The sequence below is a fragment of the Gadus morhua genome, chromosome 4 (assembly GCF_902167405.1).
Source record: "Gadus morhua chromosome 4, gadMor3.0, whole genome shotgun sequence".
In the NCBI taxonomy this organism is placed as follows: domain Eukaryota; kingdom Metazoa; phylum Chordata; class Actinopteri; order Gadiformes; family Gadidae; genus Gadus; species Gadus morhua.
In genome coordinates this window covers 30,944,706-31,005,653 of record NC_044051.1, presented here as the reverse complement: position 1 = coordinate 31,005,653, position 60,948 = coordinate 30,944,706, and the positions used below count along the sequence as shown (strand labels likewise).

At 44.4% G+C, this 60,948-nt stretch overlaps 2 protein-coding genes and 2 long non-coding RNA genes across 4 annotated transcripts; 2 read left to right on the top strand and 2 right to left on the bottom strand.

The window, feature by feature from the left end:
- Positions 1-15,485: 15,485 nt before the first annotated feature.
- On the bottom strand, positions 15,486-17,201 carry LOC115541724 (piggyBac transposable element-derived protein 4-like). Its single transcript, XM_030353572.1, has one exon. It carries the CDS (start codon positions 17,199-17,201, stop codon positions 15,486-15,488), a length of 1,716 nt encoding a protein of 571 aa, XP_030209432.1.
- Positions 17,202-22,375: 5,174 nt separating this feature from the next.
- LOC115541723 (fucolectin-7-like) lies at positions 22,376-23,804 on the top strand. The gene is made up of 4 exons (XM_030353571.1): positions 22,376-22,391; positions 22,909-23,194; positions 23,514-23,613; positions 23,796-23,804. The coding sequence occupies exons 1-4, from the start codon at positions 22,376-22,378 to the stop codon at positions 23,802-23,804; spliced, it is 411 nt and encodes a 136-aa protein (XP_030209431.1).
- A 6,998-nt stretch (positions 23,805-30,802) lies between these two features.
- On the top strand, positions 30,803-31,353 carry LOC115541351 (uncharacterized). Its single transcript, XR_003976340.1, has 3 exons — positions 30,803-30,871; positions 30,962-31,204; positions 31,293-31,353. It is a non-coding gene; the product is annotated as an uncharacterized LOC115541351 (long non-coding RNA).
- A 25,304-nt stretch (positions 31,354-56,657) lies between these two features.
- On the bottom strand, positions 56,658-57,049 carry LOC115541377 (uncharacterized). Its single transcript, XR_003976344.1, has 2 exons — positions 56,985-57,049; positions 56,658-56,746 (listed from the first exon to the last, which is right to left on the bottom strand). It is a non-coding gene; the product is annotated as an uncharacterized LOC115541377 (long non-coding RNA).
- Between the last annotated feature and the right edge of the window lie 3,899 nt (positions 57,050-60,948).

The window sequence follows — 60,948 nt, the reverse complement described above, 5'->3', positions numbered from 1 at the left end:
GCGATGGTGCCTCGCGGCAACCGGCGGCATGACGCAGTTCATGTACTTCAGCCAGTCAAAGCCAAAGTTCCTTTCTCCCACATCCTTCTCAACCATGGCTGAGATAACATAACCCCCACAACAGTCTCGTTGTGGAAATACAAGACACGTCAAAGAACCGACAAGAAACACTTGCGTTACAGTGTGTGTATTCACACAAACACACACACATGTGGCGCTCGCACGGTCGAGTCTCATTGGCGGGCCAACGTCTCTGGGCGGGCCAGGCAGAGTAAGGGGAGGAGCTGAGATTCCTGATGACGTCAAGAATACAGACATTCCAAATCAGCGCACTTGAGCCTCCGTTTTTTCAAAGGCGAGCAAAACAGCTAGTGCTCGTTTTACACCAAACGCAAGTTTTAGCAATTGGGGGACCATAGGCAGGCTAGGGGAACTCATATTTATGTTAGAAAACCTCATAAAGTGAGATTTTCATGTCATGGGACCTTTAAATATCGATATTTGGCGTCAGCATATCGATAACGTCCCGCAAGACGAAATATCGCGATATGTCGCAGTATCGATATTTTGGCACACCCCTAGCGGAGGGCTTACAGGAAGAAGAGGTGAGCCTGTACGTGGACACTGTGATGGCAAACCTGCCAGCTACAGACAAAAGACTTAAAGAAATAGAAACACATCAGGACAAAGACACTGTATCCCACACACTGAAGAGATACTGCAAGGAGGGCTGGCCTGATAAATTCTCCATACAAACAACATTCCGTCCCTACCTGCCGTTCTCAGGTGAGCTAACAGTTAATGAGGGTTTGCTACTTTACGGCTGTAGAATAGTAATTCCAGTGTCACTTAGAGCAGAGATTCTGAACAAACTGCATGAGGGCCACCTGGGACTCACTAAATGCAGAGAGAGGGCCAAGCTATCTGTGTGGTGGCCAGGCCTTAGCAAAGACCTGACACAACTGATAGAGAACTGTGATGTATGCAGTCGGGAGAGAACCAACTTTAGAGAAACACTGCAACCCACTGAGTTCCCAGCAAGACCATGGTCCACTGTGGGGGCAGATCTATTTCAGACAGAAAATAATTAGCACTATCTGGTCATTGTAGACTACTTTTCCAGATTCTTTGAAGTAGCCAAACTCACTTATACAACATCTGAGGCGGTGGTGGAGCACTTCAAATCCATATTTGCACGTCATGGCATACCAGATGTGGTTCGCTCAGACAATGGGCCACAATTTGCATCCGAGTACTTCAGAAAGTTTGCACGAGAGTGGGGTTTCAGTCATGTCACATCCAGCCCCCACTTCCCACAAAGCAACGGTGAGGCCGAGCGGGCCGTTAGGACAATCAAAGGTATCCTGAAGAAATCGAGTGACCCTTACCTTGGCCTCATGGCCTACCGGGCCGCTCCTCTGGCGAACGGACACAGTCCAGCAGAGCTCCTCATGGGCAGAAACATTAGAACACCTGTCCCTGTCATCCCATCTCAGCTTAACCCGGGCTGGACAGACATGAACAGTCTAAAAATAATTGAACAAGCATACAGGCAGAAGCAGAAACTGAACTACGACCGTCGTCACAGAGCTCGAAACCTGCCACTCCTCCGACAAGGTGACCATGTGTGGGTCAAGGACATCCTTGAGAGAGGCACAGTGGTGTCAAATGCAGGCACTCCAAGATCCCACAATGTGGAGACACCTAGGGGCACGCTGCGAAGAAACAGGTACCATCTCTCGCCCACCCCTATTGCACCAGCAACACGCACCGACTTACCTGAGGATGGTGCATCCACTGCGGTGAACACACCTGTCACACCTGCAAATCCTTGTGACTCGGGGCAGCAGACACCAGTAAAAGAAGGACCTGTCCCTTCCAGAGTGAGAGTACCACCAGTGTACCTAAAAGACTATGACTGTACCTAAAAGACTAAGTCCATGACTGAAGAGAAAAGAGAAAGTGATGTGCAAATGTTGTAAATGTTGTTGATGCTTGTTAGAGTATCTATTTGTTGAAATTGAAATGCAACTGTTTACATTTGACATGATTTCATAGTTCCAGTAAGACTGACATAAAGGTTAAAAGTTTATGAGATTAACATAAAAGAGTCTTAGTTTAAAAACCTGTTTGCTTGAAAAGATGCAAGTGTTTAGTTTAACTCTCAAGAGCAGTGAAAGAAATAATTAATGTTTTATTAACAGGAGTTTTATTGTTTTGTTATGCATTTTCTTAGACAGCATCCTTAAGTCAGAAAGGGGGATGTAGTATTAGAGGTAATACGGTAATACGTTGGAACGTTCTGTATACATGTAACCTAGGCAACGAGTGGCGGGAGCCATTAAAAGAACGGAGTTCATACCATGCAGTCACGTCTCTACGAGTCTCCTTGATATCTTAATATGTGTTGCAAGGCCAACTGAACAGTTATGACAATATCATTAAAGGTTACATAAAGTAACGGTTTAATAACACAAACGCAGGAAACACGTGAGCTGCTGGTTTAGCGAAAGCAGCGTCCCTAGCAACCTGACGTCGTTGAAACATGCGCGCGAGACGATAAAATCTTCCTTATAACTATAAAACAAAAGATCAGACACAATCACTGACTGAAGATTATGAGTATATAAGTAAAAAGTATATTTCTCGCTAGAAATGTTATTAGAAACACGTTTAACGGTTAATCGGTCCTAAAATATTGCATTTCCCATTCAGATAATAAAGATTAATAAAGATCATACACATTCACTGACTGAAGATTATTCAAGGAAAAAGTAAATTTCTCGCTAGAAATGTCATTAGAAACACGTTTAATGGTGAATATGTCCTAAAATATTGCATTTCCCATTCAGTTAATGCTGGGTTTTGCGTATCATATGCACGCGAAATGGACGCATCCGCCCTCCACAGTAGTTAATGCTGGGTTTTGCGTATCATATGCACGCAAAATGGTCATTTGGCGTATGTACTGCACGCATTTTGAAAGTGTCAAACCGTGCGATCTGTACGCATATTGGTGAGACTGGGTTGACTTTTCCTTGAACTTTTAAACGTTGCAAACGTGCAAAACATATATTATATTTATGTGGCATTCAGTCCAATGCTTAAAAATATATCTGTGGCATTCAGTAGGCCAATGCTGTGGTAAAGTGTGCAAAGTATGAGTATGAATATTTGATGGAGTATGAGTAAGTGTTTCCTTCTGTTACATAGATAGAACTTTATCAATCCCCTGCAGGAGAAATGTGTTAATGTTTGTCCCTATAAAACAATAATGGTAAAAAAAAAAATCACAAAACATGAAAGTCATGTTTTCTCTCTAAAGTCAAACCGTCCAATCTGAAGGCTTTACTTAACCACTCCCCCTACTCACTTCCACCAATGCAAAGCGAACAGAACTGAGTAGGGGAGGGCATAGCCCAACTAGTTTGTGACAGACCCAGAGGAACGCAACGCAAATTAAATGTGAACATGTATTGAGGCTTTAATAAATTCCCGGACGATTTTGAAATTTCACCCGGACGCATTTGATTCCTACCCTTCCACTGTTAAATAGCGGCCCAAATTGGTGGACGCTATCCTGGTAATTTCTCTGCGTGAGAAATACGAAGTGTGGCGTGTGAGCGTGTGGATGGGTTGAATTGCGTGTGTCTCACGGAGAGCCCTGCGCAGTGTTCAGCTAGAAATGTGTTGTAATCACTTGTATTCCTCATAGCTCTCAGGCTGTGAGGAAATCAGCAGCCCGCGAACGCAGCTCCTTTGATGTGGACGCGCACAGAGCGCAAAGTTCCGAGCCGGACAATGATGTCGTAGTAAAGCCCTCAGGTCTACTCTGCATGTATTAACTGTGGCTAAACATCAACTGCACTGAAGACATCATAACTTCATAAGTTCTCATTTTCAAATGATTATGAATACCATTATTGTTATTTGAAGCCGTGTCATTCTTGACTGTGGGTGGTGTGGTCCTCCGTGTCAATAATACAGTAATTTTTTTGTCGACATTATCAAACGGAAGAACTTTTATTATGAAGAGCACAGGGCAACGAAGCACGCTAGCCAATAAGAGGACCCGCCCACCGGCGGAAACCAGATATTGAGTGGTATATTCGTTTCGCTCAGTAAGAATCAAAAAACGAATAAACAAACTGAAATTTGGATTTTCGTTTTCTTGTCAAACGAAAAAACGAAAAAACGGCTTGTTTTCTGGTTTCTGCTTGCGTCAATTATTCCGTCGTGACGTAAGTCGCTTTGGTCGCTGTGTTGGTCGCTCGTCTGGCTGCCGTTTTCTCGTCTGGCTGCCGTTTTGGTCGCTGGCTGGCTCGGTCGCTCAAAGTCTATGGGCGGTCCTTAATCAGTTAATTTGCATGTTATTAACGTTTTTTTTGCGACAGTTGAAGTACCAGAAAGGGCGAAAGCTACCTACAGCTCTTTATTGCTTATATTGTTTTAATATTTCTATATTGAAGTACAGTTTAAAATGATAAAATCGTTGGTCTATCAGTATCAATATAATGTATTAGTCGCAATTTGGGGCGTATTCAAATAATGAATTTTATATCTTATATATATATTTGTTTTGTTAAATGTCATTAAGCCTAATAAGGTATATTATGCACAAAGCACTTCGTTATAGAGTGATATATTAGTTGTAATTCGGTGCATATTGAAATTATGTATTTTCGAAATTATACATAGCCTATTTGTTTTGTTAAATGTCATTAAGCCTAATAAAGTATAGAAGTTCTTCGTTATAGAGTTATATAGTTTAATAAAAGTGCAACGACGACAAGTCAATGGCACAGTGGTACAAGTGGTAGTGGCCCTAGGTTGGTAATCATCACAATGGCTGTTCGATACTGTTACGTATTTTAAGAATCTAAGCTTCCCTCACTTGTCCACTAGGAAGTAGGACCAAACATATAAGCTGCGTTACCCTCACATAGCCACAAGGGGAGCATGACGTTATTGAAGGTTGCTCCCGCTTCACCTTTAATTAAGTGAAGAAGCCGAAGCCATAACGTCACCCCGGCCACGCCCACTAGGCCACGCCCACTGCATAGGCCACACCCACTTGACGTCCTGTACGGAGGACGTCGAGTGAACGCCCCAGAGTTTTTCAGCGACACCCGCGAGCGTAGTAGCCAGAGTTATTATCTCTCACACGTGTTCTACCAATTCCTAGAATTCCCTCGGTATAGCTTCACTTACCATGCCGAAACATGCCGACGACTTTATAATAAATGAAGTGAGTTAAAGCAACCCGGGATTGGACAACTTTCTTCGAGAATATGCAATAATACTCATCACGATCAGGTAGGCTATATATTTACTATTTTACTCAAACTCGTAATCGTAATCGGTCTCTTTCATTTGAACATTTTTGTATGATTTAGTACGATGGTATGATAATCATACGACGTAATGACGGGCAGCAACGCCAGGCTGGTGTCAGTTGGCTGGCTGCGACGGCAGGCCTGCCGCTGACCGCTGCCGCTGGCTCTGGCAGGCTGACCGACTGGGTCGGTCAGGCTGGCCTGTCGTCGCAGCCAGCCAACCGACACCAGCCAGCGTCGCAGCCCGTCATTACGTCGTATAATTATCATAACATCGTACTAAATCCTACTAAAATGTTAAAATGAAAGAGGCTAATTGCGTCAGTAAGTTTGACTAAAAGAGCAAAAATCTATCTGACAGTGAAAAAATTCGAACTCACAACCACTTGATTAGGCTACTAACCTAACATCGCTACCTTACACTTATAAACAATTAGGTACACCACTGTCACAACACGTTAACTTTCCTTCACTCACTTCAAAACCCGAACCAGAGATTGATGCGCTGGAGTATTTTCCTCCAGCCATACAATCTGCACATTAGGCATATCAGGGGCAAAGAGAACGTGATCGCGGACGCGCTGTCACGCGCTCCTGCCATCTAGTGTGTCTAACATGCAATTGTGGTAATTTCTATGCAGTCTCTCGTTTTGTCTTATCCTTAGTTATTCCAGGCGCCGGAATACGGGGGTCAGTACGAGACCAGGAGCTGTTGGTCAGGTTGTATATTGTAGTGTTGAGTAACTTTATGTGTGGGTTACGACTGTTTGACCTAGAATATTTGTATTGCTAAAAATGGTTGATTGATGAACCAGATTGATGAGTTTTATTTAAGAGCAGTAGGTAGTGGAATTGCTGTATTGACCGAATCGGAAATCCGGTGGATTTTTTTTATGGGGGGAGATGTGACGGCCGCAAGGCCTTGCCTATGATTGTCCTGTCTCCCAATTAGGACTGGTATGCCTGTCTCCCAATTAGGACTGATGAAGAGGGGCGGAGTCGCCTTGATGGTGGCCTATATGTTGCGCCCTGTTCCAGCAGTCCAGCCCCTTCCTTTTAGGCATCTCTACCTGCTTGCCACGCTGCGACGTTTTGATCTCCTTTTTGTTATGTTGTTAAATAAACCGTGATCATTGTGAAACTAGAACCACGCCTCTGTCCTCCATCATTGTCTGGTTACCCTAGGCCATGACACTCGTGCAAGTCCAGAGCAATAGTTTCATTGTAAGTTGATGCCATGGGCAAACCCCCCACTGGCTTGCGTTTTGGTTTGCTGTTCCTGATGCATGTTTCACAGTTCTTTACAATGTCTTTGAGTATGGTGTTGCTTTCCTCATCATTATTACCTGCACAGGCCAGTAGTTCTTGTAGTCTTTAAACTGAAGCATGTCCAAATTGTCTATGCAGTTTCACCAGGACTGTCTTTTTTTCCAGGTTGTTTGTTTGAACAGGTTGTTCAAACATTGTTGCTTTGTCATGCGCAATGTCCAAAACTGCACTTGCTCTTTTCAACAAAGTCTTGCTTAAAAGCATGGGTATATCTGCAGGGACCACTTCTGTTTCGATTTTGCATTTAGTCTGTCCTATCTTGGCCGGAATAATCACTTTCCTCGTGGAGTGGACCACTTTCCCATCACCAAATCTAAAAGGTCTTGCACTCTGTTTTGTCACTAAATTTTTGTAACTCACTCTGTGGCAGTTCACTGATGTAATCATCAAGCCATTTTTCTCAAAACACAGTTCTTGTACAGGCTGTGTTAATCACAGCTGATCCCAAAGCCTCCACCATGAAGATTTCTGCGTCAGATAAAACGTTTGAAAACAAAGTAATGTTGTATTCATCAACATCATTTTTTTGTAAGTTTGACATATTCCTTTCTGTTTGGACAATCCTTTGCCCAGTGATAAGTGCTCTGTCATACTGCACATCTTGTTCTCCTCCCATGTTTGTCGAGTGGGTTTGTGCCCTGAAACACCGTTTGTAACGGTTGCAAGTTTGACCTATTCTCCCGTCTGCCTGTGTATCTCGTGTAGTAGGCAGCATCTTCACTCATTCGCAACGCACTGCTGCCATCTTGTGGTGGTGTAACGTTATTGCCCAAAAAAAAATTTAAGGCTGATTTCATGTCAACAAAAGAGACGCTCGGGCAAGCTGTAAGCGCCAACTGCTTATCTTTCACATTAAGTCCCGCCGTATGTAGTAGCTTGAAGGCTAACACTGCATCCGTAAGTTCCATTTTAAACTTACAGAGCTTGTTGTAGCGATGTTCAAATTCGATGATGTAATCCACCATTGAAGAACCGCTTCCCCTAGCCAGTGTTGTGCCTGAACGCGTTCATTGAACGATAGTTCATGAACTCGTTCATATTTTCGGCGAACGTGAACTGAACGTACTGTATTACTGCATGATGAACGTTTAGGGATGGGAATCGAGAGCCGGTTCTTGTTCAGAACTGGTGCCAAGTCAACCGATTCCTTGGAATCATTAGCAAGCCTGCTTAACGATTCCGCTTATCGGTTCCGGTCGCGGCAAATGCGTCGTGACGTCACACACACGCTGCTTTGTTTTGGTTCAGAAGTTCTGAATCAGAACGCAGCAAACATGGCGCCGCCGAGGAAGAATCGCATTGTGCGTTCACACCAAACGCGACGGGGCGACAAGATCCCATACAAAGTGAACGTAGAGACGCGTATCGTGCGAATTTTTCGCGAGAGAAAACCGGCGACAAGTTTTTGTCGTAATGACAGCCAATCAGCGTTCAACAGTGTGACAACTGAGTGACATGTGTAACGTAACAGCCAATCAGCGTTCAACCGTCAAACTCAGTGCAGCGCTGTCCGGGGTGAACTGTGGCATGGAGGAGAAAGTGATTGTTGCAGTTTGCGACTCACGGAGCTCTATATATAATAGTATATAATATAATATAATTGTATATATAATATCAGATACAATTTATACATATACAATCAGTGGCGCAACTGCCTATTTTCTGGGGGGTATGCAGACACATAGCAGGCGCCCCCCCCCCCCCCCCCTTTGATCTGGGCACAAATTTGACCTAAAACACACTCTGATATCGAATCAAAAAATTCATTTTGAGTGCACCAGGACAGATATCCGGTGTTTTTTTAGAGGCAGCTTTTCGAAGATGCTCTGCCAGTGTAACATCATACCGTGCTAGAAGAGATCAAGGATACCCAGAAAATTTCCATTTCTAGGATGTCCTAACTGTGCATTTTGTCCCCCTCGGTGGCAGGTTTCTTTCTGCAAGGAAGAGTATGCAGTCGATCACTCTAGTCAACAGGCTCTCTGCAATTCACTATTTTACCTAGGCATAAGCGGGATGCCAATTCTTTCCACATCAGATAAGCATTTATGTGGTAACCACTTGTTTCATGGTGCTTCAGTATCTTTGAAAGACACTGCCAGTTATTATACCCCACCACAAGGCGCGTGTCAGCAACTCTAGCTTCACCAAAAAGCTTACAAGCAAAACAATAGACTCTGTTAGAACTGTTGGAGTACAGTAACCAATAGGGGTGGGAAAAATAATCGATTCTTTGATCAGGGGCGTAGGAACGTGTTTAACATTGGAGGGGACACATATCGGAAACCTGACAGATTCATTGATGGTTCGAAGAGAAATATGTCATAAATGAACTACACTGCAAAACATTCACAAATGTATTTTATTATTCTAAAAATATACATTTGTAAAGGAAAACACATTTTGAATGGCAGTATTGAACTGATACATATCAAATCAATTATTTAATTGCAGGCCTTATCATACAGTTTTGTAGACTGATAAATAACATGTGAAAAATATTGATCTAAATTTGAATTTGTATTTTCTGAATACCTTTTCTTTTCTTAGTTGTAGACTATCTTATGCCTCAATGAACACACAGGCAAAGGTTAAGGTTAAAGGGAAAAACAGCATCAAGAATTTTAACATATACACCAACGGTTCTATCAACATCCTTTCTGTACCGACAGCGATATATTGATGCACTTCTTATGACAAATGTACTTATTGTAAGTAGCTTTGGATAAAAGCGGCTGCTAAATGCCCTAAATGTAAACGTAAATGTAACTTGTTTTTAATCTCGAGTAGGCCTATGTGATATTATTCGAACATTTCCACTAACTGATTGGTGTGTGAAGGCAAACGAAAACGACATTAGAATGGATGTAATGAACTGATAAATATAAATTAGTGTGTAGAACTGATACAAATAAAAGCTAGATAGCACTGTAGTGTTATCCAACAGTGTCAAACGTGCCGTGACACACAAAAGGTTGAAAAACTATGGCCTAGGCAAAAGAGACAAAATGTTTTCTTCTCCTGTCATTTGCAGCCACGAAATGCTTGCAAATTGACTTCTTGTCAGTAAGTCAAGTCTATCCTGATGGACATGACAGACAGCAACATGGTTGAGTCTGTTTTGAGACATTGTGGACCGGAGCCAGGTTTTGAGCCTGCGGAGGACACTAAAACTTCTCTGCTATTCTACTGCCGTCTTTTCATTTTAACAGCTCTAACCTGTTGCGTTAGCTGCAGACACCCGCATCTCAAACAGTCTGAGCCGTTGATGGGATGCGGCAGCTTATGGCTGTCTTGCGAGACAACCGTATTCACGCGAGATCACGAGATCACGCGATTAGAGTTGCAGGCTGGCAGCGATCAGCAGCGGTGACAGCGGCGCTTACGTCCCCGATGGAAAGCAGGCAACTATTCTTCTAGGCAGCGATTCGAAGGCGTTTCCAGCCTGAAGTCCTTATAACTTCCAACCGCCCCCAACCCTACGCGCTGCCATACATGGGGCAGGTGACAAGACGCTGTGTTGCGCTTTCAAAATAAAAGCGAGTAAAATATAAAAAAAATATATATATATTTTGCGGTATAATTTTTGGGGGGGACAAATGCGCCTGTCTCGAAAATTGGAGGGGACACGTCCCCTCCGTCCCCCCCGGTTCCTACGCCCTTGCCTCAGTTCCACTCTGCATGTAGGCTATTAACTGTGGCTAAACATCAACTGCACTGAAGTCATCATCCCTTCATATGTTCTCATTTTCAAATGATTATGAATGCTATTATTGTTATTTGAAGCCGTGTCAGTCTTGACTGTGGGTGGTGTGGTCTGCTGTGTCTGCTAGTGTCTATAATACAGTAATATTTTTGTCGACATTATCAAACGGAAGAACTTTTATTTTGAAAAGCACAGGGCTACGAAGCACACTAGCCAATAAGAGGATCGCCCACCGACGGAAACCATTGCTGTGTTCCAATACCCGTACTTCCATGAGTATACTTAAAGGAAGTATACTATCCGCACTATCTACTACGTAAATTTTTCAGATGTGAGGCCGTTTCTCAATTCCTAGCACGCGTACTACGGACTCGATGACTTGCAAGCACGTACTTGGCAAGTCCGTACTTCAAGTAGCCTACAGACTTGCGAGCACGCGAGTACGTACCTGCAATTGGAACAGCAGCGGACTCGATGACGTCACCACCTCTGCTCGTCCGTTAACTGTGCTACGGCCTCATTTAGGCATATACTACTACTGAACAATATAAACAAATGATATAAAACAAAATCCCAGCCTCTTTCATTTTCAAATAGTATCTAAATATTCTGAATGAATAAAAATTGAAAAGATATGCGTGTCCTGTCACGTGTATAAGCTATACACACACGACTTTATATATATATATTTATATATTATTATTATTATTATATTATATAAATATATATATATGTTAAGAGTAACTTAAGCTACAGTTGTGCGTCTTCTCCATATTGTCCGCCATCGTACTGCTGCGAGTGCGAAATGCATCCTGGGATTTATAGCGATTGCAAGCAGACACGAGCCACCTCCGATGCATGCTCGGTGAAACCTATTGGTGAAACGGCGAGATCGAGCCATCGAGCACGCATCAAGAACCCTTCCGGGTTTTACGACAGTACTCGCTTGATGCGTGCTTCGAATTGGAAAAGTGCTCGGGTAACGACTGTGCGTGCACACGAGCACGCACAAGTACGCGAATTGAGAAACGGCCTGAGTGCTGTTCGAAATCGAGTACTCCGTGGTGCACTAACCGGAAATTACGATCACGACTGCCTCCGTGGCTCCTCCCCCGTGATAAACATCCCGCTTTGAACGGTGAACTCTTTACGCCTATAAAAAGCTATAAAAACTAGAACTGCAAGCAGTTATGCAGGGGTCCAAGAAGTGTGCATTTCGCCGGCACAACGCGACAAGAAATGTGCGTTTCGCCGGCACAACGCGAAGCATGTGTTCAAAACGCTACCCTGAACCTGTGGATACAAAGGATTTGACTGTGGTAGGAGTAGCGAGAAGTCAGTGTAGTGTTTTCGCGGCTAAATTTTGTAGAAGATATACAATTTCCTCGTTTATGGCGCCCCCTAATGGCGAAATTTTCCGAAATTTTTATCGTACGACATTAAGGTTAGCACCAACAAAGGATTTGACTGTGGTAGGAGTAGCGAGAAGTCAGTGTAGCGTTTTCGTGGCAAAATTTTGTAGAAGATATACAATTTCCTTGTTTATGGCGCCCCCTAATGGCGAAATTTTCCGAATTTTTTATCGTACGACATTAAGGTTAGCACCAACATGTGTGTAAAACTTGGAGTCGATCCGATGTGTAATTTTGGATTTTTTGGGATTTTGGATTTTCCACGTCTAATTTAGCTAATAAACCAATATTCAAAACGCTACCGTTTCGTCGTCGAAGGCCGGATCAAAAAAGTAATGCAGGATTTCTTTTCGTGTACGTCTGAAGATGCCGTGTGCAAAGTTTTGTGTCAATTGGTCAAGAAATGTGGGAGGAGTAGGGAAAAATCAGTTTAGCGGCTTTCGCGATTTAGCGAAAAATATTCATCGACGAAAATGGGCGTGGCCTAGACCAAAAGATGCAGCAGACTCCAGTGCATCTGTGTGTACACGTTTTTGGACTCTGGGAGGTTCGGTGTGGGAGTTATAGCCCCAAACGCGTTTTCCTTGGTATAGCGCCACCTAGGGACCGGCGTGTCTGGATTTTGTCGTCTGCCGTCACCTCACGGACCTGGATCTAGTCATGCAATTGGCGTGTCGGCACCATTTACGGTTTGGGCTGTGGGCACACTTTTAGGTGCTGGAATAAAAATCCTTACAAAAACAATAGGGATCCAACCTGTTGGCTTGGACCCCTAACTATAAAAACTACAAAATGACTCTATTAATGCAGGCTATGTGGAAAATGCGCCGACTTCGACTCAGCCTGGCTCTGCCTCTTCCGCTACGTAGCTAAGATGGCTGCCGTTGAGTACGGGGAGTGTCCTTCGATCCACACTTCACGATTAGCCCATTTTGAGTATGGCATCCGGGTCCTTGAAGTATACTTCTTTTCGCCGGATCTGAATTGGAACGTACTACGTACTCAAATTTTGTCTGGTAAGTACGGACAGTACGGGTATTGGAACACGACACAGGTTACTGTTGTCTTGCAACTGATCAGAATGGAGCCTACAATATAACGGATCATAACAAGAAAAATAAAGGAACTTGTTTGTGGTTATTTTGTTTTACTTCAATCTCTATGCAATGAGGTTACACTGGCAGAGCATCTTAGATGGCGCCGTACTATTGCGACTCGGTGTTGCTCTTTGTTTGTTTTGTTTATATACTGTTTTGTGTACTTATGGAATCATTCAATGGGCTTATTCGGTATGACAGATCCGAACTCGCACAAGGGACAACCTGCCGCTCTCACATTCTCCCGTTCTGGATTTACCACCTAATTTCCCTCGAGGACGACCAAAACACCAGCCGAGGAAGAGGGGCAAGAGAGGTGGAGCACTAGCTCGGCTAAGACATCGGGGTCACCGACTAGCCCTGCCGAGCCTCATTATATCCAACGTTCGCTCGTTAGCAAACAAGAAGGACGAGCTCACCTCCCTCATCCTCTTCCAACGGGATTATAGAGACTGTGCTGCCATTTGCCTGACAGAAACCTGGCTGCATACTAACATCCCGGACTCCGCGTTACAACAGGAGGGCTTTACGTTTCATCGGGCGGATCGCACCAGTGATTCGCTGAAGCAGCGCGGCGGTGGTGTCGGCGTCTACATCAACCAGAATTGGTGTACAGACACAAAAACTCTATTGTCCAGCTGCTCGCCTGATCTGGAGCATCTCACAGTGAAGTGCATCCCCTTCTACTCGCCAAGGGAAATCTCCTCCATCATCCTTTGTGCGGTGTACATCCCACCGAGCGCAGCGGGAGCCTCTGCCACTCAACAACTAGCCGACCACATTCACACTGTGGAAAACTCCAACCCATACTCGACCGTCCTGGTGCTTGGTGACTTCAATCACGTCTCCATGCAGAAAACTCTCCCCAGATACAAGCCTCAGATTCGCGTCCCCACCAGGCTGGACAAAACCTTAGACCAGTGCTACTCCTCCATACCGGAGGCGTATCAGGCTCTAGTCAGAGCCCCTATCGGTGAGTCTGACCACAACACCATATTTCTTGTTCCTAAATACAGACAGAGACTTAAAGGAACATTTCACCGGTGGAGGCATGAATATGTATTGAAATTGGGTCCTATATGTAGTCGAATAATAAAATAAAATTCTAATTTGGTGCAGTCTTGACCGAGAAAAGGCAGAAAGTGACTTTTTGGCGCTTGTGGATTGAAGACAACAACTCCCACCATGCACAGCTTCGCTGGCGGCCACTCCCGCTGATCATCTCCGCCTATCGGACACCTCCTTGTGCCATCTACTAAAGGAACAAATCAGCGTGGAGCTTGAACCGACATCACTAGAGTAGTGACGCTTGCACAGAAGCATACGGCCGACATCTTTCTTTATTCTGGCTGGAAATAGTAACATAGTTACGCAATTAAATGCGTTTATGTAAACATTTTTAGCGAGAAATGTGCATTTTAATTTCATAATGTTCGCTCGTTGAATGTGAAGGATGTTTGGTTTGATAGTTATGACGAAGAGGGAACGCTCCATTCACTTGCATGGACAGCGTCTCTGGTTGCTAAGCAACCTCAACGTCTTGGCGGACTATCTGCTGATCAACACTACGAATGCTGGAAACACACCAGACAGACCATGTGAAGTTATTTAACCCGATTATTGTTATTTATATCCGAGATTATTTAATCTAACCCGATCTAAACTCTATCATGCACCCAAACACGGCGTTTGGGTTTCCTACCTCGGTCTCCTAAATCCAGCGCAGCCACAGGCGCGTTGGCGCGTTGAACCATTTTTGTGACACACAATGATCAAGCTTCAAGTTAGGCACGTTACACGCGTTTGGTGTGGCCGTAGCCCGTGTCCACCAAAAGCGTTTTTTTATGCGGTTTCACCCAAAAAATCGGCTTTGTGTGGACGGGGCCAAGAAGGCGAACACACGTCACCAAGACGGGGAGACAGCGCCAGGCGACTTACACCACTATCTGCCAATGGATCGTGGATGCCTGGGCTGATATAACAGTCTCAAGTGTGGTTTAAGCTTTCACGAAGGCAGGAATAATCACTGAACTGCCAGGCAACAGCAGCGACACTGACTCGGATAATGACGAGAGGGATCCGGGCATGTTTTATCCCGTACTCGCCCAACTGTTCAATTCGGACGCACAAGAATTCGAGGGATTCGTAGACGGGGAATGAACTGAAAAAGTGAGCTTATTGTTAAGAGATATTGATATTGATCAGATATCTCTGAGATATTGTTAATATGCACATTTAACGTTTGAACATCGTTACCATGGGAGTGACCGGAAACCCTTTGATGCACGAGTGACTGGACCCTACACTCTTCCATAAGTGGGTCAAAAATGACCCATATTAGAATCAATGTGTTTTTATGCCATTTTTGTCATGAATAATCACTTATCACTTATATAGTATTATATTTAGGACCACACAAGAATTATTTCATGTTTGAAATATCTTTATTATTCACTTTTTAACATTTTTGAAAAATAAAATTACCCTGAACAGCAATAGAAAAATGTGAACATCCACTGTCTGTCTGTCCGTCCATCCGTCCGTCTGTCTGTAACTGTCCAGTCATTGACAGTTCCTCTCTCTTTTCCCTTGCCTTCTTGTCTCATCACTGTATGCAGTTCAGACAAACTACCTGTTTCTGGCTGTGATCATTGCACACAGGTACATTGCATTTCCCACACCTATTGTTTACTTTGCGATCTTTGTTACTTGGGCAGATCTGACACCTCTTTCTCTTTGGTTGGCCCTGTCTGCTTCTTTCCTGTGGCTGGGTTGTGGCTTTTGTCACCCCACACCTTTCCATTGCTTCAATAATCGGGGTTTGCAGTTGGGGGCATCCTTCCAGTCGACTTCTCATGTGTGGTGTGACAAGCTCCTTTGACAGCTCTTTGAGGAAGAGCCGTCGTGCATTGGTGATGCCGCTCTTGAATTCTGGGTGCTGAGCCGTGAAAAAGTAGTAGGCATTCAGGGTGGCAATGTAAATTATGTTGTACCACAGCACCATGGGCCACCTCTGTGTTTGGCGCTTGCAGGTGTAGGTGCCAACCATCTGGTCAGTGGTGTCTACACCTCCTTTCGTCTTGTTGTAAAATGTGATTATTTCTGTTTTTTTCTTTCTGCTATTTTCATCCACTACTTTGTTGTGGTGCATCGTGCTCAGGAGCACAACAGCTTTTCCTTTCTTTCTGACATAGCTGACCATGGTAAGGCTGTCGTTGAATCCAAACTCTGTGCTGTGAACCTCCCTGGACTTGGAAGGCTTCATCAGAGGAGGGATGTCTGGCTTGTTCTGACGTAGAGTCCCCACAATAGTGAGATCCTTCTCCAGGAGATGCTGCGCAAGAGGCACAGTGGTGAAAAAGTTATCCATGGTGATGTTGCGACCTGTGTTTCTAAATCTACTACACAACTGCTGGACAATGTTTTCCCCCAGATTCTTCTGAACTTCTTCCCCTGGTTGTCTCCCCGTGTAAACTATACCATCTATTGCATAGGGGATGCGTGCATCACAAACCCAGAAGATCTTTATGCCGTACTTGGCGGGCTTGCTTGGCATGTACTGTATAAACTTGCACCTACCCCTGAATGCCACAAGCTGTTCGTCCACAGTGACACAATCACTGGGGATGAATCGCTGTCTGCAGTTGACCAGGAACAGGTCCCAAACATAACGGAAGGCTGCCATATGGTCTGTTTCCAGTCGGAAGGCTCTGGTCCTCTTATCATCGAAGCGCAAGGTATGGCGAATGTCTTCAAATCTTCCAACAGCCATAGTGGCCTTGTACATGGGATTATTTAGAGGACTCCCAAACAGCTCACGGACTGATACATCCCAGTTCAGCTCACTTCCTGCAAGCAGGGTCAATCCAATGAAGGCCATGAATTCCTCTTTGGTGACATTCTTCCATTCTTTTCCTTTAGCTGTTGCTACTCTCCGTCCTTCCAAGTTTGTGCACTTCATCACCTCTTGTGTTATATCATCAGTGATAAAGAGCTCCCATGCATCCTTTGGTGAGACAGTGGTGCTAAGCCCTTGTGCAGGCCCTGGCCGACTTCTTAGGATATTGGGGCTCTGTGTTCTGCCCTGGGGGGGAGGTAACTCGCTCCAGTAAGAGCCCTTCCGACTCATTCTGTTGGGCATGATTTGGACAATTTCTTCTTCAGAGGACACAGAAGAGGAATCTTCTGAGTCGGATTGATCCTGTTCAGTTGGATTTCCAGGTGGATGACTGCCACTGCCACCTGGACAATAGTCTGGATCCTCATCATCCGAAATTTCAGACTCTGAGTCCAACCCCGTTACTGCCTCTCCATCATCCATCATGACACCTTGGATGAGGAAATATAAGAGTAATGTTTTCAATAGATCAATATGTAGCTATATAAATAAATACACACACACACACACACACACACACACACACACACACACGCACACACAGACGCTACATATAGTAATGTTAGCTAACTTAGTTAGCTAGCTAGTGTTAGCTAGTTATAAAGTAGGCTAATTTGTCGATAAATAATAACATACTCTTCCACAAAACAATCATGAATGACACACACACGCGTCGCACACACACAATACATATAGTAATGTTAGTTATCTTAGTTAGCTAGCTAGTGTTAGTTATAAAGTAGGGTAATTTGTTATAATAATATAATAAAAAATAATAGCAGTCATGAAAGACACACACACATATTATATGAAGATAATACTTACACGTATCAGCTCTTGTGTAAAATAATCTTCCTGAGGGGTGACACTCCTGATATAGTCTGTGTGGTCCACAGTTAATTTATTCCTGACAGCCACAGTTGATAAGAATCAAAGGTTCCCATTGGATTCCATAGAAAATGCATGGGGGTCATTTTTGACCCACTTATGGAAGCTTGGGGTAGTAAACAAAAAACTACAATTTCTTAAAATGTATAGAGGGTAAGTTAAAAATGTTAATGGAATCATATCAAAAACATGTTTTTTGAGGAATACTTGGAACATGAAATGATAACAATTTTTCATGACAAAGATATTTCAAGAAAACAACCTCACCGGGTCATTTTTGACCCACTTATGCATCTATGGGAAAGTTTGACTTTATCTGACTGTTTTGTTGACATTCCCTTTAGCACAGCTCGGTCTAGTCGTTGCATAACGCAACCCCAGTCAAACGTTTGACTGCAGTATCTTCTATTCTATGCGCCTTATAATCCGGGGCGCCCTGTACATGAAAACAGTTCTAAAATAGGCCATTCATTAAAGGTGCGCCTTATAATCCGGTGTGCCTTATAGTGCGGAAAATACGGTAGTCCTCGTTTGTATTTCTTTCGAAATGGTGAACTTTTGCATGGAGCCATCTTCTATGTCAGATCCAGTACCCTCCGCCAATGTACTTCAGTTTTATCAACAGCCTCTGTTATCTTAGCTTCAGACGCTGTGGATGTTAGTTTCTGCTAGTGAAATCCCACCCACTGGCACTGCTCTAATAGGTCTGTAGCGTCAGTGCCACTAGCCACTAGTCCCACCCCCTAGAGGGGGGTGGGACTAGTGGTTGTAGTCTTACGAGAATCATCCCCTCTTACACTTCCTATTTTCTTGTACGCAAAAATCGTCATATTGCGTCATTAAAAACAGGAAGTGTTGGAGATCGATACGGATCTCTCCAGTCTCTCCAGAAAATAAGGGAATGATGCTAGACCATTCAAAAATATACGGGGGGTTCTAAAATTACAAAGCTTATGTGAAATGGGTGAAATTGCCCTTTAAGACATCTAAGCCAATGACTAAGTGGGTTAAGAGGAGCTCCCCTGGGGCTATAGATATGTTGCAGGACTGTTTTGACATCACTGACTGGGATGTTTTTAAACCTGAGCATCAGGAGAATATAGATACTTTCACTGACTACGTAATGTCCTACATCTGTTTCTGCGAGTCTGTCTGCATGTGTGGGTTAAGAGGAGCTCCCCTGGGGCTATAGATATGTTGCAGGACTGTTTTGACATCACTGACTGGGATGTTTTTAAACCTGAGCATCAGGATGATATAGATACTTTCACTGACTACGTAATGTCCTACATCTGTTTCTGCGAGTCTGTCTGCATCCCCACCAAGTCTGTTACTATCTACAGCAACACCAAGCCTTGGTTTAAGTGGATTAAGTGGATTTTAATCCCAGAGAATTGATCTACCTCACATGAAATAACTCTAATGTTCAATATGCAACTTCTTCACAATGTAATGATTGAGATGCTTAAGATGTGACTTCTTTATACTGTAATGATTAAGATGTCTAAGCTGTAACTTCTTCACAATGTAATGTTGATATGTCTTACATTGAGATGTTCTTGGAATACAGGGCTGAAAGTGTATGTTTAGTAAATGGGCAACAGGAGTGGGAGACATGAGAGGCGTCCAGTTTAAAGGCCCGTAGTATAGAGCGGTAGGATTGGGTAAGTGCAGGTTGGGGGAAGCCACACAATTAGGGGATATAACTCAAGGCTTGACGAATGTTCAGGAATTCTTTGCAAACCATCTCAGGTTTTGTTGTTATCTTATGCAAATGTATTATGCAAATATATGATGCAAATGTATTAACCAAATATGAGTAATAAAGCCTTAAACTTTCAAACCTGGTCGTTTTCAACCGCTCGTATTTTGCAGAGTATTCGACAGGACCTGTGCAGCTACTGGCCAGGCCTTATTGTTTATCAGACAAACAAGTCCGTCATTCTGATATCTGTCTGACCGTCTTCACAATGTAATGTTGATATGTCTTACATTGAGATGTTCTTGGAATACAGGGCTGAAAGTGTATGTTTAGTAAATGGGCAACAGGAGTGGGAGACATGAGAGGCGTCCAGTTTAAAGGCCCGTAGTATAGAGCGGCAGGATTGGGTAAGTGCAGGTTGGGGAAGCCACACAATTAGGGGATATAACTCAAGGCTTGACGAATGTTCAGGAATTCTTTGCAAACCATCTCAGGTTTTGTTGTTATCTTATGCAAATGTATTATGCAAATATATGATGCAAATGTATTAACCAAATATGAGTAATAAAGCCTTAAACTTTCAAACCTGGTCGTTTTCAACCGCTCGTATTTTGAGTATTTGACAGGACCTGTGCAGCTACTGGCCAGGCCTTATTGTTTATCAGACAAACAAGTCCGTCATTCTGATATCTGTCTGACCGTCGTCTGTTCCACCCTGGTAAACCTATCAATGTTGGTAGTTCCACTTTAGAAAGCTCCTGGTTTTGGATGTCCGGTGACCTTAAGGAAATCACCCAATGGTAAGAAACCTAACACCAGGCCAGGTCTTGTGGGAGCGTTTCCACTGTGGACCCTTCCACATGGTGCTCACACTCTTGTGGAGAACATCAGAACTTCCTCTGCTTTATATATGTTCTGCTCCTCAAGAAGAGAAGCAGGGGCCTCCACAGCACAGCTGATGACTGATGGTTTTTAATCAACTCCACATGAGTCTGAACTATGATAAAGGGACTCTGATGTTACTCCACAGTCACCCATGGCAGTTTGAAACGCCTTTCTGAGCACGTACCAACAAGACTTGTCGTCATCCGTGTAGCCTGAGTTTTGGGCAGTAGTTTGTGCTTCTCAGTATAGTGTGAACCTTGCTGTGAACCCATTTTTTCTGCTATAGAAATGTTTCAAAGCAGTGACATAATTCACTGTCAGCCTCGCATCTCTAGCCATGGATCGTCCTGGCCACCAGCCACTCCTTTTTTATTTGTGAAAGACAAATCAGGCACGCCTTGATTGGCAGTAATAGGGTGAATAGTTCAATAACGATAGATGACAATCTGCTGAATGGCAAATCATTGAAGACAGCTAGCTCTGCCAGCTTTAGAATCCTTATCAGCTGACAAATTATGTCATATTCAAATGGTATCGCTCACCTTTCCTGTCTTGCCGTGATAATATGCCATAGAGGTCGGGCCTTCCCCTGCCCCCTCACAGTGCCATAGCATCGGTTTGAGCATAGCTCATTTATTAATGCAAATCAGGTTCATAAAGCTCTGCTCTTGGATGCAGATGCTTCATTCATCACAGAAGGACCTCCTGACTCTGCAGGTGAGTACCATCTTCAAGTCAGAGACAAAACTATGTTGGGATGTTAGATTGCGCTGTAATGGTAGCTAACTTATTACTTATTATTGACTCGACGAATGAATGTAATATGATAATTATTTCTCTTTCTTAAATGTTCTTTTAATTTTTTATTTTATTGGATTTGTTTCTGGCAGATCGTTGTGCAGGGTTGTGGGAAGAGAGATTAGAGCAGTTAAACACATAACAAATCCTTGTCATCATCACAATTGTCTATCTGTTTTCTATGCCTTTTGCTCCCTGGTTGTGCGTGCATATCTGCTGTGAAACTTGTATATTAAGGACTTCAATTTCAAAGTAAATAATCAAAGAAACTATATGATAACTTCACAATACACAAGTTTACGTTTTGGCTTTAAACAATTCAATCATGAGATGATTATTGATTAGTGCAGATGCCCACATCTGCCCAAAGCAACTATCATAGAGGAAAAATGTCAGGGGTTGAAAAAAGTATTAAAAGCATGATGAACAGAAAAGGGTCACTGGGACATTTTTAGACATTACATGGATTGAATTACTATTACCTCTGTGTAATTATAGCGGCCCCACAGAGCTGTGTAGCATTTCTCTTCCAGATAACCACAGATTCGGCAGCATTCTGAGTCTGAATCTGACAAAGGGACTTTTTATATTTAACCCTTCGCGTTCAAAGATAAATTGAATAGGACATTTTGAAGCGTATATTTCCTCAGAAACATTTTTGTTTAGATGTTGATTGTCAAATTATGGAATAGGAAAGGGTCACTGCTCAAAAATGAAGTTGCGTTCTTTTCGCAAACGTCAAAGTGGGACTTTGATGCGGTTGATGATGGCCCCTTCCCAGAGGGTAACGTTCCTCGGAAACCTATTCTTTATACTATGTTTTCCAAACGACACAGTGAGCCAAGGATCCGCAGACCATTTGCAAAAGCGACACCGGAAGTAGTTGCCTATAAATCTTTCATACTCAGTCTCTTTATGCTTAATAAACACTATTATTTACTCTGTCTGTCTTTGTGTCCTCAACCTCTAGCGGAGTCTGTTGTATTTGTATATTCAAGGACATTGCCTATTGGGATTGAAATAACATGTTTTTTGTTTTTAAATAATGACAATGATTTGAACAATTATCAGAATTGTAACAAATGTACAAATCATGTATCTATCATTTGTATGCATAAAGATATACATAATGTACAAAAGCTGCATTCAGTGCTTCGGAGCCGAGTGTGTCTTGTTCGCGTTGACAAAGTATGACAGCCACGCTCTCTAGCTTGCTTTGAAAGCTCTGCCAGTTTACTCCTAGCTCTTGCTACCGATTGTTGCTGGAATTTCAGAGCAGGTCTGGGCTTGGTCTCAGCGACGCCTTTGTAACAACATTGTTAAAATGGAGGACTGTATACGTAGGAGCAAGTGTATTAATTAATGTCAGCAATGGAATTTGTTGTTTCTACAGAATGATGGGGTACAGTAGGCTCTTCTATAGTATCATTGGTAGGTATTCCACACAGCACCACTGTATCTGTATCGGAGTTCATTATAAGGAATTATCCGTCCATAACGACCATATATAATCATTTTAATTGTTGCCGTTTGTAATATTTCTACCCCACACATCAGAATTAGAATAAACATTTAAATATAATTTAGAATGTGTTATGTAAAATAGTTTCACGATATATGTTGCTAATGATTTGTACTACTTTATTTTCATTTGCATTTGCAATCACCAGGTGTGGTCCACCTGTGGGACTTTTCAGGTATTTCTATGAGCTCTATTAAGAGGCTGACGATAAGTTTCTCAAACATGCAAGTATTTCAATGTGTTTTTGACACATTGAAACAACTAAAATAAATAATTATAAAAAAATAGTAAAATAAAACCTGACAAACTTTTCTATGGTGTCCCTCTTAATTAAGCTGAATCCCGCATTAACGTGGCGTTGAGCGGCACGGCCTTTCAGTCTTCAACCAGCGATGACGGGGACGCTGAACGCGCCATTGATGGGAACAGCGACCCCGAGTGGACTCACCAGAGCTGCACCCATACCGCCGAGGAAAAACCGTGGTGGCGGCTCCAGCTGCCCGGTGTGTACAGGGTGTCGGAGATCGAGGTCACTAATAGGAATGAAAATAGAGAGAGGCTCAACGGCGTGGAAATCCTCATCGGGAATTCACCGGTGAACAACGGCAACGACAACCCAAGGTGAATCACTGCTACCCGCTGCCCAACTTCACCCCTGAAAAACTGGGGCAGGATAGTGTGAGGGTTAAGGTGTTTCACTCCGAGCCAAAACGGCTGGGTATGATCCCTATTACACTCCTGCAAATTATAAATGACTAAATAGCATACGATATTATACTGTGAGAAAAGAGAACACATTTTTGCAACCCCATCTCTACTAAACTACACCTGGCCACACACCAGCTACTGGTGTGTAGCTGGTATGTGAGCCACTACATCTAGTGTCTGATACCTACCTTTATCAGGCTACTGTCTCCTCTCTATCTGTACTTTTTGTCAGGTGTTCCATCATCTATGATGTCCCAGGCACGGTGACTCAGACTGTCCAGTGCAGGGGAATGGAAGGAAGGTTTATCAACTTCTACTTGTCCTGTGCAACTGCAAGTTTACTGACTTTGTGTGAAGTCAAAGTGTACGGAGGTAGGAACCTAGTATATCAATACATGTCATCAGTGGTGGAAAGTAGCAAAGAACAAGTTATTTGTTACTTTAGTAACTACAACTTTCATATTTTTGTTATTTAATTGAAACCCTGTGTGACGACCCCCTGCACCCCCTTTAGGCTCTTTGATGCCAATACAGGGCTACTGCTTAGGTAAAGTGATCATAATTATTTTATTGATCGCACCTGGGTTAATGGGCGGGGTATATAAGCAGGTTACGTTTCTCTCTCAGGAGGCACTCTCTTCGGTTGTTGCAGGTACTATTACGGTACTCTTTCACTTGGGCACTTGGCTTTGTTCTTTGTCTTTAATTCTTTCCCCTCATCCTCACTCTTATTAGCTATAGTCTCATTTCTAACATACAGACGCATTCACTTCATCCTCTCACCCACAACCTTTATTTTGCATTTAAACATATACCCTTAGACATTCGTTACTCCTTGATTGTTTGTTGCCTTGCTAAATAATTTACATTTTTGCTTTAAAACTCAATTCTGCTGTTAATTAATTATGAAATGGTGAAGTGTTTCACCGTAACATAATTTTGGGTTGCTCGTCCGCGAAGCCTGTCGGTGATAAATCCGGAATCCATAGACTTTTGTGAGTTCAAGGGAGAACGTCTATTATTTGTTTTGGCTATAGTTTTGTGCAGTCTCTGGCAAGGAAGAGTGCTCCAGCTGGGCTTGCCATTCCTTCGGAGCACTGATTATTGATTTGCCTTTACTGTTTTAGTTTGTTATTTTTGAGAAATCCTGGTACGAAGTTATAACTTCTGTCAGGGGCAACTTCGTACAGTGGTAAAACATTGTAGCGAGTTCAGCTTTAACCAGTCGCCCCAAGGCCGGCACTTCTCAGAAGAGTTAGCCAGGACAGTTAGCTTCTTTGGGCTAGGTATTCAGGGCGCCAGTGGACTGCGTTTTAAGACACACTTTTCAGTGGGAATTAGCGCAGACAATCAATGGATGATTTCACCTGGATGCATGGGAAGGTAGCCTGTGTTTCTGTAGCGCCCATTAATTAATAGGTGGCTTAGCACAAAGCTACAGGTTTTTGAACAGGGTTGAATATTTGCCTTGTGTTGTGAATAGGAAGTTAACTGTGTTTAAAATGGCATCCCCTGAAGCTTTTATTGCTAGTCCATCAGAGGAGTTGTTGTCTGGCCTTACCAAACCGCAGCTCTGTGAATTGGCTACACACTATGAATTACTGATAACCGCGCAGGAGAGAAATTTAAAAGTGACCTTGTTCTTGGCTGTAAAAAAACGGTTACAAAGGAAAGGAGTGTTGAAGACCGATGTTTCTGTTGACAGTGATAAGTTGCAGCTTGAGAAATTGCTTGTTGAAAAGGAGGCTCGTGCTTTTAGGGATAAAGAGCTGGAGCAGAGGAGAACCTTAGAGCTCAGCAAGCTTGAGCATGACCTTGAGTTAAAAAGGATGGAGCATGAGATGCGTGAACGTGAAAGAGAGCATGCTTTGGCAATGCAGAGGTTTGAACTTGAGTTAAGCCAACTGCCTCAAGCCTCTCCTTCCAGTCCGCCTATACGTGGTTTTGATGTGAGTAAGAACATACGTCTTGTTCCACCCTTCTCTGGGAAAGAGGTGGATAAATATTTCACTCATTTCGAGAGGGTAGCAACCACCCTCAATTGGCCCAGAGAGATATGGCCATTGTTTTTTCAATGTGTGTTTACTGGGAAGGCCCAGGAGGTGTTGTCCGCTCTAAGTATGGACCAAGCTAAACAGTATGGTGTAGTGAGAGACAGCATATTGCATGCCTACGAGCTGGTCCCTGAGGCTTATCCGCAGAAATTCAGAAATGCTAGAAAGCTAGAGCAGCGTACTTTTGTTGAGTTTGCACGCGAGAAAGAGTGCCTGTTTGATAGGTGGTGCACTGCACGGAATGTTCAAACCAGGGAAGACTTAAGACAGCTTGTTCTCTTTGAGGACTTCAAGAACTGTCTCCCTGAATCTGTCGCGGTGTACCTGAACGCAACCCAGTCGTCAAGAAAAAACGTTGACGGTGTACGTTTCCATGAACACTGGATACGTAGCATTTCAACGTAAAATGGCGTGTTATACCTACAGTATCCACGCGTGCCGCTGTGGAGGCGGGTTTCGGGGTTTGGTTTCACAGGTTTCGCGGCAAATTGTGGACACGATTGTTGAGGGGGGGGGGGGGATAGACTGTTGTTGACCGGGGGGGGGAGGAAGACACGTTTGTTGAGGGGGGGGGGGGGGGGAGACGTTTGTAGGGGGGGGACGACACGTTAGTTGAGGGGGGGGGGGGGGGGAGAGAGATGTTTGTTGGGGGGGGGGGGGGGACACGCTCGACAACGAGAGTTGGTTTTTATGAACGCTCGACAACGAGAGTTGGTTTTTATGAACGAGACTTTATTATCTGAATGGGAAATGCAATATTTTAGGACAGATACACCATTAAACGCGTTTCTAATGACATTTCTAGCGAGAAATGTACATTTTCCTTACATAATCTTCAGTCAGTGAATGTGTATGATCTTAATTGATCGTTATTATCTGAATGGGAAATGCATTTTTTTAGGACCGATTCACCGTTAAACGTGTTTCTAATAACATTTCTAGCGAGAAATATACTTTTTACTTGCATAATCTTCAGTCAGTGATTGTGTCTGATCTTTAGTTTTATATTTATTCGGAAGATTTTATCAGCTCGCTCGCATGTTTCAACGACGTCAGGCTGTTAGGGACGCTGCTTTCGCTAAACTAGCAGCTCACGTGTTTCCTGCGTTTGTGTTATTAAACCGGTACTTTATGTAACTTTTATCATCTTGTTAGAAACATGTATATCTGAGAGCCAACCCAGTCGCCAAAAGCATACGTTGACAGTGTACGTTTCGGGAACACTGGATTACTTCGCATTTCAACATAAAACGCACAGACACGCACACACACACACACACACAAACACACGCACACGGTGCATTTCGCTGCTAAAACAACAGCAAAAAAATATTCCCTCAAATATTATTACTTTCAAAACATTGGCCAAAATGGCCAATAATATCATTTTTATTTGGGATGCTTCTAGGACATTTTGGGTGGATTTTGAACGGTATGTGGGCAGCACGTTTTTTGCAGGACCTGGCAACCCTGCGCTGTTGCCCGAGGTGCTGAAATGCTCCGGAACAGATCTGGATCCACCATCATCATACAGTAGAGTGGTGGAGGGATGACGTATGTTGGCCAACCCCGAAGTTAGCGTCGCCCTGGGTTCCCTTGACAAAAAGCCAACGGGTTTTTCCATTGGATTTTGGATTATTGCAGAAAAATTAGCATATTTGAAGCACCTCCTCAAAAACGGAAAATAAATAAATAAAAAGAACCATGCTCCAAAGAACGAAATGTAAACCAATGCATTCTGAATGGGAGTGTTTCTCCGATTTTTCCATGCTACACAGAACGAAATGTAAACCCATGCAAATAAAGACTTCATGGTCATAATAATTTAAATATCATTAATCTCCTGAGTGTGTTGGGTGGTATTCTATTTTTTTCAACGGGGCTGCATCCAGTCATTTGACCGTCATGGTTGCTATGGTGGTTGCTATCGACCGCCCCCTCTAATCCTTACATGGCTCTAAAAACCACGCGGCAAAGGAGCTGCCGTCAATTGTGTTGTTTTTGTCGTAAACTGGGGTCCGACGGTTAAAAAATAGACAGATATTCCGAGGTATCCTTAAAAGGCAGCTTGGGTGTTTTTATTTTCTGCAGTTTAGACTTCTTCTATAACCTATTTTTTAAAGCAAAGCACCAAGTTCATTGATTTAACGAGGCAGGGTTATTTGAAACAATTTATTAAATAAATATTTGTGAGAGGTCATTCCTTCTCCTGAGTTTGCTTCCTATTTATGTCTAGTGAACACCCCTACTGTCCAAAAGCATCCCCCCCCCCCTCCCCATATGGATTTGGAGAGTTGTTGCCACGTCCCAGTGGTGGAAATAACATATAATATGAAAGATGGCATTCAATTATACTACAATGATCAATTAGGAGGCCGAAGCCCTAAAGGAAGTGATGCAATTGGTGACTGAATCGAGAACATTTAAAGGGGGCCTATTATGCTTTTCCGTTTTTTCCTTCTCCTATTGCGCTTTACATATGTTTTGGGGTATATAAATGGTTGGCAAAGTTACAATACCAGAAAATTCCCGCAAGGGGGAGTAAATTACTACCGCAAATCACATTTACCGAGCTGCCTAGAAACGGCTCGTTGGGATTCTCTCCGCGGCTTTCTTTTACTTCCGGTACATGGTGACGTAAGCATGTACTTTTGCTGGGAGTCAATGGGAGAGCGTCATCAATCAACTTTTGCTGCGTTCCTGGACACGTTAGGGTCGGGGGGAACGGATCAGAATGGACAGAAAGACATAATACTATTTATATATTATACATATATACATAAATATATATATATATATATAGGGTTATATATATATTACTTTGTTTGGACACCACCAATTGATCTTCAAGGCAATTCTGCAGTTCCCGCACAATACAGGAATGTATGTAAAAATCAAGTTCAACATCTGACCTATGGAGGGCAGTACTACGCTGATCAGCGTCTAAACTGCCGGAATCAGTCAGAAGAATAGTTAGATTTCGCTGCTCCCGCCTTTATTATGTCCATGCTCCCGCCCTATGCTCCCGCCGCCCAGCAAGTTTTTGTTAACAATGGTTAGAAAGTGTTTTCTTGGTTGTGAAGGGACCTCTCCCTTGTATGGTTTGCCAAAGGCAGAGCCTTCACGTAGCCGTTGGCTAGATTAAATTTTTAACCCTATTCCCCCGACTTTACCGAGCCTTTTTCTGTGTCGCCTCCACTTCACGGATGGCTGCTTCAGCAACCTGCGTTTGTTCAGCAATGGATTTGCGAAACTGCTAGCTCTTAGGGAAGATGCTGTTCCAACACTTTGTGGCCCAATGGGTGAAGATGCCTCTCAACATGTAAGTAAACCTATAGTGATAATAACAAAAGTGGCTGTGTTGTGTGTGTGTAAGCTTAATGTTAGTTGGGGTATTTACCCTACCATTTCCTACCATAAAATAATCCATTCTGTAGCTAGCTGCTAGTCTTGTCGCGATGCTGGTTAATCTTCCACATTTTTCGCGGGATCTCAAACTACAATTCTAAACTGTCTATGAGAGCTAGCCTTTGCTATGTGAAGTGTTACTATTAGGTGGGTTAAACGGTCACAGTTCCTGTTTCAGATGTTGTTAGTGTGTACTGTGTAAATTCATTTTCGTCGTGATTTAGGTGTGATAATTTTAGCAGGACTGCAGAGCCCATTATCGCCCCTTTGAACACGTCGGATGCCAGACTGACACGCCTCAGAGTATATCGACGGGAACCCAAACAAACTCACCGGTGGGAATGCATTCTGTGGGAATACAAAGTGCACGGTTGAAGTCGACATCAGTCGGCACACAGTTGTCCATGGGATCGCTAAAGGCACACGTAAGAAGCAAAGGTATGTAGCCACTATGAGTTTTTAGTAGTATGCAATCCATACGGAACTTAGAGCATCTTTTTCCTGTGTATTGGGATGTTGTATTTTTTTAATATGGGCTATGCATACGTTCATTTATCACATAATTACTTTCTACTAACAATTCGATAAAAACATCTGCTAAATAACTTCATAACCAAATAGGATATGATTTATATTTGCAAATGGCTTCTTGTATGTGTGATGGGAAACAAAGGTTTACTCTGCAGTGTTACTCCAATACCACGGAAAAAACAACAGCTAAATAATTATTTCCGGTTTCTAATACGATTTGTTTCTGTTATTTGTAGCCATGCAGACACAGGTGTCTCCAGTCAGTGCAGACTTCGGAACAACCGCTCATTTGCAAGACTCACTGCTGACTTCAACCCCAATAAAGGGCCCAGGCTGGCGACCTAGCAAAAGACCACGGCTTGAGTTGGAGGAAGAGGAGGAGAGTGACTCCTCAAATGAATCACATAAAGATCCGCTGGACTCGACATACAACCCTGGTGACTCTGTTCTTACAGAGGAAACTGACGTCTCGTAGGTTTTTAGTATTGGCTGCATCGTACTAAAAGCAGCATTGGCTAGGGATTGGTAGCTACCAGTTTTACAGTATTTCTAATATTATTCTGCCTTATGTTTTCTGCCTTATGTTAGGTATGAGACACAGCCCACACCGAATGAGGCTAAGTATATTGTCTTTGAAAGCTGCCTCAAACAGCTGTTAGAAAACTGCCCCGTGTGTAAGGGAGGCTGTGATCTTCAACAGCGAAGGATCGGTACCTATGTGGCTTTCACTCAGAAATGTCTACACTGCAGCTACTTCAGACATTGGGAGAGTCAGCCCATGGCTGGAAATACCCCCATCGGCAACCTGCAACTTTCAGCTGCTACCTACTTCACAGGGTCCTCCTTCATCCAACTACAAAAGGTAAACATTTTTACAATTATACAAATATGTGAAACTCACTACTGGACTTTTCTTAAACACCGCTTATGTGCCTTTCATGTAAAGGTGTGTGAGGCCATGCAACTCCAGATATTTCAGTATGACACCTTCAGGAGGCATGCAAGGAATTACATGGAACCGGCTATTGTTCACAAGTGGAAGATGGATCAGCAGCATCATTTCCAGCAACAGTTGCGCCTTGGTGGGTCAGTTGCAGTGGGAGGAGATATGAGGGCAGATTCTCCAGGTTTGTAGAAATGGGAAAGCCTGACAATTGAATAAGTAGTCTGCATTATGAAACATGTTGTCCCTTGAACGTGTGCTGTCAAGCATTCTGTAATACATTTGTTTTTTTAGGGCACTCAGCTAAGTTTGGCAGCTACTCATTAATGAATCTGGAGAGCAACACCATTATGGACATTCAACTTGTTCAGGTTTGTTTCTCTGACATAAATATATTTGTATTATTATTTGAATATTACATGTGTGTGTGATTTGTCTCGTATCTTTTTTGTTTGATGCCCACTCACTACCAGAGCAATGAAGTAGGCGGCAGTTACCACATGGAGAAGGAGGGACTCAAAAGATGCCTAGATCATCTGGAGGCAAACGGATTTAAGGCGGATTACATTGTTGCAGACCGCCATCCACAGATCCAGAAATATCTGAGGGAACGGAACATCACACAGTTCTATGACGTCTTGCACTTTGAGAAAGGTAAAGTGTTTCACTAATTCATAGCCTACACTTTTAGTTAGTTACTTACAAATCTTCCAGGAACATGTTTGTGTTGTGTGTTGTAAATAGGTTTGTCTAAGAAACTGGAGAAAGCATCGCACAAAGAAGACATTCTTAAGAAATGGCTACAGAGCATCAAGAACCATGTGTACTGGTGCGCTACGTCATCAACCACTGGACCGGAAAAAGTGGCAAAGTGGACATCGCTGCTAAATTACTTGCAAAATGTTCATGATCATGAAGACCCCCTTTTCCCCAAATGTCTGCATCCTGAACGAGCGTCGAGGGACCCCAACAAATGGCTACAACCTGGTATGTGCCAAATTAACATTACACAGAAAATCCACAGTGCTAAAATGATGCCACTGATATTTCACCATGTGTTATTTTTTCCCTCAAGGGTCAGTTGCACTTCACAAAGCTGAGAAACTACTGCTTAACAAACGAGTCCTGAAGGATGAAGCAAAACTCAGCCATCATCACCAGACGTCATCGCTGGAGTCATTCCACAGTCTTCATGGGAATGTTGTGCAGGTAATAATTTACACCATCTCGTAATTGTGAAAGCCATTGATTGGAATGATTGTCAGGCACACTCTGTGTTGTTGAATGACAACATAGGTTGTATCTTGCATCAATGCACCACAACGAAAATGCTTCACGGGTGCAAGCTACGACTTCTGCAGGGCAGGCTGTTTATAAAGTTGTCTATCCAAAGGTGAAGATGGGGGAAGGTGTTGTGAAGCCCGTGAAAACGGATCCAACATTCAGTAAGTTTGTAAAATAATCTTTAAACGCGCACACACACAAATCAGTTTAAATTGTTATGGCTACATTCATTAGTATGTTAATGCTATATCTTCCAGACTATGTACATGACCTCATGAGGCTGCTCATGGAGGTTTTTGAGTACCCAACATCATTTGACGAGGAAATGAAGACTATCCCCATCCCTCCAGACCTTTCAGCAGAAAATACACGCACTCCGAAGTCTGAGCTGGTTGCCCGTCACGTCTCCCGCTTCAATCTAGAGGTGGTCTGAAGCCTACGTAGTCACCAGATGGGAACTGCTGCCGTATCCGCTGCACCACACATGACGGGAGGACGACCCGACAACTATGTCCTAAATATCCCCAGCACCAGCTTACAAAGCTGCGATAGGCAAGATGCCTGAAACGCCTAAGGGAAAAAGAGCAGAACTTTCAGACCACCTGTTTTCAACAATAACCTCTTATAGGCTGGGCCTACACTGGGCCTTACTGGGCACCCCCCACCTCCCAACGAAACCAACTATTTTTGAATGGTCTGACCATGCTGAACATAAAAAAATAGTTGGCTTTGTTGGGAGGTGGGGGTGCACAGTAAGACCCCGTTGCTCGCGGCCTAATAGTTTTATTCTGTTTTTCTTCTAATGGTAAATTGATTCACATAATATTAATAGTATAATATTGCTTTGGTTTTGTTTAGTAGGAGCTTAGACAAAATGACTTACTCTTCATCTGTTGTGTGCCTCACAGGTCCATAATCATACTTGTAAATATTGTAAATATTTTGTAGACTGTATATGTTTAGACACACAGGCTCCAGGCCTGGATGTTGTGTCAAACAGGTAATTGATTCTGGCACTTGGCTCATTCGTCGTAGTACCTAATAAATACAATAAGACAAAATAACTTCTGTGTAAAGTGACCTTGACCTCAGAGTACAACATGACTGCATAGGACAATACAGATTCAGGAAGCAACATCTGTTTTCCAGTCATACTTTTATTGAAAATTTCTTTAAATCACTGATTAGTTCTACATAACAATGATTGTTATACAGTAAATAGATGGCTGAGACAACAGTGAACAGGTGAGATTTCTCGTAACTGGTATTGCTGAAGCAACATCTATTTGAGTAGGATTGTTATTTACAAAAAAATGGTATCAATGACTTCACATAACAAACATGGTACAGTTGGCTGGAACTACAGCAAACGGGTGAGAACGGTGAGATTACTCGTTTTCCTTTACAAGTGTACTGATATTCCTGTTGCTACTATAAATGGTAGAGATGATCTAAACATGCAACATATTTTACTAGAAGTTAATAAGGTTTTGTGGTGATAGTGGTAGGCTCCTCGTCTTCTGAGGAGAAATATATCTATATCTGTCATATGTCATAGATCTATCATCTTCGGCGAGATATATATATATATATATATATATCTCGCCGAAGATGATAGATATATGACATGACATCGTTCTCAACAAACTAGCTTAGCCTAAAGCTCATCAGTTTTACCTTTGGGATTTCTCTACAGCAGACGTTCTCCACTTCGTTGGGCATAGTGGAACAATTCCCACAGGTGCACCTAGGTAGAGATGTTATAAGTTATAACGCTGTATTTTGACGGACAAAAGTAGTCAACAATATGCCATGTTGGGACATAAAAAGCTTGTTACGGACGCTTGAATAGTACGAGTAGTCTACTAGCCGCAAGCTAAGTCCGAAAAACTACGCTAAATACATGATAAATCGCCTGTGTGTATGATAGCATAAACAAAAGCTTACCACTGTGAAATGTCCTGGTCCATTCTACGACTAAAATCACGCTCGTCGTTAGCGTCTTCAGCTCCATTATCGCTTTCGGGGTCCGACTCAGGCTCAAATTGGTACGGCAGCACTGTAGCCATAGTAGACAGAGTGCCTGAAGAGACGTCAGCACCCTGTCAGCACCAAGATTCTAAATGCCTCAAAATTCTAAGCAACAGGGTGTTTCACATAGGGGTTTTAATACTCATAAAGTATGAGAAAAAAATAATGTGCTAGACAACCCTTTATTGTTGTAAATCAATTCTATGAGGTCAAACAAATTAAATAATGAAGAGTAAATAGGGGCATAATAGGCCCCCTTTAAGTAAACTGTACCTTGGGGTCTCTTATATATCAAAGGGGGATCAAAGGACGCATACGCTTCAACCTGTTGCTCCAGCCCTACAGGAAATGACTCAGCAAGTTCTCCATCTCGTTGCACCTCACCCAGCGGCTCGCTTGCAAGATTTTGGCCTGAAGTTCTTCCTAGACCTACACCCTAACAGTCCAACATGCATATCTGAGAATCAGGCCTCTCTTCGATAATGAAAGAAAGTTATGAGAGAAATACACATTAACTTTTTGTTATCTCATAAGCGGCGTGGTGCCGGCTCCTTTTGACCTTTTGACCCCAGACTTCAAAGACGTGGCCACAGGCCAGCTGTGTCTACACACATTATTAAGCCACAAATGTACACCTCCATCCCGCAAAAAATGGGGCCTAAAAACTAACCTCTGTCTTATGTACATTGACTGTACTGTTGGAGGTCACGCCCCTTTTCCGGCCTTTTCGAGATAGCTAGGGATGCTAAATTGTTTACACACATTTCCCGGATTTGTAGTTCTAGCGCATAGAGAAAAAAAGTTTTCCCAAAGGGACTGTCATTTGGACAAAGCCCCTCAGAAGTGTGGCCTGCAAGACCTAATGGTTCAGAATGTGGTGGAAAAACAGTTTTTGAGATAGGAAGGTCCTACCGCCCTGAAATTTGAATACCATATTCTAGGGCCTAACTGGGACCCCCACACCGAAACTTGGCCCGGTCGGACCCCGAGGGCAGGAACCCTTCCTGCCCGAAACTTGGCCCAGTCGGACCCCGAGTGCAGGAAGGGGGGGCCTGGACTTTCATAATCTTCGCTCGGTGAATGTAAAGGATGTTTGGTCGGATGTTATGACGAAGAATCATAATGTGAATGGGAATATTCTATAAATGTCTTGATATCATCTTTCGTCTCAACACTTCTGCTGCAGCCGCTTAAAGTCTCACTCTGAGGACCTTAAAATACGGATCAATCCATTAGAAGTATGAAAATATCTTCCCGGTGGCGTAACGGGGCAAACAAGGTGTCCTTTGACATCTACGTTTCGAGGCGATTGCAACAGTGCCACACATGATCATATTTGAATATGTTTCGGGGTAGTAATTAGCTGTCGATTTTGGAGGCCTTTATCAATAATAACCAGCTATAGATTTGCTTCCCGATGGAGATTTTAGACAAATTACATGTTATTTAGCATCTACACGTTAAGCTGAGTCCAATGAGAAGCTCGCCCTCTTGCTACACCGAGATCATGTCCAAGACCTAGGTGTACCATGTAAAATACATGTCACCACCCGCATGCTTGGTGTCATTGGACTCAGCTCAACGTGTAGATGCTAAATAACATGTCACTTGTCACAAATTTCTATCGGGAAGCAAATCAATAGCTGCTCATTATTGATTAAGGCCTCCAATTTCGACAGCTAATTACTACCATTAAACATGTTCGAATATGCTCATGTGTGGCACCGTTGCCACAATTGTCTCGAAGCGTATGTTGAAGGACACCTTGTTCGCCCTCTTACGCCACCGGGAAGATATTTACATGCTTCTGATTGACTCATGAAATGATTCAGCTATTTCCCCAGAAGTCTGGGGTCAAAAGGTCAAAAGGTCAAAAGGAGACGGCACCACGCCGCTTATGAGACAAAAGTTAATGTGTATTTCTCTCATAACTTTTTGTCATTATTAAAGAGAGGCCTGATTCTCAGATATGCAGGTTGGATGGCTACGGTGTAGGTCTGGGAAGAACTTCAGGCCAAAATCTTGCAAGCGAGCCGCTGGGTGCAGGTTCAACGAGATGGAGCACTTGCTGAGTCATTTCCTGTAGGGCTGGAGCAACAGGTTGAAGCGTATGCGTCCTTTGAGACCCCCTTTGATATATAAGAGACCTCAAGTAACAGCTTACTTAAATGTTGTCGACCCAGTTATCTATTTCATCACTTCCTTTAGGGCTTCGGCCTCCTAATTGATCATTGTAGTATAATTGAATGCCCTCTTTCATATATATGATACCTCCACCACTGGGACGTGGCAACAATTCTCCAAATCCATATGGGGAGGGGGGGGGGGAATGCTTTTGGACAGTAGGGGTGTACACTAGACATAAATAGGAAGCAAACTCAGGAGAAGGAATGACCTCTCACAAATATTTATTCAATAAATTGTTTCAAATAACCCTGCCTCGTTAAATCAATGAACTTGGTGTTTTGCTTTCAAAAATAGGTTATAGACGAAGTCTAAACTGCAGAAAATAAAAACATCCAAGCTGCCTTTTAAGGATACCTCGGAATATCTGTCTATTTTTTAACCGTCGGACCCCAGTTTACGACAAAAACAACACAATTGACGGCAGCTCCTTTGCCGAGTGGTTTTTAGAGCCATGTAAGGATTAGAGGGGGCGGTCGATAGCAACCACCATAGCAACCATGACGGTCAAATGACTGGATGCAGCCCCGTTGAAAAAAATAGAATACCACCCAACACACTCAGGAGATTAATGATATTTAAATTATTATGACCATGAAGTCTTTATTTGCATGGGTTTACATTTCGTTCTGTGTAGCATGGAAAAATCGGAGAAACACTCCCATTCAGAATGCATTGGTTTACATTTCGTTCTTTGGAGCATGGTTCTTTTTATTTATTTTTTAATTTTCAGTTTTTGAGGAGGTGCTTCAAATATGCTTATTGTTCTGCAATAATCCAAAATCCAATGGAAAAACCCATTGGCTTTTTGTCAAGGGAACCCAGGGCGACGCTAACTTCGGGGTTGGCCAACATACGTCATCCCTCCACCACTCTACTGTAAAAAACAAATGTTCAAGTTTAATGATGAATTTATTCTTTATTCTGCCAGGGTATTTATTTAGGGGGGGGGGGGGGGGGGGGGATGGTGGATCCAGATCTGTTCCGGAGCATTTCAGCACCTCGGGCAACAGCGCAGGGTTGCCAGGTCCTGCAAAAAACATGCTGCCCACATACCGTTCAAAATCCACCCAAAATGTCCTAGAAGCATCCCAAATAAAAATGATATTATTGGCCATTTTGGCCAATGTTTTGAAAGTAATAATATTTGAAGGAATATTTTTTTGTTGTTGTTTTAGCAGCGAAATGCACCGTGTGCGTGTGTGTGTGTCTGTGCGTGTGTGTGCGTGTGTGTGCGTGTGTGCATGTGTGTGTGTGTATAACACGCTATTTTATGTTGAAATGCGACGTAATCCAGTGTTCACGAAACGTACACTGTCAACGAATGCTTTTGGCGACTGGGTTGGCTCTCAGATATACGTGTTTCTAACAAGACGATATCATTAAAAGTTACATAAAGTAACGTTTAATAACACAAACGCAGGAAACACGTGAGCTGCTAGTTTCGCGAAAGCAGCGTCCCTAACAAACTGACGTCGTTGAAACATGCGAGCGAGCCGATAAAATCTTCCTAATAACTATAAAACTAAAGATCAGACACAATCACTGACTGAAGATTATGCAAGTAAAAAGTATATTTCTCTCTAGAAATGTTATTAGAAACACGTTTAATGGTGTATCTGTCCTAAAATATTGCATTTCCCATTCAGATAATAAAGTCTTGTCCATAAAAACCAACTCTCGTTGTCGAGCGTTCAATAAAAACCAACTTTCGTTGTGGAGCGTGTCCCCCCCCTCAACAAACGTGTCCCCCCCCCTCAACAAACGTGTTCCCCCCCCCCTACAAACGTGTCTCCCCCCCCCCCCCCTCAACAAACGTGTCCCCCCCCTCAACAAACGTGTTCCCCCCCCCCTACAAACGTGTCTTCCCCCCCCCCCCCTCCCCGGTCAACAACAGTCTACCTCCCCCCCCCCCCTCAACAATCGTGTCCACAATTTGCCGCGAAACCCGTGAAACCCAAACCCCGAAACCCGCCTCCACAGCGGCACGCGTGGATACTGTAGGTATAACACGCTATTTTACGTTGAAATGCTACGTATCCAGTGTTCATGGAAACGTACACCGTCAACGTTTTTTCTTGGCGACTGGGTTGCTGAACGAGCAGGAGGTGCAAAAGTTGGACGAGGCTACCGTTCTTGCAGATACATTTGTGCTTACACACAAGTGTGTACCTAGTAGTGGCTGGGTAAGCCATCAGAACAAAACACGACACCCTCCTAAGAGTCAACCACAGTCTGGTGGTGGAAATGATGCTTCACGCTCATCCCCACCTGTTAGCCTTAGCCGTCCTCCTACTAACAACACAGAGGTCACTTGCAACTATTGCAAGAAGATAGGCCATCTGAAATATGATTATGTAGAACTTTGTAAGAAGAAAGAGAAAGAGAACGCCAAGAGTTTTGGCCTGGTGGCTTCTTGTGGAAGTGTCCCGTCTTCCTTGAAGAATACCTCGAGTGTTGAGCATGTGTTTGCTTGTAAGGGAGATAAGTGCAAAGTTGACGCAGAGTACACTCCTTTTGTCACCAAAGGCTCTGTGTCTTTGGCTGATGGGCAAAGTAGTGTGCCAGTACGCATACTAAGAGACACTGGGGCAGCACAGTCATTTATGCTGTCCAGTGTGTTGCCTTTGCCGGCCAGTTCTTCCACTGGAACACATGTTCTAGTCAGGGGTTTTGAAATGACTCTTGTTCAGGTGCCGTTGCATCAAGTCCATCTCCCTTCCAAACTGGTCAAAGGTGATGTGGTGGTGGGAGTTTGACAATCTCTCCCTGTACCAGGTATTTCATTTATCTTGGGCAATGACCTGGCTGGTGGGAAGGTTTGGGGTAACACTGAGGCCGTCTCACCACCTGTTGTTGCTGTTTTTGTGCCTGAAGTACCACCAAGGCCTGTGGGGTATTCCGCAAAGCCGGTTTTATCACATAACCGGGTAAGTTAACCCAGGGTTTGCGGTAACCCTAGGTTTTCCGTTCCGTTTCCGAGTGTTTAACAGCGTTAACACAGTGTTGGTTAAACCTCCGTTCGTGGAATACCCCACTGATCAGTGCTCACGGCGGCATCCTGATGTGTTTTCTAGCTGTGCTGTCACTCGTGCCATGGTAAAACGTGGCCTTGATTCTGATTTGGTGTGTCTAGAGGACACTTTTCTTACTAGACCTGATGTTGCAGGTAGTAGTTCCTCACAGTCACCTGTAGGGGAGCTAGAGACTACCACTGCTAACTTTGATGACTCCACTAGAGGTGGTGATAACTCTGAAAAGATTGAGTCTGTAAAAGTGGTCCCTCCTTTAGGAGTGATTAATGGTGAGTCCGCAGTCACCGTTTTGAGTTCGAGTGAGCTTGAGCGCTGTTCTTTGCCTGATTTGTCCAGGTTTCACGTGAAGATTTAATACGAGAACAGTTAGTTGGCTCTTCTCTCAAATCTCTCTTTGTTTTGACATCTCAACAGAAACCTGAGGATGAGTCCTCCTACTTTGTACAAGATGGCTTGTTGTGTAGGAAGTATGTGTTCCAACAAGAGACTTTTTCCAACTCCTTTGTACAGGTAGTTGTTCCTCGTAAATTCAGGAAAGCTGTGCTAGACCTAGCTCACAATGAGGTGCGGAAAACTTATGACAGGATTGTGCGTCGTTTTTTTGGCCTAAGTTAAGAAAAGATGTTTCCTCATATATAAAAGCATGTCATGTGTGCCAACTGACCGGAAAACCTAACCAAAAGATTCCTGTCGCCCCATTGCAGCCCATCCCTGCGGTGTCTAATCCTTTTGAACACCTCATAATTGATTGTGTTTGGCATTGCCTCGCTCTAAGGCTGGACATCTTTACCTGTTGACGGTGATGTGTCAATCTACGCGCTACCCTGCAGCGTATCCACTTAGGTCAATTACGACTAAGTCTGTGTTGAAGGCTCTTACTAATTTCGTGTCAACTTTTGGGATTCCACGAGTCCTTCAAAGAGACCGAGGGTCTTATTTCATGTCAAAGCAGTTTACTAGGGCAATATGTCAACTTAAAGCCAAACATAATATCTCAAGTGCACACCATCCTCAGAGTCAGGGTGCTCTCGAACGTTTTCATCAGACGCTGAAGTCTCTCTTAAGACCTTACTGTGTAGAACTTTGGTCTGTTTGGGAAGAGGGTCTCCCTTGGCTACTCCTAGCAATTAGGGAGGTTGTTCAGGAGAGTACGGGCTTCAGCCCTGATAAACTGGTATTTGGACATGCTGTGAGAGGGCCAACCGCTGTTTTAGCTGATGAGTGGTGCACTGCTGAAAGCGGATTCCGCTATCGTTTGTATGAAGCTAGAGCCGCTGCTGGACGTAAACTGGGTAAAGCTCAGTCTTGGATGCAACGCATTTACAACCACAGGGCGAAACACCATAGTTTTAACCTTGAGGATAAAGTTTTAGCTTTGTTGCCGCTTTTGAGTAGTCCCTTTCAGGCTAAATTCAGTGGCCCGTACGAAATTGTGAAATGTGTTGTGAAATTGTGAATTAACCTGCCCACCGGTTACCAGGGCAGGTTATCTGTGATATCATGTCATTTTAAATAAATCTCATTGAATTACTATTACTTCTTTGAAATTATAGCAGCCCCACCAATCACAGAGCTGCATGGCATTTCTCTTCCAGATAACTGCAGTCAGCAGCATTCTGAGTCTGAAGCTGACAAAGGGGCTTTTTATATTCAACCCTTCACGTTCAACGATAAATTTAATAGGCCATGTTGAAGGGTATATTGCCTCAGAAATATTTTTGTTTGATAATAATAATAATAATAATAATTCATTTAATTTAGAGGCGCCTTTCAAGACACCCAAGGTCACCTTACAGAGCATATAGTCATCATGAATCGTTTAAAAAAACAAGACATTGTGGAAAAAATAAATAAATAAACATAAAAAATAAAAAATAAATAAAACAAAAACAAGACAAAACAAAACAAACAAACAATCAAAACAGTGATCAGTTAGACATTGTGTGCGAGTTTGAACAGGTGACTGTTTTATGTGTGGGGGGAGTTCCAGAGCCTGGGTGCTGAACAGCTGAATGACCGGGCACCCATTGTAGTGAGTCGTGATGTGGGGATACATAGTAGTCCAGCAGAGGTTGAGCGGAGGGAGCGGGAGGGAGTGTATTCTTGGAGGAGGTCCCAGAGGTAACTGGGAGCTAGGTTGTGGAGAGCTTTGTAGGTGAGGAGTAGGGTTTTGTATTGGATGCGGTAGTGTACTGGGAGCCAGTGAAGTTGGATGAGGACAGGGGTGATGTGGTCAGATGATTTGGTGCGGGTGATGATCCGGGCGGCTGAGTTCTGAATGATCTGCAGTCTGTTGATGAGTTTGGTGGGGAGTCCGGTGAGGAAGGCGTTGCAGTAGTCTATGCGTGATGTGACAAATGAGTGAACTAGGATTTCAGTGCTGGATTGGGTCAGTGATGGGCGGAGTCTGGCGATGTTGCGGAGGTGGAAGAATGCAGTCCGGGTGATGTTGTGAATATGGGGTGTGAATGAGAGGGTGTTGTCCAGGATGACGCCGAGGCTCTTGAATTTGGAGGAGAAGGGTACTGGGAATCCATCGATGATTATGAGTGGAGCTGGGGTGTGTTGTGATTTAGTGAGGGTGGATTTGGATCCGATGAGCAGGGCCTCGGTCTTGTTTCCATTGAGTTTCAGGAAGTTCCTGCTCAACCAGCTCCGGATCTCTTCCAGACACGTGATGAGGGAGGTGGGGGGGATGGCAGCGGTGGGTTTGGTGGAGATGTAGACCTGTGTGTCGTCAGCGTAGCAGTGAAAATGGACCCCATGGTGACGGAGGAGTGTGCCCAGCGGGAGGAGGTAAGTGGTGAACAGGAGTGGACCCAAGACTGACCCCTGGGGGACACCCAGTGAGACACCTGAACACCCAGACTTGTGGTTGCTTAGTTGAACAAATTGTTGACGGTGAGGTAGGATGTAAACCAGGAGAGTGCAGCACCAGTGATCCCAATGCCAGCCAGGCGGTCCAGGAGCAGAGGGTGGGAGATGGTGTCGAATGCTGCGCTGAGATCGAGGAGGATGAGAATGGTGAGTAATCCAGAGTCGGCTGCAAGGAGGAGGTCGTTAGTGATTTTGACTAGGGCTGTTTCAGTGCTGTGTCTGACGGAAGCCAGATTGGAACGGTTCGTGGAGATTGTTTGTGTCAAGGTGTGACTGTAGTTGCGCGGCAACCACCCTTTCAAGTGTTTTGGAGATGAAAGGGAGATTGGAGATGGGCCGGTAATGGTTAAGGTCAGTTGGGTCAGCACCAGGTTTTTTCAAGATGGGAGTGATGGCAGCCAGCTTGAGAGTGGGGGGTACAGTACCAGTAGTTAGGGAGGAGTTAATTATGTTGGTGATCATGGGGGAGATGGACGGAAGACATGCTTTGACAAGGGAGGTGGGAAGAGGATCGAGCTGACAGGTGGTGGTTTTGGCTTTGCGGATGAGTTCTGAAACGGTCTGTTCTGTTACTGGGGTGAAGTCAGAGAGGGAGCTGATGAGAGGTTGGCCAGAGGTGATCATCCAGGGTGGGTCATCAGAGGGGGTGCGAGATGAGGCCAGTTGTTGGTGAATGGTGTTGATTTTAGAGCTGAAGAAGTCCAGGAACGCAGTGCATTGGGTGGTGGAAATGTCTGGAGGGAGGGATTTAGGAGGCTGAAGTAAGTGGCTGACTGTTGAGAAGAGGACTTTGCTGTTGCCTGTACCAGTGTTGATGAGGTTGGAGTAGTATGAGGTTTTGGAAGTGGTGAGGGCATTCTTGTAGTGATGGAAGTGGTCCGAATACATTTGGCGGTGAACAGTGAGTTGAGTCTTATTGTAGAGTCGCTCCAGTCGACGACCAGTGGCTTTGAGCTGGCGCAGATGAGGAGTGAACCAGGGAGCAGTGTGGGTGAATGAGACTGAGCGGGTTTTCAGGGGGGCCAGGGTGGTGTGGGAAGAGGAGAGGCAGTTATTGTAGTGAGTCACCAGGTCAGTCAGGGAGGAAGCTGGGGGAGGGTTGGGGTAGGAGCTGATCAGGGTGGAGAGGTCTGTGGTGTTGATAAGTTTGATGTTTCTGAAGGAGATGGTCCGTTGTTCCTTGGTTTTGTGTAGTTGGGTATGAATGTCAAAAAGTACAGCTTTGTGGTCGGAGATGGGGAAATCAATGACATCAAGGTTAGTGGGAGTGATGTCAGTGCAGCAGATTAAATCCAGAATGTGACCTTTGTTATGGGTTGGGAGGTTGACATGTTGTGTGATGCCAAGACAGTCCAGAAGTGATGTGAAGTTATTAGCAAAAGTACAGGATGGGTTGTCAATGTGGATGTTGAAATCACCAAGGAGGATAACAGTGGGGGACATTGCACATACAGATGTAAGTAGTGATGAGAATTCATTGAGGAAGACGGCAGAGGGTTTTGGTGGTCTGTAAATGGTGACAATGATAGTGGGTTTGGGGCCTGAGAGTTCTACAGCTAGACATTTAAAGGAGGAGTGATGGGGGACTGTGACAGTGGTGACTTTGATGTTATCACGATTGAGGAGAGCGAGGCCACCCCCCCTTCCATTAACCCGGGGTTTGCTAATAAAAGAAAAACCTGGTGGGACAGCCTCATTTAGATTGGAGAAGTCATTTGGTTGTTGCCAGATCTCAGTGAGGCAGAGAATGTCTAGGCTCTGGTCAACAATAAAGTCGTTTATCAAAAGGGCCTTATTACTGAGGGATCTGGTGTTCAGCAGACAGTTTCAGACAGGTGAGTGGAGTGTAGCAGGTTGCTTTGAGCAGAGGGGACAGTACACTGTGATTGACGGGACTGACCGTACGGGCTGTGCGAGGAGGGGGGCGGGGCCCAGTGGACCAGAAGGAGCGGATGTTTTTGTTGCTGGTGTGAGTGAACTGAAAATTCCGTCCAGAGCCTCGGTGGATGTATTTTGGTCGTTTGAGAATGTCGTGGTGGGATGCAAGCTGAGGTGGGGGGGTCCTTGAGAAGATCCGTAGACGTAACATCTCCGTTGCCGAGTAACGGAGCGGCAGAGATGCGCTCGTTACGTGAGAGTCAAACATAGCGCAATCCAGGGGAACAGGTTAAAAATCCACAGGTTGTGAAGTCGGAAGAAGCCAGCGGTAGATCCAGGCGATTATGGTGAAGCCACAGAGCCAGCACAGCGGAGGCAGAGGAGTGGAGCAAGCCGGTTGTAGCTATGCTGGAGACGGGGAAGCCAGTTGGATGGCGCCGGGGGTTAGCAGCAGTCTAGCCGGCCGGCAGGGGTCATCCACCAACAGCTGCACGACTCCACGCACAAAACACAAAACAAAACACCCAGCAGTTTAACGTTCAAGAATAAAAAAAACTAAAAAAAACTGATGCACTTACTTAAGTTCCGGTGAGCAGCAGCAGCAGCAGCGTTCAAAAGGCAACAGCGTCCACCAACTGTACGACTCCACGTATAAAACACGTAAAAATAAAGAAAACTGGCGCACTTACAATAGCGAAAAGTGACTATATATAACTAGTAAACTTAGCTAAACTACTAAAGACCAAAAAAAACAACAAAATGTTCAATGCAATCGTGAGAAATATTGAAAATACTGAATAAAAACAAGCCATACAGAGCGGCGTTAGACTCGCCAGCGTCCCCGTTACTAGGCTAACTAGTTTAGATGTTGATTGTCAAATTATGAAATAATACAATAAAATTAGAACTTGGAACTAGAGAGGGCGTAGAGGGCCTTGACGGTTGGTATGGTGAGGTAGACAACTATGTCAAAGGATGCACTGTGGAGTGGTCACCTACATCCACATGCATCTGAATGTCATTAGTTACTCTAAGGAGAGATGTTGCGGTGCTATGCAGTGTTATTGGAGAGCAGAACTCCCTCACCACCAGGCTGTGTTTTGTTTCCCCAGAATTGGTGCCTCCCCCACCGTCCATCACCATCCAGGCGATGGAGAGGAACGTCACACTGGTGGGGAAGCGGCTGTGCTGGTCCGACGCCCTGTTCTACTGCAGAGACTTTAACTGGGACCTGCTGAGCATCAGGGGCCTAGAGGACCAGGAGATGGTTGATGAGCTGGTGGCTAGCGCCCCCTTCCCACTAACCAGCCACCTCTGGGTGGGCCTGCGCAGGTACTGGCAAGTTCTTGGTGTCTATCAGACAAACAAGACTGTCCTTATGATCATCTGTCCATCCATTCACTCACTTTTATCTTGTCAAAAAAACTTAAAATATTCTTTGGCCATGATAAACTCCTTCCATCCAGCTATCTCTTTCAACTCTTTCAATGTTGGTAGGTCAATTACAGGAAGCTCCTGGTTCTGGATGTCCCGCGACCCAATGGACTTTACCCAATGGGATGCAGCCTCACAGCATTCCAGCCCCTGTGGGGGCGTGTCCAGTGTGGAACGTTCCACATGGAGGCAAAGCTCTTGTGAAGAACATCTTGATTTCATCTGCGTAACAGGTTGGTGTCCAGCCTGTAGAACTAGTACCAGGTCCTTATCAAGTGAAACATCCTTAAAGGGGTCTAATGATGTTATTTTTACGGTTTGTCATTTCATTATAGCTAGTTTACATAGTTTAAGCTCATGTCTCTTCAAGTCTCCCCCTCCCTGAAAGCCCAGCCCAGTAGCTATGCATATAAAGAAATGCACACACACCAACACAATATCCTTGTTTTATGTGCTGTTATGTATGGCTGTGGAACTCGGGAACTACACTGTCGGGTTAAAAAAGAACGTAGAAGTTAAAGGCCCGAAATAGTGGTTCAGTGCATGGCAAATATTGGTCAATAACTGTATTGCGGCAATAATATTACAGTTTGTATAATCATAAATCAAACTCTACACTTGCACAATGTTTAACATTTTGTGAACAGAAAGACTATTGGCATATTGGTACACATTTGTATGGTAAGGTAGGCCTAAAACTGACCAATTTGAACACTGAAACACAGGTAGCAGAAATGTTTTAAAGAACAACTGACTTACCATTGCGTCCTCATATCATAAACCTAACCAATGAAATACTTAATATGCTGTTTCATAGTGCTATTGCGTTTACGCAAAATCAAATAAATTGAGGCGATGAAATACTTCAACTGTCTTGAGTCTCAAGCATTTTAAATCCAGTTTCCAAACCCTCTGGCTTCCCTCACTTTTCTTCCTATAAAAAAACTATAACTGGCCCTGTTTATTCCCGTGAATTCAGACACAAGGTTGAACTACTGGACTTCAGTCGCACTGTGTAACATTTCAAGTAGCTTGTAGCTTAAAATCACCTAAACATTTCTACTAGTTTCACCCAAGGAATGTGAATAGTGAGTGAAATTATATATTTTCCGGGACTTTCATTAACCTTGTTGTATCTCTTTGCGCAGGTCCGACAGAGGGAGACAACAAGGTGCACTTCTACAGTTCAACCAGACAGAAACAAACTCAATGTGTATAGTTTGGCCTCCCTGGGGAATACTGCTCCTGATTCCCAAGTAGTCCTAAGTAGCAACATTTCTGAATGCTAAAGCTCAGAGCTTGGTCTGTGGTAGCTAGCTATTTCTGCATTTTGTCATAATGAGCATTGTTAACAATTCTTAATATGCCTATCCTTGTTATAAGTGCGGCAATAGTTTGATATTGTAAAACAAAAAAAGGACAGACCACATTTTGTGCTAGCATAGCACATTGACTTTAGTATATGATCAATTCACTTCATTTTAAGAAAGGTAGTTGTGACATTGCTTCTTTCATTCGAAATGTTGAGATTATGAATTCAAGAAGGTATCAAAAGACCAAAAGGTGCTTTTATCTATGTGTCTTGTAGTGGAAATTCTTGAATAAAGAGAACAGACTTGGGTTGTCTTTGCTAAGTTTGTATTGAAACAGGAAAGACACCTTCTCAAGCAGGTATGCTGTAGTTACACTGAGTAGTTACGCTGTTTGGTAAACATTTTTGACACAGGTGACGAGTGGTAGTCTATATAGCACTATTTGTCCATTATCTATTTTTTGTCACCAGTCAATTTTCAACAGGGTGAAAGCATATCTCTGGTAATAAACAGCTCAAACATATTCAAACAATTCAAGTCAATTATGACATTGGGCCTCCATAACCTGCAGTGACCTATAGTCCACACTAGAATACACAATTTCAAAATCGTTGCTATAGTGTAAATTGAGAACCAGTACAGATTTTAACTGATAACATTAGTAATCTACCATGATAACACTGCAGACACCGCTAGTGATGTAGGCTACACTATTCACACATGCAGCCACGTTCAGGAAGAATTCCGTGCTAGTTCACACATGGGCCAAGGGCCAGTCCAGCAATTCAGGGGACGCATCCTTCGAAGGACGTGGTCTATGAAGGTGTGGCCTCGTAGACCGTGAAGGCCGGACCGAAGGCCGAACAAACGTTTTTAAATGAGACGGTCTGCCCTACGGAGCATTTCAAGTTTGCGTAAAAAGCCGTTAACACCCTTTACCTTGCGTGATGACGCGCCACTACTGTCACCTAGCAACCCTGACAGCTACGGTTCAAACCGGACGGCGGAGGAGAAATATGGATTCTGATTCTGATTTGGTTATGTAATAATTACATAAAATATAACGTTATTTAGTTTAACGTTATATGGCTTGTGTTAATGAAATTGAACTTTGACAATAAAGTTACAAATTTAAAATAGTCCCAACTTTATTTTAATATAAAAAAAATGTTTTTACATAGTTTTGTCATTGAATATGTAATTGGCTGCAACTGCCGCTTCTGCTCTCTCTGACGCCGTTTCTGAAAAAAGACAACACGCAATGATTCTTGGGATAGGTTGGGTCGTGAAGGATACATCTTGTGTATCCTTCAAATCCGGGAAAAGAAGGCTGCATTTGTCGGCCGCATTTGAAGGGAGCCTTCGAAATGGGACAGCCTTGACGCGTCGCAGTGACGCAATCGCCCTTCGAATGCACCCTTCGAAGGATGCGTCCCCTGAATTGAGACACAGCCATTGAGAAAGAAGAGTTAACAATAATAATAATACATTTTATTTGAGGGCACCTTTCATAGCACTCAAAGTCACCTTACAGGGCAGTGTTTAAAAAAATAAAATAAAATCAACAATCATAAAAAACACAAGAACAAGATACATTGAAACAATTTACCCAAGTGGGGTGAAATGGGTGGGAGACAATGAATTAGATTGAAAATGTCAGTTTAAAAAGATGTGTTTTTAGACGGGACTTAAAAGTGGAGAGAGTGTCAGAGTTACGGATGTCAGGTGGGAGGGTGTTCCAGAGGTGGGGGGCAGATCGGCTGAATGCCCTGCACCACATGGTGACCAGGCGGGCGGGTGGTACAGTGAGTTGAATGGAAGAGGAGGACCGGAGAGTGCGGGTGGGTGTGTTGGTGTGCAGGAGTTCACAAATGTATGGAGGGGCGAGGTTGTGGAGGGCCTTGAAGGTGAGGAGCAGAATCTTGAAATGGATGCGGGATTTGACCGGGAGCCAGTGAAGCTGCTGAAGGACAGGAGTGATGTGATTAATGGAAGGGGTTCAGGTGATGATGTGAGCGGCAGAGTTCTGGAACAGTTGAAGCTTACGGATGGACTTGAGAGGGATACCAAAGAGGAGGGAGTTACAGTAATCGATGCGGGAAGTGACCAGGGTGTGAACAAGGATGGCTGTGCTATGGGGTGTGAGGGATGGGCGGAGGCGGTGTTGATGTTGCGTAGATGGAAATAGGCAGATCTGGTGATGTTATTGATGTGTGCTTGGAATGATAATGTGCCGTCGAGGATGACACCCAGACACTTAAATGAGCATTTCACCGGTGGAGGCATGAATATGTATTGAAATTGGGTCCTTTATGGAGTCAAATAATAAAATAAAATTCTAATTTGGTGCCGTCTTGACCGAGAAAAGCATAAAGTGACTTTTTGGCGCTTGTAGATTGAAGACAACAACTCCCACCATGCACCACGATGCACAGCTTCACTGGCCACTCCCGCTGATCTAGATCTCTGCCTATCGGACACCTCACTGTTCCATCTACCAAGCTGATACCGCAAGACTGCTTGAAAATCATTTCACACAATAATTCTACTGAAGATCCAGTACCTTCTGCCATTGTACTTCAGTTTTATCAACAGCCTCTGTTACGGTACGGCCACACCAAACGCGTTACTCGCGTTAGGGGCGTCAAAATTCGGCATTTTTGCATAGGGAACCATTGGTATAGGCGCGTAGACGCGTTACATGCGATGAAGCGTCGCGTTAGGGGCGTTACGCGCGTCAGACGCACGTAATTACGCACGTAAACGCAGTAACGCGCCCAACGCGCCAACGCCCGGAGTTCAGAAATCTGAACTTTCGACGCTCCAACGCGTGACGCTTGGCCGCGATAGCCAATCAGCGTGGAGCTTGACCCGACATCACTGGCAGAGAGTAGTGAGCTTGGACAGAAGCATACGGCCGACATCTTTCTTTATTCTGGGTGGAAATAGTAACATAGTTACGCTATTAAATGCGTTTATGGAAACATTTTTAGCGAGAAATGTGCATTTCACTTTCATAATGTTCACTCGGTGAATGTGATGGATGTTTGGTTTGATAGTTATGACGAAGAGGGAACGCTCCGTTCACTTGCATGGACAGAGTCTCTGGTTGCTAAGCAACCTCAACGTCTTGGCGGACTATTTCTCTGCTGATCAACACTACGAATGCTGGAAACACACCAGACACACCATGTGAAGTTATTTAACCCGATTATTGTTAATTATATAAGAGATTATTTAATCTAACCCGATCTAAACTCTATCACCCAAACACGGCGGCGTTTGGGTTTCCTACCTCGGCTCGGACTCCAGCGCAGCCACGGCCGACAACTATCTTTATTCTGGGTGGAAATAGTAACATAGTTACGCCATTAAATGCGTTTATGGAAACATTTTTAGCGAGAAATGTGCATTTTACTTTCATAATGTTCGCTCGGTGAATGTGAAGGACGTTTGGTTTGATAGTTATGACGGAGAGGGAACGCTCCGTTCACTTGCATGGACAGAGTCTCTGGATGCTAAGCAACCTCAACGTCTTGGCGGACTATTTCTCTGCTGATCAACACTACGAATGCTGGAAACACACCAGACACACCATGTGAAGTTATTTAACCCGATTATTGTTATTTATATCAGAGATTATTTAATCAAACCCGATCTAAACTCTATCACCCAAATACGGCGGCGTTTGGGTTTCCTACCTCGGCTCGGACTCCAGCGCAGCCACGGCCGACAACTATCTTTATTCTGGGTGGAAATAGTAACATAGTTACGCCATTAAATGCGTTTATGGAAACATTTTTAGCGAGAAATGTGCATTTTACTTTCATAATGTTCGCTCGGTGAATGTGAAGGATGTTTGGTTTGATAGTTATGACGAAGAGGGAACGCTCCGTTCACTTGCATGGACAGAGTCTCTGGATGCTAAGCAACCTCAACGTCTTGGCGGACTATTTCTCTGCTGATCAACACTACGAATGCTGGAAACACACCAGACACACCATGTGAAGTTATTCAACCCGATTATTGTTATTTATATCAGAGATTATTTAATCAAACCCGATCTAAGCTCTATCACCCAAACACGGCGGCGTTTGGGTTTCCTACCTCGGCTCGGACTCCAGCGCAGCCACGGCCGACAACTATCTTTATTCTGGGTAGAAATAGTAACATAGTTACGCCATTAAATGCGTTTATGGAAACATTTTTAGCGAGAAATGTGCATTTTACTTTCATAATGTTCGCTCGGTGAATGTGAAGGATGTTTGGTTTGATAGTTATGACGAAGAGGGAACGCTCCGTTCACTTGCATGGACATGGACTCATCTAGCTGCGTTGGCGCGTTGACATGTTGGAAGCGTTGAACCACAACCACCACACAATGATCAAGCGTCAGGTTAGGCGCGTTACTCGCGTTATCCAACGCGAGTAATGCGTTTGGTGTGGCCGCACCATTAGCTTAGCTTCAGATGCTGTGGATGTTAGTTTCTGCTGGTCCCACCCAGTGGCACTGCTCTAATAGGTCTGCAGCGTCAGTCGGTCCCACCCCCTATAGGGGGGTTGGACTAGTGCTTGTAGTCTTACGATAATCCTCCCCTCTTACACTTCCTATTTACTTCTACGCAAAAATCGTCATGTTGCGTCATCTTAAATAGGACGTTTTGGAGATCGATACGGATCTCTCCAGTCTCTCCAGAAAATAAGGGAATGATGCACGACCATTCAAAAATATGAGTGGGTTTCTAACGATACAAAGCTTAATGGAAATGGGTGAAGTTTCCCTTTAACCTGAGGGGAGGGGGAAACTGAGGTGTTATCGATAGTGATGGAAAAGCTTTCAGGTTTTGTCTGGGTTGATTTGGTGCCGATGAGGAGAACTTCTATTTAATTGCTGTTGAGTTTGAGAAAGTTGCAGGTGAACCAGGTTTTTATTTCAGAGATGCTATCAGTAAGGGAAGTGGGCGGGAGAGTGGACGAGGGCTTGGTAGAGAGGTAGAGCTGGGTGTCATCAGCATAACAGTGGAAATGAATGTCAAATTTGCGGAAGATATTGCAGATGGGAAGGAGGTAAATGATAAAGAGTAGGGGCCCCAGGACAGAACCCTGGGGAACACCTGAGGTGACGGGGGAGGGGATGGATTTAAAAGACTTTAGTTGTACAAATTGAGTACGGCCAGAAAGATAAGATGTGAACCAGTCAAACGGAGTGTCGGTGATGCCAATGGAGGATAGTCTGTTGAGGAGCGTGGTGTGACAGATGGTATCAAAGGCTGCACTCAGGTCCAGGAGGATGAGGATGGTGAGTAGTCCAGCTGCCATAAGGAGGTCATTGGTGATTTTGATGAGTGCTGTTTCAGTGCTATGGAGTGGGCGGAATCCGGCTGGAACTCTTCATAAAGATAATTGTCAGATAGGTGAAAATGGAGTTGGGAGGCAACTGTCTTTTCCTAAAGCTACTTGATCTCGATTATGCAGAATACAGATGCGGAGAAAGCAAAGACGACAAAGATGCAGCCAGAGCTAAACTTCACAAAGCTTTGCTAGCAAAAAACCCACAGATCTCGAATACGGTTCGTAACGAAAATATGACACTGGAAGTTATTTTCATCAAAGAAGAGCTTGCTGGGTTAGGCTCTGCGGTCATCTAGGTGGACCCGAGAATCAGGAACCACATCATCAAAAACAAGCGAAAAGACTTCCTTGACATGAGTGCAGTACATGCCATAGACCAGATCCACCTAACCCAATGTTTTGCATGCCAGAAGTTCGGCCACAAGAGGGGTTCCCAATTCTGCCAGTTTCACGGCCAAGAAAAGACTGTTTGCCTCTACTCTGCCAAAGAACATGAATCAAAGAACTGTTCTGTCAAGCGCGACCCACAGAAGCACAACTGCTCCAACTGTCTCAACAGCACAAACAACAGGTTAAAGAAAACTGCAGCAGGTCACACCTCTACAAGTCCTGACTGTCCCATCCATCAACGAGAAACCCAGTCAGTGGTAGCACGAACAGCTGGACTAGACCCAAAAAACGTAATCTATCAAAGGACCATGTCGACAAGAAGGCAGTGATAAACCATCTGAATATCATGTCATTCAACTGTCGTTCTATGCGGAACAAGATTCAAGATATAACATCTCTTCTCCTTGACTCTCATATTGACATTGTTTTGTTGCAAGAGACATGGCTAAACAAGGGTGACAGCGCGATCAAGTGTGAAATTGAAGACCATGATCTGGAAATGATAAATGTCAATCGTGTACTGAGGGACAATGGTGGAGGCGTTGCGGCAATATCCAAACCTGGATTGAATATAAGACAATCACAGAACAAGAAAATGTACAAGACATTTGAATACATCTGTATTGATCTTAAGAGAAGCAGAGCAACAACTCAGTTCATTAACATCTATCGACCACCGTACTACCAAAAACATAAATTCACCATCAACCACTTCCTTGATGAATTTGGGTGTTTCTTGGAACAACGTGTTGCGTTGCACCGAGGAGAAACTGTCCTAACTGGTGATTTTAGTATCCACATGGAACTAGCTGATGATAGATATGCCAAGAAATTCACAGAACTTCTTCTACAGTTCGATCTAACACAGCATGTCACTGAAGCCACCCATCAAGAAGGAGGACTCATCGATCTACTCATCACTACCGACAAAGATCTACCTCGCAACGTGGGAGTGTATCATGATCAACTTGGTTCTGATCACAAACCAGTCTTCTTCCAGATTGCAACAAGTGCAGCGTCCAAAGTGTCAAAGATGGAAATTTCTGCTCGAAACTATAAGGAATAAGATCTTGATGCCTTCAAGAATGATGTTACTGACTCCTGTCTCTGTAATGAAGATTTGCTGTCAAGAATGGATCTTAAGGATCTTGTTGAGTGTTACAATGATAATCTTAAGCTGTTCATTGACAAGCACTGCCCTCCTGCCACCAAATCCTTTCATCAACGCCCTTATTCAAGATGGTACAACGAGAAGCTTCAGAATAAGAAGAGGAAGACACGTGCAGCAGAAAGAAAGAAAAACAAGAGTGGGTCTCTAGAATCTCTCTTTTTAAACACCAGGACCTGGATGTCCACACAGAATCTGTACTTTCCTACATCAAGTACTGCGTGGGAAACGTCACAGTGGACAAACGCATTTGTGTGTTCCCCAACCAGAAGCCCTGGATGACCAGCCAGGTCCGGACGCTCCTCAAGGTCCGCAACGCCGCCTTCAGGTCTGGAGACAGAGAGCAGTACAGCGCTGCTAGAGCCGACCTGAGGAGGGGAATTAAGAAGGCAAAGGCGGACTACAGGAGGAAAATAGAGGATCACCTCTCTGAAAACAACCCACGGCAGGTGTGGCAAGGCATTCAACAGTTTACAAACTACAGGGGATGCAACACAACAACTGTGAACTCAAGTATCTCGCTGGCAGAAGAACTGAACTTCTTCTTTGCCCGCTTCGAGACATCAAGGACATCACAGACCTCAGCTTCATCACCACCCCAGCCCCCACCAGTTCACAGCACCCACTCACTGACTGTACAGGTGCAGGATGTGAGACGTGTGCTTAGTGGAGTCAACCCCAGGAAAGCTGCCGGACCAGACGGACTTCCTGGGAAGGTCCTCAAGGGCTGTGCTGACCAGCTCTCAGAGGTCTTCACAACAATTTTCAACCTCTCCCTGACACAGGCCATCATCCCAGCCTGTCTGAAGTCCTCCACCATCATCCCCGTACCCAAGAAATCAGCACCGGACACTCTGAATGACTACCGGCCAGTAGCACTCACACCCATCATTATGAAGTGCTTCGAGCGGCTGGTCCTACACCACATTAAAGCCTACCTCCCCCCCACCTTAGATCCTCACCAGTTCGCTTATAGAGTGAACAGATCCACCGAGGACGCCATTGCCATAGCCCTTCATGCTGCGCTGAGTCACCTGGAACACCGGGAGAGCTACGTCAGGATGCTCTTCATTGACTACAGCTCAGCCTTCAACACCATCATCCCGGCTATCCTGGTCTGCAAACTTTCAGCTCTGGGTCTCGACCCGCTCACCTGTTCCTGGATTAGTGACTTCCTCACAAATCGACCCCAGAAGGTGAAACTCGGTCCCCGCTTCTCCTCCACCCGCACCCTCAGCACAGGCTCTCCACAGGGGTGTGTGCTGAGCCCACTCCTGTACTCTCTGTACACCTTTGACTGCAGTCCCACCCACCCCAGCAACACAATAGTGAAGTTCGCGGACGACACAACGGTGGTGGGACTGATCTCAGAGGGAGACGAGTCTGCCTACAGGGATGAGATCCTGAAGTTAACATCGTGGTGTTCAGACAACAACCTGGCATTGAACATCACAAAAACTAAGGAGATCATCCTGGACTTCAGGAAAAGCAGAGCAGACCCGGCTTCCCTCTATATCAACGGTGACTGTGTAGAGAGAGTCCACACCTTCCGCTTCCTGGGCACCATGATCTCTGCTGGCCTCTCCTGGACTGCCAACACGGCGGCGGTCGTCAAGAAGGCTCAGCAGCGGCTTCACTTCCTCAGGGTGCTCAGGAGGAACAACGTGGGAGAGAAGCTGCTGGTGACCTTCTACCGCTCCACCATCGAGAGTCTTCTGACGTTCTGTATCTCAGTGTGGTTTTCACAGTGCACTGAGGCAGAGCGGAAGAAACTCCAGGGAGTGGTAAACACCGCACAGAGGATCACTGGCTGCCCCCTCCCCTCCCTGAAGGACATATACATCTCCCGCTGCCTAAGCAGAGCGGAGAGAATCACAAAGGACAGCTCCCACCCTGGCTTTCACCTGTTCGACCTGATGCCCTCTGGCAGGCGCTATAGGTCCATCAGAACCAGGTCTTCACGGTTCAGAGACAGCTTCTTCCCAAAAGCTGTATCCACCCTGAACACACACATGCACTGACCCCCGACTGACTGACCCCCCCCTAACCTCCCACTGCTGTATTGTACTTTACTTTATTTTACTTTATTATTTATTTATTTTTACATTATTTACATTTCTATTTGGTATACTGTTGTTCTTGTTCTATTTATATATTTATTTATTTCTCGAATGCACCAATTGGGAAAGCTTACTAAAAATTTTGTTGTACTTGACTCGTGCAATGACAATAAAAGGCTTTCTATTCTATTCTAGAAGATTTAGCCAACTACAAGAGGGAGGAAAATGTCTACAACTGATTGCAGAAAATAACAAGGAGCGACTACTATAAAGGAGAAATAGAAAACTGTGGCAATGACTACAAGGCTCTCTATAAAATAGTTAACAGATTGTCTGGCAGGAAAGAAGATATGATACTCCCAAACATCGAAGACGACCTTGAAGCGGCAAACGGTTTCGGTGATTTCTTCTACAACAAAACACGTAGCATCAGAGATATCATTGAACTAGAGCGCCTTTATGTTGTACAGGACAACATTATACTTCCACCAGCACCTGTTGCTAACCCTCTTCACTCCTTTGACAGTCTCAGTTCTGACCAAGTTTGTCAACTCATCAAAGATATGAACGATAAATGCTGTGACTTGGATCCCATACCTACATGGCCTGTCAAGAAATGCAACACAGAACTATGTCCCATTTTACGAGTGATGATCAACAAATCTCTCGGTAGCAGCCTGTTTCCAGAAAATCTAAAACAAGCTTCTGTCAAGCCAGTCATCAAGGACAAAGCCGGCGACCATGATGCCTTCAAGAACTACAGGCCTATGAGTATCACATCTTTCCTGTCAAAGTTACTGGAGAAGGCAGCCCTGAGCCAAATTAACATCCACATTGAAGACAACAGCCTCCATGGATATTATTAATCTGGATATCGGAAGAACCACTCATGCAAAACTGCAGTCCTTAAAGTAGTAAATGACCTGATGGGAATGGTTCAGGCGAAGGGTGCAGCGGTCCTCATACTCCTCGACCTGTCAGCTGCATTCGACACCATTGATCACAACATCCTGATTGACAAGCTAAAGTCTGAGTTCGGCATCAAAGGTGATGTTATCAAGTGGATTGTATCCTACCTGACGAAGAGAACCTATAGAGTCAAGATAAAGAATGCATCAAGTATTATCTTTAACCTGATCTTTGGAGTCCCCCAAGGGTCACTGCTAGGTCCCCTACTATTCATACTCTATGTCAAGGAACTTGAAAGGTTTGCAAAAAAGCATGGCATCTCCATACAAATCTACGCAGACGATACCCAACTGTATGTCAGTGTTGATATGCAGAGCAGCCAGCAAACAAAAGAAAATATTGAAGCATGCCTCCTTGAGATACGACAGTGGATGGTACATGTACTGTCCTCGGTGGGGTGTGCTAACTCCAACTAGACAGTGAGCTAAACCCTCTTCTATTCATGAACATGAAGAATGCCTTGAATTCTTGTTTGTAGATTTATTTTCATTCTTCACATTGTATTGAATCCATGTAGATAAGATCAAGAGATCAAAAGATGAAAGAGAGTGAAACTAGAAAACAAACAACAAAGTATTGCAATTAGTTAAGTCACCTAGTCTCCTTTAACAATACCTTAAGTATAGAAATCACAATAAAGCTAAATGTTAACATTTCTTAGAACTAGGGGCCACGTGTTGAAACTAACATGCATAGTTAACATTCCCGATTAGTTAGCCTTATAACTCCGTTTTTACATCATGTAATTAACATACAAATGAGTCAACACAGCCACAACAAAGATAGACGTACAAGCGATGCCTCTGCTGGGGAACCAACATGCAAGAAGCCTTTCTCTGGGGTAGTGACCGTCTGCAATTGTTGGGCAAAATAACCTGCTGAGTACATCACATGTACATTATAAATATAGCTAACTCCTACCCTAGCTTAATGAGCACATCACATGGCAGTCAACTTACAATATAGTCAACTTTTAACACATAACACATACATGAGAATATAGTCAGGTCAAGGCCGGAGCCGAAGGCCCCATTTCCCAGGCTGGCAGATGGTAGACACTCAGACAATGCACCAGTCATCCTCAAGAACGGGAGAGCCGCACACAGGAGACACTTTGAAGCTCTCCCCCGTTATCTGCCCATACCAAGGGCCTGAGAGACACGAGGAGCTCTCCCCCGTTAGGAGGCATACACAGCAGGGCCTGGGAGCCAAGGTCAAGTAAAACACACAGAACCACACACATCTCAAACGCACACACCTCATCAGGAGGAAGATACAGTATAAGACTGTATCACACAGAGACTCTTCACCTTCTTCTGAAGCAGACCTTCCACGGAGGCGAAGCTCCGGACGAACCATCAGCGCTGATTAGGGACTTAGACATATTCGATTTCTCACGCTTATGACTCTGTATAACCGTTGCCACTTTACTTAATAAATCCAAGGTCCTCGTGCCGACAGACTTTATTACCTCTCCGTCTCATTTCATCTGGTCCAGTAACTAGACAGACCGTTTTTCCCTTCAATTTGGTGACCCACGACGTGATTTTTCTGAATTGGACCGCAACTGGGAAACGAGAGACGGAGAGCGGCACGGCCTCGGGACCCCGGAGCACCGGACCGATTCCTGCAGTCTCACCTCGCGTACGCCCAACAAAAGGTAGGCAGAACCTGTTGATAAAATCCAAACTCTGCATAGTTATATAGGAACCACATTAGGAGGTGAGACTGTGAGAACGGTTCGCTACGGGATATCTCGTGGGGACGAATAGGACTGCACCCCAGCATTTCCCCATAAAACCCGATTGACCCTGAATGCGTGACACATCGAATATCGGCTCGTTGCATGGTGAAAGAATACCCTCGAGACCATAGGGCCTATAAGAATCGGTCATAGTGATACAAGACTACCGATGGCCAAAGTAATAAATGCCTGGGCCACAGAGTGGACTCAGAGGGATGCCTGGGCCGCGGGTGGAACCCAGAGGGAAAGAGAAGGGCCTATAAGAATCGGTTATAGTGATACAAGACTACCGATGGCCAAAGTAATAAATGCCTGGGCCATAGAGTGGACTCAGAGGGATGCCTGGGCCGCGGGTGGAACCCAGAGGGAAAGAGAAGGGCCTATAAGAATCGGTTATAGTGATACAAGACTACCGATGGCCAAAGTAATAAATGCCTGGGCCACAGAGTGGACTCAGAGGGATGCCTGGGCCGCGGGTGGAACCCAGAGGGAAAGAGAAGGGCCTATAAGAATCGGTCATAGTGATACAAGACTACCGATGGCCAAAATAATAAATGCCTGGGCCACAGAGTGGACTCAGAGGGACGCCTGGGCCGCGGGTGGAACCCAGAGGGAAAGAGAAGGGCCTATAAGAATCGGTCATAGTGATACAAGACTACCGATGGCCGAGTATTGGATGTGTATTAAATAATTCTATGTGGTGAGAAGGTTGGAGTCCTTTATCAGGGTTAAAGTCCCTTTGCAAAGAGAAACAGTGTGTGTATGCGCGTGAGAGAGAGAGAAAGGCTGTGAGCGACTCTGTGTGTGCGCGGGTACGCAAGAGGCGATGTTTTTGTGTGTGCGTTTGGAGGAGACAGAATGAGAAAGGTCTGTTTAGGTGTGTGTGTGAGAGGGAGCAGAGACCTCTCACCCCCACCTTCACGACCAGAGAGACAGTGTGTGTGTGCGGGTGAAAGAGAGAAACAGAGAAACAGTGTGTGTATGCGCGAGTGAAAGAGAGACAGCGTGTGTATGCGCGAGTGAGAGAGAGACGGAGTGGCTGTGTGTGTGTGTGTGTGTAAGAGGCCCAGAGAGAGAGAAAGAAAGAGAGCGAGCGTATTTTTGGGCCGGCTGAAATATGGAAATAAATCAATCAGTGATAACCCGGCTATGTGTGCAACGCTTGCCTGCTTTGCTATGCTTAACGCTATTTTGCTGTGTCTGATGATTGTGGGTGCGGGACACAGAATGAGAAGTCTGTCGATATGTTTCCGTGTGCGTCTGCGAGAAAGAGGGAATCTGTGAGTGAATCAGTGGGTGTGTATGCGAGATCCGCTCTATCTTTGTCCGTTAAAACGGGTAAATGTAGGAATAGATAGATTGATAATAATGAATAAATGTCTCTCTGACGTATTGCGTTCCTCTATGGCGTAACCTGCGGAAATAGATAAATTGACAATGATAAATAACCTTTTTTACTGTGTCGCTTCAATTTACTGTTTGAACCATTGAAACTAGACCTAGACAAGTTGACAAGGATAAATGATATCTCTTTTTTCTCTGTGTTTCTTTGAATTACTGCCGGACCTGTCGCATTGATAAACTATGATACTAAACAACATCTCTTTGCCGTGTTGGTTGACGGTTTAGTCTGTTGAAGCAGATTAATCAATAAAGATAGATAACGATTATTGGCTATAAAGAATATCTGGATGTATTGAATAACGTCTTTAGGCCCTGTTGTTGTTTTTTGCTTCCCTCCCCCCTGTTTTTTCCTCCTTTTTCTCGTTCTCCTCCTCCAAGAGTGACAAGAGTTACCCCCTAGTCTCTCATCCGCTCTCGTGTGTTAGACAGGCCACACAGAGTTATAGCATCACGGCCGCCATTTTTTGAGTTCTCTCACTCAGTCCCAAGCCACACCTCCCCCTCCGCCAAAGTTGGTCCACTCCAACTCTACCCTTCCCCAACTAGACTGCCCCCTGCTGGACCACTCCAACCTTACCCTTCCCCAACTAGACTGCCCCCTGCTGGACCACTCCAACCTTACCCTTCCCCAAATAGACCTGGCCTACTGGACCACCCCAACCTTACCCTTCCCCAACCACAGCGCCCCCCACTGGACAACTCCAACCTTACCCTTCCCCAACCACCGCGCCCCCCACTGGACAACTCCAACCCTACCCTTCCTCAACTACAGCGCCCCCCACTGGACAACTCCAACTCTACCCTTCCCCAACTACAGCGCCCCCCACTGGACAACTCCAACCTTACCCTTACCCAACTACAGCGCCCCCTACTGGACCACTCCAACCTTACCCTTCCCCAACTAGACTGCCCCCTACTGAACCACACCAACTCTACCCTTCCCCAACTACAGCGCCCCCCACTGGACAACTCCAACCTTACCCTTACCCAACTACAGCGCCCCCTACTGGACCACTCCAACCTTACCCTTCCCCAACTAGACTGCCCCCTACTGGACCACACCAACCTTACCCTTCCCCAACTAGACTGCCCCCTGCTGGACAACTCCAACCTTACCCTTCCCCAACTACACCGCCCCCTACTGGACAGCATCAATACCAATCCAACCCCAACTCTTGATCACCCCCTGCTAGAAGAATTATCCCAGTTACTAAAAAAGTTAAGAAGACAAACCTCCCCGCACCCGGCCTTCAGTGCACGGGCGTCCACAACCCCGACCACCCCCATTTGTCGACCTACACCATTAAGGCAGTACAGAGAGACACACTAACACACAGTACAGAGAAAGGAAATAGAGAGTGTGTTCAACTGAAAGCGTGTGGTGGCCATACGCCATAAAATACCACATATCCAAGGACACAGGTAGAGCTCTGTTGAGTTTTCAGGCTTTGATAAATTTGTAGTTCCCCGTCTGCCATGTTTGAAGTTCTTTGTAGTCTCTGTCCGTAGGTTTCACCTGAACAACCCCTCTGCTGGCCGAGAAAAGGAACTACCACTGGTTTCTCCCACACCCAGCCCCCGGAGCACGCTCGCTTCAAGGCGTTATGG

Bases quoted from the DNA above. Each gene is read 5' to 3' on its own strand.
- LOC115541723 (XM_030353571.1), top strand. The intron at 23,195-23,513 runs GTGAATCACTGC...ACTTTTTGTCAG, and splicing joins AACGGCAACGACAACCCAAG to GTGTTCCATCATCTATGATG.
- LOC115541724 (XM_030353572.1), bottom strand. From the start codon at position 17,201: ATGGATGATGGAGAGGCAGTAACGGGGTTGGACTCAGAGTCTGAAATT.